The sequence below is a fragment of the Carcharhinus amblyrhynchos genome, chromosome X (assembly GCF_965287045.1).
Source record: "Carcharhinus amblyrhynchos chromosome X, sCarAmb.v2.hapA, whole genome shotgun sequence".
Classification (NCBI taxonomy): Eukaryota; Metazoa; Chordata; class Chondrichthyes; order Carcharhiniformes; family Carcharhinidae; genus Carcharhinus; species Carcharhinus amblyrhynchos.
In genome coordinates, this window is record NC_137359.1 from 2,913,078 (window position 1) to 2,985,166 (window position 72,089).

General features: G+C 42.9%; 1 protein-coding gene across 1 annotated transcript; it reads left to right on the top strand.

Moving 5' to 3' along the window:
* The first annotated feature begins 8,957 nt into the window (after window positions 1-8,957).
* LOC145361901 (putative G-protein coupled receptor 139) lies at window positions 8,958-47,294 on the top strand. The gene is made up of 3 exons (XM_080217889.1): window positions 8,958-9,024; window positions 14,219-14,419; window positions 46,387-47,294. The coding sequence occupies exons 1-3, from the start codon at window positions 8,958-8,960 to the stop codon at window positions 47,292-47,294; spliced, it is 1,176 nt and encodes a 391-aa protein (XP_080074015.1).
* Window positions 47,295-72,089: the final 24,795 nt, after the last annotated feature.

Sequence of the window (72,089 nt, forward strand, 5' to 3'; positions counted from 1 at the left end):
TCTCAACCTCCTGCTCCTTAAATTGCATCTATGCCATCTGGTCATAACTGTAGTGTCAATCCCCGAACCTGGACAGATACAAGGATTGTGCTGAACAAGGTCATTGCCTCAGGGATCAGATTTACTCTTCGATTGCATCAATTATCCCAATTTTCCGAGGCAGAATTAGACATCAGAATGCACAAATCATCCAAACCAGGAGCAGGAAAACTTTACTTAATTTATCTGATTGTAATTTGGAACCCACACTCCTGGCGATCTTTATTCAAACATAATGCTGGTGATTAGAATTCATTAAAGTTATTTTCCGCATGATTGTTCATGAATCAATAAATTTTACGTCAGCCACGTGTCTGTATTGGATGTTTTCAGTTATCGTTATTCCAGAATGCCATCTGGATATGTGGAACAATTCAGCTATTGCAAAAGCAAATTGGGTCTAACATTATCACACAATCAGACTTGAATTGCATGGATATCACTTGAAGTTAGAAAGTTGCATTAAATTTTTCAGTCAAATCAGTCCATGCAAGCTGCTGCCAGTGAGATCAAAATTGCAGTCTCCAATTATCTGTTGTTTGCAATAATTAGGGAAAGAAATTTTTAAATCTATGGAAAACGTACATTTGTGAGTTGGAAATTTAAACACTTAGTTCCATGCAGTCTTTTGTGATGAAGTTCTTCCAACAAATCACAGGACTCTCTGCTACAGGTTACAATAGTTTATGGTTAATTCAAGCAGAGATGGAACGGCCCCAGAGCAGTTGAGGAGGGGCCCCCTCTGACACATCCCAGGTCTCACTGATTGGTTCACACTGATGTCGCTCTGAGAAGTAAATGTTCCAATACAAAGGGCAGGCTTTGATCAAATGTTGGAGTCTTCCCATTGGTTGGCGGTCACATATTGAGGCCCCGTTTGGTTACATATCTCGGGGTGTGGGAGCTGGAGGGGGTGAGGATGGTGTGTGGGAAACTAATGTCTGAATTCTGATTGGCTGTGTCCAACGGCAACAAGTGTGATACACTCGCTTATTGGTTCATGTGTCTATCTGAATTCTGATTGGCAGGCTCATTTTGTTTACAAAATTGCCAGGAGTCTCCTCATGTGTGGAGTTATCACTGGATCACTCTCCTTGGATGCCTTCCCTTTAGGTCTTAGAATGGAATCATCTGATTAGTTGGGAAATTATCAATCCATCTGAGAGCTCCCTGATTGGGCCGGGTGCTGTTTGTATCATCAGATAAAGTTTGGAGATTGGCTCATCCTGTTGTCAGGGCAGAGTCCAGGATAGACAAATGCTTCATTCTGCCAGCGGGACGGTCCAGTTGATGAGTGAAGACTGCACTGAAGCAAAGCTTGATTGTTAATGATTGGCTGAGGTGGCAGCTTTTCATGAATTTGGATTACTTGCATTCCTGCTTGTTTAGAATGATAACAAGCAGATACATCCTGGTTGGCTACAGAATCTGTCAGCTAGTCTGTGTTTGGCAGACATGACTGTCAGGCTGAGAGCAATCTGATTACCTGTGGCAACATTGAGTCACTGGGTAGATCTTCCTGAAAGCCTAAAGTAGCGGACAGTGGGTTGACAAATCATTCCAATTGATGGAGGTGGGTCAACAGTAATCAGCCGTGTCTCCCTGATTGGCTGAGAAGAGATGCGTGATGCTGTCAGTTGATTTGTTTCTTTACTAATTCAATAATTGATGTGATTGGATATTTGACTGTGATGCTGATCTGCTCTCTGAACTTGGGCTGAGTCACCACATAAATCAATGTGTTTGTGCCGCAATTCAAGTTCCGCAACATAATTGCAACTTGTTCAAATATATATTCAGAATCTGCATCAAGGCTTGGATCCGTTCCTGCAATTTGAGAATATAAAAAATGCATTACATCCCCCAACCACAGGAGAATAAAGCAGCCGGATATGCTGAAGAGTAGTATTATAGACTTCTTCCTGCTCTCCAGCTCTGGGTCACGGCTGCTTTCTCCCTGAATCTGAGCCCTCAGTCCCTTCCGGACTCGACTGGTCACCAAAATGTGTCTCACTGTCAGAGCATTGATGAATGGAATTAAAACAAATGGCATCAAAGGAGTTAAAACTGTTTTAAACCAAACAAAAGCCAACCATCTGTGGTCTGTATAAGAACTCGTTTTTACAACACAGAACCATGGCACATTTTCAATGATCTGTCCAGGTTCGAATACAAAATACGAGGGTATGGTTTTCAGACAGAATAAGATGCTAATTGTTGCGAGAACCACAGTCGCAGTTTTCCTCGTGCAATATTTTGCTTTCATCTTCTGGCAACAAATGGCCACAAATCGATCAAATGAGAAAGCGGTGGTGAACCAGACAGAACAATCAATGGCTGTAAAAATCATTGCATTCAGAGCAGTGCACACAGGGGTGATGTCCAGGAAAGTCGTTCCAAAATAATAATAAACCATCCTCCAAAGTACGACATTAGAGGTTACGAGCAACAGATCTGCCATCGCCATAGCCGTCAGGTAGCGACTGGTGCAGGTGGAGAGGCCACACTTTCCCTGGATTAAGATCACAATCGCCAGCAAATTAACTGCAATAGAAAGATAGCAATGTAAACTGGGCATTGACTGCTCACTCATTCTCCCTATGGAGAGGAAGTACAGGATTCTGTCATGGAAGTAACTCAGTGAGGACTGTTTCCAAATTAGAAATAGTGGGGTGGGTGTGTTGTGTGGAGGTTGAGGGCTTGGTGGATCAGGCTGGGATGAGGTACAGTCGGCATTGCAGTGTCCCAAGTTAGTGGGTGCCTTGGCCTCGTGATTTTGGAGTTGATGTGAGTTTAAGAATCAGGGGTGGGGCATTCCAACTGTTTTTTATGGAAAATGAAAGACAATAATGGGAGTAGGACATTTTGATATTATTGTGGTTTAGGTGGATTGTGGGTGCTGCAGTGGGGATATTGGTCGGGACTGAGGTTGGAGGGGGGAGCTGGGGGTGAGCCCCTCACTAACTGCTCAACATCACCAAGGACGTAACAGCCTGTTTTATTGGCTTCCACGCAACAATAACACATTCACAACATTCACCACCAATGGACATGAGCACCTGTGCGTTCCAACTAAACAGTGCACAGATATTATAACTAAACAGTGCAGGTGGAAGAGGTGGTCAAGAAGGCGTATGGTGTACTGGCCTTCATAAATCGAGGGATTGAGTTTAGGAGTCGGGAGGTAATGCTGCAACTTTATAAGACCCTGGTCAGGCCTCATTTGGAGTACTGTGCGCAGTTCTGGTCGCTTCACTATAGGAAAGACGTAGAAGCTATTGAAAGGGTACAGAGGAGATTTACAAGGATGTTGCCTGGACTGGGAGGCATGCCTTATGAAGTTAGGTTGAGGGAATTGGGTCTCTTTTCCCTGGAGAGACGTAGATTGAGAGGCGACCTGATAGAGGTTTATAAAATGTTGAGAGGAATAGATAGGGTGGATTCTCAGAGACTATTTCCCCGTGTTGAAATGGTCGCTACGAGAGGACACAGGTTTAAGGTGCGGGGAGGAAAGTACAGAAGTGATGTTAGGGGTAAGTTTTTCAGTCAGAGGGTGGTGAGTGAATGGAATCGGCTGCCGTCAGTGGTGGTGGAGGCGAACTCGCTGGGGTCTTTTAAAAGACTTCTGGATGAGTATATGGGGTTTTATGGGATTGGGGGTTATAGATAGGTGTTGATGTGATTGGCGCAACTCGTGGGCCGAAGGGCCTGTTTGTGCTGTAATGTTCTATGTTCTATGTTCTATCTCAATCTAATCCAGTAAATGTACAATCTGATACAATGCAATATATTTCCTCAGCATGATCAAAAACAGCACAAAATGTTTCCACATCTCTATCTAAGACAGCACAATAGGACGAGACAGAAAAATGGTTCGGCACAGCCAGGAAGGATCAAAAGGTCTGTTTCTGTGCTGTAATGTTCTATGATTCTATGGTTCTATCTCATCATAATACAACACAATAAGATTCCTCATCTCAATCTCACTCATCAAAATAATATGATTCTACATCTCAATCTAATTCAACAACATAATGCGAATTCACATCATAAGCTAATACATCACATCACGTTTCTACATCTCAACCTGATACAACAACACAATATGATTCCACATCTAATCCTAGTGCAACACAATAAGACTTCACATCTCAAGTCAGTACACCAATATAATATGATGCCACATCTCAATCTAATGCATCACCACACCATGATTCCACATCTCAATCTCATACAGTTTTTGCTTTGCAAGCAGAGAATAGTGGGGGAATAGTGAAAAGCCACAGTGGTAATTCAATTCACCCGATGACTGGAATGATATGGTTGACCAGATGTTTGTATATCGGTGACAATCAGTTCACTCACAGAGTGAAATATTTGTTCAGTTCACACACCGTATCAGACAGCTACCATGGATATAATCACTTACCAGGAACTCCAAAAACACCCAGGAATGAATAGAATATTTTCTTCGCCTTTTCAAATAGAAGTCCCATTTTCTGTGTGGTGTCTTTTCGAAATGCAAGGAATCTCTATATTAACTCTGAGGTAATACAATCCCCTTAATATATACCCTGGGTATCCTCTGGGATCCAGGCGTTACACAATCGCTCAACTTATTTTCTTTTCTTTAAATGACCAACACATGACAACATTGGATTAGTCTGGGGAATATGCATGTTTCTGAACTCGAGTTGCTGTGTTTCAAAGACCGGGCAATATTGATAACATTCATTACCTCATAAAGTTAGAGAGTGCATTTTGCCATCAATGGCGCTATCATCTCAAACATCAAATCTCGAACTGCCAAGTTGCTCCAATATTATCCGTCACCTGGCTGTGACCAATCAATAATTCAACTTCCAAGAGAGAGTTTATTTCTCAGGGCTGTTCTGCACTATCCTGGGATATGTTTACTCTGTTTAACTGTGACATCAAGTTGAAAAATACAGCTTTATGTCTGTGATCCGTCATTGCAGGAATTGAATAATAAAGTATCTGTGTTTCAACAGCACAATATGATGTGATTTCTCATGCCAGTCTAATACAGTGCAATATAATTCCACATCGCCATCTGATAAAACATATTTTCGCACATTGTAATTCAATTCAACAACACAATCTTTTGCACATCTCAATATAATGCAACAGAATATAATTTCAGATCTCGACCTAATGTGACACACAGTATGATTCCACATCTCATCCAACACAATATGGCACCATATCACAATCTAATCCAACACAATGTGCTCCAATATCGAAATCTATTTCAATAACACAATATGTTTCCACAAGTCAATCTGATACATCATAATATTATTCCACACCTCAATCGAATAAAACATCAGAATCCGATTCCACGTCTCAATCCAATGAAACAATACCTTACAATTCCACATCTCAATATAATACAGCAACTCAGTGTGATTCCACATTCCATATGTCAGTACATACATGAGTATGTATCAGTACCTTGATTATTTAATGTTTCTTTTCGACTCTACTGCACCCCACCCGCGCCAACCCAATTAATCATTACATCAATTAATCAATTCATTAATCGAGGGATTGAGTTTAGGAATCGGGAGGTAATGCTGCAACTTTATAAGACCCTGGTCAGGCCTCATTTGGAGTACTGTGCGCAGTTCTGGTCGCCTCACTATAGGAAAGACGTAGAAGCTATTGAAAGGGTACAGAGGAGATTTACAAGGATGTTGCCTTGGACTGGGAGGCATGCCTTATGAAGTTAGGTTGAGGGAGCTGGGACTCTTTTCCCTGGAGAGACGAAGGTTGAGAGGCGACTTGATAGAAGTTTATAAAATGTTAATAGGAGTAGATAGGGTGGATTCTCAGAGGCTATTTCCCCGGGTTGAAATGGTCGCTACGAGAGGACACAGATTGAAGGTGCGGGGAGGCAAGTACAGAAGTGATGTTAGGGGTAAGTTTTTCACTCAGAGGGTGGTGAGTGAATGGAATCGGCTGCCGTCAGTGGTGGTGGAGGCGAACTCGCTGGGGTCTTTTAAAAGACTTCTGGATGAGTAAATGGAATTTAATGGGATTGGGGGTTATAGATAGGTCTATTCATTGGTAGGTGTTGATGTGATCGGAGCAACTCGTGGGCTGAAGGGCCTGTTTGTGCTGTAGTGTTCTATGTTCTATGTCCCGATCTCTGACAAATAATGTACATATCTGAGACCTGCTCTTCAATGCATAATTACAAGTCCTTCCAAACACTTGAATCGGTCTATTTTGTACTTTTCCCCCAGTATATTCGATATTTCACATTTACACAGCTTCATATGTTTCCAGTATCACAATGTTATGCAAACTTTCTTGACTCTCAGGTGACCATAACAAATGATAATGAAATATTTCATTGTCACCCCATGGATAATCCAGATGCCTCAGGGGTCTGCCAATGTATTAAATTTTCTTGTCTTAAAAATATCATCGACAAGGACACAAACATGACTGAGAGAAGACGTTCCATTTTGGATGCTCTTTAATTCTTTCCATTCAGTAGAATGTAGGAGCAATGCCGGATTGAAATGTCTCTGACCTGAATTGCACACAATTTCCAAATTTCTCTGTGCTGTTTGATTTCCGGTTTCCATCATCATCTCTTAACTACACTTAATCCCACTTAGATTATTGCATTCCACTGGTTATTAGCCCACACAAATCATAAATGCCTCAGCCCAATAAAATATCTTAATTACAGTTTAAAAATAAATCAGACAAGTACATTTGATTTTGGGGAGTAACCTATGTTGATCGCTGAGCTTAAATGGCAAAATTTTGAAAGTTAACTTGCTGTTTGTGCACTTTTCCCATGTTTAAATTATCCCAAATTCAAACACTTCCTCACACTAATAAACTTCCTCACACTAATACACTCCCTCACACTCATACAGTCCCTCACACTAATTCACTCCCTCACACTAATACACTCCCTCACACTAATACTGTCCCTCTCACTAATACACTCCCTCACACTAATACACTCCCTCACACTAATACACTCCCTCACACTAATGCTATCTTTCACATGAGTTAATTTGAAATTTATTTCATGTATTAGTGTCACGAGTAGGCTTACGTTAACACTGCAATGATTCGACCGTGAAAATCTCCGAGTCGGCACACTCCCGCGGTGGTTCTGATACATGGAGGGAGATTTTCCTATCGCCAATACAACGAACTAATACTTTCTTTCTTTCTGAGTGTGGAAGAAAACCGGAACACCCGGAGAAAACCTACGCAGACACGGGGTAAACATTCACAGACAGTGACCCAAGCCTGGAATCGAATCTGGGCCCTTGACAACGTGACGCAGAACTGGTAAAAAACGGTGCCCCCATACCGCCCAATTCAAAATAACGCAATTCCTCACACTAACACAGTAATTAGCACTAATGCACTGTGACAGCAGTTGTACCATTTACAAAATAAACTACAGGAAATCAGCAAGACCCCTTGGAACATTGACCAGTCAGAGGCCTCTACACTGTCTCCATACAACACGCTTGGCTTAGCAGAACACGGGTTAAGCACAAAGTTATGTCCCCCCTACATTGTCCCCATTCTCCAGTTCGAAGGTAGACACAACACGTGTTGAGATACAGGGCAAAGCTTCCTCCAGCATGCAGGAAAGGGAGAACAAATCTTCAGGAGGAAATCTGCCCAAGTTGAACTCCGCACATGATACAATGAGGCAGGTTTGACCAGGTCTATTAGTGAAAGAGTACAGATTAATTTCAAGATCACTGGATACATCATTAATTCCTGGCAACTTGTCTATTCATTCAGTGAGAATGCATCAGCTGTAGTTTGATGGCCAGTTGGAAAATAACTTTTTTTTTTTCGGATTTCCACCACTTCGGAACTGCTATGAATTCGAACATCTGTACTGGTAAGACATCCTGTTTTTGTTGGAGGGTCTGTATCGGTGGGAGGATGTTTCTTATTCGAGTGTCTCTATTTACTCTCGGGCCTCTAGCTGTTGGGTGCCCATTTGGTACTGTTCATTGTGCTTGGAGCATTTGTATTAGCACGAACTTTTGTATCATTTGTAGGGTCTCTATTCTGTCGTCTTGAGAGTACATGTATCAGTTGTGGAGGGAGCGGGCTGTATCAGATAGAGGTTCAATTTTTAGGGAATGCAATATTGCGCTGTTGAGTTGAATGATAAGCCATATATGGTGGATTAAAGAGATTTATTCATTTTATTAATTATATTAGAGAGGGATATTGGGAGGGATTTTCCAGCTGTGTTCCCCCAACAACCGAACATTCTCACCCAACGTCAACAGACCTTTGCATGTTTGTCACTCCACCCGCCTCTGCCGCGACCGCTCCGATTCACGTGGTGTGCGGGACAGTAACAATCCCCCAGTATATCTAATTATGATTTTGAACTTCTTTGAGCAACCTTCCGATTTTACAATTAATAGGCGAGAACAGACTTGAACTAATTAGTTTAGTAGCCACAGTTTGGGAGGGCAGCCACTTCTTATGATACTGTGCAACTGCCCTGAGAGAAGGGCTCTAACATTGGAAGTTCCTTTAACAATTGGTTACGTTCCATAGGAGGATATGAGTGAACCAGAATGAGATCAGGGGATGGGTGTGATGTTTCATTGGACATGTTGACGGAATTCAGTTTCCAATCCTTGTTATTCAATCATTTTGAACTAAGTTACAAAACGGAGCCTTGGAGAATAACACTTCCTAAGGCAAAAGGGAATTAATTCACTGTCGTAATCTATCTGTCCACCAGAAGAAGATTGGCTGATGTTGTAAACCTTAGTTTCGCAATCCTGATCCCAGAAGGTATAAATAACGGGTTCTTGGAACAAATCCAAGCACTGGGAGATACCTACATCACAACGGGAGCAGAGCACTTTGCACAGAAAATGATCGAACTATTGCTCGCTGTAAGGAAAATATTCTACACAATCCTTGCCGTCGTTGGTGTCTGTGGTAAGCGACGTAACCATTGAAGATATGTGTGAGCCCGTCTCTGATTTTCTCTTTGATCTCTTTCAATGCATATCTAGTCTTTACAATGATACAGACAAATGGATCAGTGTTATCATCTTTTAGCTCACATGGTCACCTAGTTACAGGAAGGAAATTAATAAGGTTGAAAGAGGGCAGAGAAGGTTTACAGGGATGTTGCCAGGACTTGAGAAACTGAGTTACAGAGAAAGGTTGAATAGGTTAGGACTTTATTCCCTGGACTGTAGAAGAACAAGGGGAGATCTGATCATAGATCATAGAAACCTTACAGTGCAGAAAGAGGTCCTTTAGCCCATCGAGTCTGCTCCGAGCACAATCCCACCCAGGTCCTACCCACCCATATTATTCTCACTAATCCCCTCTAACCTACGCATCTCTGGACACTAAAGAGCAATTTCTTAGCATGGCCAATCAACCTAACCTGCACATCTTTGGACTGTGGGGGGAAACCGGAGCACCCGGGGGAAACCCACACAGACACAAGGAGAATGTGCAAACTCCACACAGACAGTGACCCGAGCCGGGAATCGAACCCAGGACCCTGGAGCTGTGAAACAGCAGTGCTAACCCACTGTGCCACCCAGTCTGATAGAGGTGTGTAAGATTTTGATGGGTATAGATAGAATGAATGCAAGCAGGCTTTTTTTCCACTGAGGCTAGAGGAGAAAACAACTAGAGTACGTGGGTTAAGGGTGAAGGGGGGAAAGTTTAAAGGGAATATTAGGGGGGCGCTTCTTCACACAGAAGGTGGTCGGAGTGTGGAATGAGCTGCCAGATGAAGTGGTAAATGTAGGGTCACTTTTAATATTTTAAGAAAAACTTGGCAGGTACATGGGTGAGAGGGGTGTGCAGGGATATGGTCCAGGTACAGGTCAGTGGGACGAGGCAGAAAAATGGTTTTGCACAGACAAGAAGGGTCAAAAGGCCTGTTTTTATGCTGTAAAGTACTATGGTTCTATATCTTCAGTAGTCGCTGCCGTTTTAATCCATATTGTTATCCAATAGTTTGACTGTGTCTTTAGCTCACAGCATCCTAAAGAATACATTCCTGCCATTGATCGAACATTGTACACAAAATGTATGAGTCACTTGGGTCGTAGGTCTGAGTATGGGTCGGGACCTTGAAATGAAACGCTCCACGCCAATGTCCTTTATTGGAAGGAGCATATTTTGGGAGTCGCATATATTGAGTGTGGGTTCATAACACTTTTTTTTTTAAAACAAGCTGATCCATCCTATTTTGGATGCATTGTGTGGAGATGCTTTCGTGTTTAATGGGCGTTACTGTGTGATAAATGTGCTGTTAATTCCTGTTGATTGACGATATTCACTGTGAGGTGACTTAAGATAAATGTATTGTATCTTATTAAACGTTCCAGCAGGGTGACTTATCAACTATATTTTGACACTATTGCAGCATTTAAATCCTGTACGATGATACTGAACCTACTCTCAGTTCAACTACCGGAATACAATTTTAATTTTAGAGTTGTTCTTCCAAAAGTCTTGTTGAATCCATTTGTCATGTGTATTGCATTGAATCATCTTTGCTACACAGATCAGTATTGGGCTTTGGTTATTATAATCCCTTTCTGTAACTGAATAAGTGATAATGGATCACTTTTTGACTGATACTATTTATGATTATTTACAAATGTCACATGCACCTTACGGAAGATATTTCCCGAGAGAAAATACACCAATAAACTGATGAACATACAAATCGAGCTTTTATAATACAGAGGTGAGAAAAAAAGTATAGAATGATATTAGTGAAATAAATTAACTCTTCCCATTGCATTCATTATCGGTAGGGTTAGACTTACTATAACTTTCCCAGTGTTTCTATTCTATGTCTGCAGTATTGAGATTGGAATTGTGGCAGTTGGAAAATTTGATATGACAAGGTGTTCTCGCTTGTTCACACTCAACTTTTTGCGTTCCTAATTCCATTACTCTTCAGAATGACATACATTCCTGTATTTTTTATTCCGCTGTTCATGTTGCCTTGTTACTTGAAATGGTTGTCTGTAGATATCCTAAGTAGGTCAACTCCTTGCCCATTCAGTGAAATATTAAAGGAAAAAGAGCATAATTGGGCAGTCCAATCATCCAGTGATAAACCAGCGCCTCATACTTGTTGGATTGTGTGTGGTTTGCTTTTGAATTCACAATCGACAAAATCAATGTTTTTTGGTAATATACGCAGGTATCAGATTCTATTTGATCTCTTCTTGAACTGGCCGTTTAGTTTGGATGGGAATGTGATTTGATTTTATATTTGTATTCTTCTACCTGAGGCCTAACATTGATCCCAGTACTGACTGTTTTAAATCATCATTATCCACCTTCTGTTACTCTGAGTAAATCCCCTTCATGTTTATTCGCTACTCCTCTACTTGCTTGCTCCAGTAGTCAGCGTGATGATCGTTATCTATCAGCGCTTGCTCTTAGTTTAATTCAATGTCCATTTAGTGGCTCCTTATCACAGCATCTTAGGAAACCATTGTGTGTTTCGTTGTGTTCATCTTATTTATTGTTCCTTCCATTATTCAAACGTTACTGATCTTTTTGTTCAATTATAAACCTTCTTTTGGAATATGTGCTGACTTTCTTTAATTATCTGAGCTTTTTGGAAGTGGGTATTTTTTGTAATACTTTTGAATCAGGATTCCGCTATCTTTCTGTCTACTGATGACGTTCATCTCTTGTTCCTTGGACTAATTCTCATTTCTGTGTTTTTTAAAAAAAAACGTGTGTAACATGGTTGTCTGTTGACGACTGTGCCACCGCACCACCCTGAAGCCAGCTAATCCAAAGCGAATAGTAGGGTCGCAAAGTGGTTAGCACTGCTGCTTCACAGCTCCCAGAACCTGGGTTCGATTCCCAGGTCAGGTCACTGTCTGTGTGGAGTTTGCACATTCTCCCCGTGTCTGCGTGGGTTTCCTCCAGATGCTCTGGTTTCCTCCCACAGTCCAAAGATGTGCGCGTTTGGTTGTTTGGCCATGCTAAATTAACCCTTAGTGTCCTGAGATGCATGGATTAGAGGGCAAACATGTAAAGGTATGGGGTTGGGCCTGGGTGGGATTGTGGTCGATGCAGACTCGATGGGCCGAATGACCTCTTTCTGTACTGTTGGATTTCTATGTGGAGAAAGGAGTTGTTTTGAGAAAGGCAGCCATTAACTGGAGAAAATTTATTTTGCACAATGATTACTTCTCAAAAATATACTGGAAAGGGAGGCTGTGTTTTTATAACTTGCCCAGTCAGGAAGGTTGCATCAGGGACCCTAAAGAAATATGCCTATCCGGAGGACAGGGAAGGTCAGCTGAGCTCTCGACTTGGCCCTGCTTGAAGTGTCTACTTCCAGTTCATATGTCCCTCCGAGCTGAGAGTGGTAGTTCATCAGAATGTTGTAGCCTGTATCGAGAGAGTGGGATAGCTTGATCTTGGGTTCGGACACAGTTCGGCACAACATTGAGAGCCGAAGGGCCTGTACTGTGCTGTAATGCTCTATGTTCTATGTATATTGCAAGAAGATCACTAAGTGACGGAGCGATCATTTTGTGGACTTCAGATTTATTTCAGTGACTTTTACCTTCAGCTAGAAATCTCAATTCTAAATCTCACTTCCACTCAAACCATTCAAACTGCCACGTTGGACAGACTCCCACTGAAAGAGGGTGGCACAGTAGCACAGTGGTTAGCACTGCTGCTTCACGGCTCCAGGGTCCTGGGTTCGATTCTCGGGTCATTGCCTGTGTGGTGTTTGCACAATCTCCTCGTGTCTGCGTGGGTTTCCTCTGGGTACTCTGGTTTCCTCCCACAGTCCAAAGATGTGCGGGTTAGGTTGATTGGCCATGCTGAAAATAGCCCCTTAGTGTCCAGGGTAGTGGAGATTAGTGGGTATAATATGGGGATAGGGCGACCATGCTATTGGTTTCGGATTAGCTGGCTTCAGGGTGACACGGTAGCACAGTGGTTGGCACTGCTGCTTCACAGCTCCAGGGTCCTGGGTTCGATTCCCAGGTCAGGTCACTGTCTGTATGGAAATTGCACATTCTCCTCGTGTCTGCATGGGTTTCCGCCGGGTTCTCTGGTTTCCTCCCACAGTCCAAATATGTGTGGGTTAGGTTGATTGGCCGTGCTAAGAAATTGCCCCTTAGTGTCCAGGGTAGTGGAGATTAGTGGGTACAATAGGGCTTGGGTGGGATTGTGTTCGGTGCAGACTCGATGGGCTGAAGGGCCTCTTTCTGCACTGTAGGGTTCTATGAAAGTCAAAAGGGAACAACTGTCTGTGTTTTTACCGAACCCATTGGCTCTCTGATCCAGTGTCAGTGCGGGTCAGTGGTGGCAGAGGGGATAGAGTGAGGGGACACAGTAATATCTGGATAAGCATCCACTTTTCGGAGTTTCCGAGATCTGGGAGCGTCTGAATCTTGATCTAACCAATCGCTGATGAAGAGTCCGAACAGGAGGATTTAAAAACAATGTTGTAAATATGGACAGGCCTATCCGAGGAGTGGGGCTGACCCGAGTATTAAAAAATTGATCCAGATGGAGTTCAGAAATGGCAGATATGAGCCCAATCCTATTTGAGGTCTGTTACAGGAAAGAATTAACATTTACACAGAAAGGGATAATTAACAAACCCAAATATTTCTCTGAGCAGCGTGGGATGGGTTGGGCAAGCAGTTTAGACCCACAAAACTGATTCAATAAGAAACTTTCAAGTTTAATTTATTTGATTGCTGTTCTAACCCATCTCTTTGGAACAGTATCTTCCCTGCCCAGCTCCCTACACTGAGAGCAGGTGAAAAGGCGAGAGTTTAAGCCTGTGTTTCACCTTAATTTGTTTACAGCACTAATTCAACAGGCTTTGTTCATCAAACCCTTTGCTTATGGTTGGAGTTGCAGAAGGAGAATGTTACATCATTCCTGCTATGACGCGTCTGGGATATTATATACAATTAAAATCATTGGGTCTAATTATAAATATTAAAGTGACATTAGGTGTGGAGGGGGGCACGGGGTGAAAATGGAGTTCATGTGATAAGCAGAAAAAAAAACTATTCTGTTGTATTTTCGAGCAGTTTCGAAATGTAGAATTGAACCTTGCTGATGTTTTCAGCCCTGTTTTCTTTTTCATACACAGTTAATGTTCTGGCGATTGTGATTCTGTCTCGAGGAAAATGTGGCATTTCCACTTGTACCACTTGCTACCTGCTGGCCATGGCATCGGCGGACCTCCTGGTCGTTGTTACGGAAATCGTACTGTATCGGATCAATCGTTATTACTTCCCAGTTTGTTTCCTGGACGTCACCCCTGTGTGCACTGTTATCCTTGTCCTGATGCGTGCGGCTACAGATTGTTCTGTCTGGTTCACTGTCACTTTCACCTTTGATCGATTTGAAGCCATTGGTTATCAGAAGCTTAAAACAAGATATTGCACGGCGAAAACAGCAACTGTTGTTCTAGTAACGACTTGTTTCCTGATCTGTGTAAGGAATCTGCCTGTATTCTTTATATATGAACCAGGTAAAATAATTAACAATGTAACTTGGTTCTGCAAGACAAAAGCAGACTATTACACGGATCCTGGATGGCTGGGCTATAATTGGCTTGATACAGTATTAATCCCATTGTTCCCATTTGTTTTAGTCCTATTGCTAAATGCACTAACAGTCAGACACATTTTGGTGGCCAGTCGTATCCGCAAGAGTCTGAAGGGTCAGCACAAAGGAGACAATCGCAGTGACCCAGAGATGGAGAGCAGAAGGAAGTCTGTGATGTTACTATTCACTATATCTGGAAGTTTCATTCTCCTGTGGCTGGTGCATGTTGCAGAGTTCTTATATTATAACATAACAGGAATAGATCCCAGAGATTACAATGATTCTGAATATGTATTTGAGCAAGTTGGATTTCTGCGTCGCAATTTAAGTTGCTGCACAAACACTTTTATTTATGTTGCAACTCAGTCCAAGTTCAGAGAGCAGGCCAAGAACTTGTTTAAATATCCAATTGTGTTGATTACTCAACTACATAATAATCAGAATAAATTAAAGTAATTTGGAGACAGGGCCCTGTGTTTCCAGCCCATTAATTGTATATTTGTCCCCCATATTTCCATAAAGGAAACAGCAAAAACATTGGGTGTAGATAAATAATCAGAGCGCTTTAGGAGGACAAGCTGGAAAATACTATGCGCAGTGTCTCCTCAGTAGCTCTGCGTTTCCTATGTCAAACTGTCCACGGTATTCACAGTCCCCTCTCCTGAATTCTGTGCATGCGTTCTCCTTTTCCCAAATGAAGGCTGATTTCCTGTGAATTCCCACATATTGTCACCTTGGTCACTATTATTCTATTATTATTCCCTATTATTCCCCTAGTTAACTCTGTCCCCTTAATTTAGAGACAGAATATTTTAGAATTGTTGGTAATCTTGTCAACCATGTTGACATAAAAGGGACGATACAAACTGATATGGTGTCTCTTAATGCACCAATCTCACTCCACCAGGAATCACCCTGGGGTGGTGAACCTTCTCTGCACGCTCTAGAAAGCAAGAATCTCGCTCCTCAGACGAGGACACAACAACTACACACTATATTTCAGGCGTGGCCACACCAAGGACCGGGATAACTGAAGGAGGAACAGCTCCTGTGTTTGAATCCTCTTGCTATGAAGGCCAGTATTTCATTTGTCTTCCTCACCATCTGTTGCATCTGCATGCTCACTTTCTACGGCTGATATTCTGGGACAATAGAGCCTCATTGCAATCTCTGTCTCTCATTTTATTGCGATTCAGAGAATAATCTGCTTTCCTTCTTGTTTGCCACCAAGATGGATAACCTCAAAGTCACCCAAATGAGGCGGCACAGTAGCACAGTGGGTTAACACTGCTGCTTCATAACTCGAGGGTCCTGGGTTCGATTCCCGGCTCGGGTCACTGTCTGTGTGGAGTTTGCACATTCTCCTCGTGTCTATGTGGGTTTCCTCCCACAGTCCAAACATGTGCAGGTTAGGTTGATTGGCCGTGCGAAGAAATTGACCCTTAGTGTCCCGAGATGCGTAGGTTAGAGGGATTAGTGGGTATAATATGTAGGGGGTAGGGCCTGGGTGGGATTGTGGTTGGTGCAGACTCAATGGGCCAACTGGCCTCTCTCTGCGCTGTAGCATTCTATGTTCAAATTATATTTCCAATGCATTTGCCGACTCACTGCATTCGCTCGCTACGTTCAGGCGATTACCTTTGCAGGAAACGGAAATAAGGACAAAGAACAGGAACAGCCCAGCAAACAGGCCCTGTGGCCCAACGAGCCCGCGCCGCCATCTTAATATTCCCAGTCCCCCCTCTCCACCCATGACCCTTGTCTAATGTTGTATGGCCATCCACATTGAGGGAAACTAATTTAGGGACAATTTGTTACACCAATCCGCCTAACAGCACATCTTTGGGGTGTGGGAGGAAATCGGAGCACTCGGAGAAAACCCACGCAAGCACGGGGAGAATGCGCAAACTCCCACAGACACCGGCCCAAATCCATGTGTCTGCACAGCAATCAGCGATAGTCACTGAGCTGTCGTCTTGCCCAGTATCTGGTCCAGTTTAAGCACGCACTAACGACATGAAGCACTAGGCCAATCTCGAACATCCAAGAGCAGCACCAGTACGACCCATCACATGTATGCCCCTCGTTGGACACAAGGTGGACCGACTTAAAACCTGTGAATGAAGAGAAAAAACATTATTATCATACGATACCCGTTTACATTCCCAGGGACGCCCCAATGCTAATGACCCTTATTTAAAAGGTTCTCCTATATCCACCCATCTCCAACTCAGTTACTCTTAAATGACTCTAGCATGTTTGCCTCCACCACCTTACTTGGCAGAGCATTCCATAACCCCACTACCCTCTGTGTGAAAAACCTCCCTCTAATATCTGCGTTGTACCTTTCCCCCCTCACCTTAAGTCCATGGCCCCTTGTCCTATGTGTCTCTATCATTGGAAATAGCTTACCTCTGTTTACTCTATCTATACCCTTCATAACCTTATATACCTCTATTAGATCTCCCCTCAGTCACCGTCTTTCAAGGGAAAAGAGCCCCAATTTCTTCAATCTTTCCTCATACCCCAGTCCTTCCATAACAGGCAACATCCTGGTAAAATTCCTCTGCACTCTCTCCGGAGTCTCCATGTCCTTCCGATAGTAAGGCGACCAGAACTGGATGCAGTACTCCAAACGTGGCCTAAGCAACGTTCTGTACAACTGCAACATTAGACTCCAGCTCTTATATTCTATACCCCTTCCTATAAAGGCTAACATACCATAGGCTTTCTTCACCACACTCTCCACTTGCACTGCCACCTTCAAAGACTTGTGCACTTGCACCCCCAGGTCTCGCTGCGATTCTATACTCCTTACGGGCTAACCCTTTAACATATCACTTCCCCCTACATTATTCCAGCCAAAATGCATCACCTCACATTTATCCGGATTAAACTCCATTTGCCATATATCTGCCCAATCAACCAGCCTATCAATATCCCGTTGTATTGCCAGACAAAGCTCCTTACTGCCCGCCAATCCAGCCATCTTGGTGTCATCAGCAAATTAGCTGATCTACTCCCTCTTCCAAATCATTTATATACACTACAAAGAGAAGAGGTCCCAGTACTGAGCCCTGCGGCACACCACTAGTGACAGACCTCCAGCTAGAAAAAGGCCCCTCCACTACTACTCTCTGACGCCTCTTTGCAAGCCAGTTCTCTACCCATCGAGACACCTGGCCACATATCCCATGAGCTTTAATCTTATGTACCAACCTACCATGAGGGACTTTGTCAAACGCCTTACTGAAATCCGTATAGACGACATGAGTGACTGAGTGAGACAATCTGGATGGACGAGGGAGGCTGAGGGAAGCACTGAGTGCGGCCAACTGACTGAGTGCAGCTGATTGAGTGACCGAGTGAGGCTGACTGAGTGAAGGACGGGCCGGGCGAGGCCAACCGACTGTCCAAATGAGGCCAAATGAGTGAGCGAGCGGGGCCGAGGGACTGAACGAGCGAGGCCGACTGATTGACCCACTGAGGTTGGGTGAGTGACTGGCCAAGGTTGAGAGTCTGACAGGGCGAGGCCCTACTCACTGACTGAGCGAGCGAGAGTGACTGGCTGGCCAATTGAGGCCAACTGAAGGAATGAGTGAAACCAACTGAGTGACCGAGTGAGGCTGACTCACCGACAGAGTGGGGCTGACTGAGTGAGGTGACTGACTGACTGAGCGAGACCAAGGGAGTGACCCAGTGATGGGAAACTGACCGAGTGATCGAGGGCCAATGTCTGAACAAGCAAAGCTGACCAGACGGACAGGGTCAGCCAACTGACTGAACCAGACAGGCCAACATATTGGCCAAGCGATGCCGACTGACTGACCCAGCCAGACTGACCTGGTCAGGTGGGTTGACTGCCCGACTAAGGCTGACCGACTGACAGAGCGAGGCCGACTCACTGACCCTGTGAGGTCAGCTGACTGACCCAGTGATGCCAACTGACACATCGAGTCATAGAGTCAAAGAGGTTTACAGCATGGAAACAGGCCCTTCGGCCCAACTTGTCCATGCTGCTCCTTTTTTTTTAAATCTCTAAGCTGGTCCCAACTCCCCACATTTGGCCCATATCCCTCGATACCCATCGTACCCATGGAATTAACTAAACGCTTTTTAAAAGACAAAATTGTACCCGTCTCCACTATTCCCTCTGGCAGCTTGTTCCAGACACTCACCACTCTCTGTGTGAATAAAAAATGCCCCTGTGGACACTTTTGTATCTCTCCCCTCTCACCTTAAACTTATACCCTCTAGTTTTAGACTCCCCTACCTTTGGGGGAAAAGAAATTGACTATCTAGCTGATCTGTGCCTTTCATTATTTTATCGATCTCTATAAAATCACCCCTCAGCCTCCTACGCTCCAGAGAAAAAAATGTCCCAGTCTATCCAGCCTCTCCTTATAACTCAATCCATCAAGTCCCAGTAGCATCCCAGTAAATCTTTTCTGCACTCTTTCTAGTTTAATCATATACTTTCAATAATAGGTTGACCAGAATTGCACACAGTATTCCAAGTGTGGTCATGTACAACTTCAACAAGACATCGCAACTCCTGTCTTCAAAGATCTGACCGATGAAACCAAGCATGCTGAATGCCTTCTTCACCACTCTGTCCACCTGTGACTCCACTTTCAAGGAGCTATGAACATGTACACCCAGGTCTCTTTGTTCTGTAACTCTCCCCAGTGCCCTACCATTAACTGAATAAGTCCTGCCCTGGTTCAATCTACCAAAATGCATCACCTCACATTTATTTTAATTAAACTCCATCTGCCATTCGTCAGCCCAATTGGTCAAGATCCTTTGCAACTGGGGATAACTTTCTTGACTGCCTTTTATGCCACCAATCATAGTGTCATCTGCACACTTACTAACCGTGCCCCTTACCAACCATGACTCATCCAGGGATGCTGAGTGTCTGAGCGAGGCAGACTGATGGACCAAGTGAGGTCTGACTGACAGACCAAGTGAGAACAACTGACGAACGAACAATGCCCACTGATTGTCCGACTGAGGCTGACTGACTGACAGAGTGAGGCCGACTGACACACTGAGTGAGGCCAACTGACAGACTGAGGCTGACCGACTGACAAAGTGAGTGTGACTATCTGACTGACAGAGTGAGACTGACTGACAGACTGAGTGAGACTGACTGACAGACTGAGTGAGACTGAGTGACGGACTGAGTGAGGCCGACTGACAGACAGAGTGAGGCCGACTAACAGACTGAGTGAGACTGACTGACAGACAGAGTGAGGCTGACTGACAGAAAGAGTGAGGCTGACTGACAGACTGAAGGAGACTCAATGACTGATTGAAAGAAAACATTTTCAACAAAGTCAAAACAAATCGCATAGATTCTTCACAGGATTGTAATAGCAGCTTTGCAGATGAAATGCTGATTGCAACATGGAACGAGTAATGCACAGGGGCTTTTTATGGTTCAGAAATGCTTGACTGTCTAATTTTGTCGCCATATTCATGGCATTATCAAAATTCTGTTCACGAATATTTTTGATATCCATGTCTAAATTCACAATGCTTTCAAAAGCATTGTACCCCAGTAAAGAGAATTCAGACAAAATTCTGGTCAACAGCTGGAGTACTGTGTGAAGTTTTGGTCACCGCACTTGCGGAAGGATATATTGGCCTTGGAGGGAGTGCAGAGGAGGTTCACGAGGCTGACACCGGAGATGAGGGGGCTGGACTATGAAGAGGGACTAAATAGACTGGGCTGTACTCGTAGGAGTTTAGAAGGCTAAGGGGTATCTTATAGAGATGTATAAGATAATGAAAGGGATGGATAGGGTAGAGGTAGAGAGATTCTTCCCGCTTAGAAAGGATAGCAGGACTAGAGGGCACAGCCTCAAGATAAGGAGGGTGGGGGGCAGTTTAGATCACAGTTGAGGAGGAACTTCTTCACTCAAAAGGTGGTGAATCTCTGGAATTCTCTGCCCGTTGAAGTGGTGGAGGATACCTCGCTGAATATATTTCAGTCACAGGTAGATAGGTTTCTGATAGACAAGGGAATTAAGGGTTATGGGGAGAAAGCGGGAAAGTGGAACTGATCCACTTCAGATCAGCCATGATTTTATTGAATGGCGGGGCAGTCTCGAAGGGCTACGTGGCCTACTCCTGCTCCTATTGTGTTGTTTTAGATTGAGATGTAGAATCATATTGTGTTGTATTAGATAGGGATATGGAATCAGATGGTGTTATATTAGATTGAGTTGTGGAATCATATTTTGCTGTATTAGATCATGATGAGGAAATATATTGCGTTGTATCAGACTGTGATGTGGAATTATGTTGTGTTTGAAAAATAAATTAAAATATTGGAACAAATTGTGTTGTATTAATCTGAGATCTGGAATCACATTGAGTTGGTCTTTTGGGTTGAGATGTGGAATCATATTGCCATGTTGCATTAGATTGAGATGTGGCATGGTATTGTGTTGTTAAAGAAGATTGAGATGTGGAAAACATGTTGTTTTGTGTTAGATTAAGAAACAGAACTGTGTTGAATTATATTGAGATGCACAAACATTTTGTATTGTATTAGATTGAGATGTGCAACCATATTGTGCCGTTGTGTTAGACTAAGATGTGGAATCATTTTTTGTTTTATTAGATTGAGGTACATAACCATTTTGCGTTGTATTAGATTGAAATGCACAATCATGATGTGTTTTGTATTCCATTGAGCTGCAGTATCATATTGTGCTGTTCTACCAGATTGAGATGTGGAGTCATATTGTGTTGTTCTATGAGATTGAGACATGGAACCATTTTGTGTTGCATTTGATTGAAACGTGGAATCATACTGTGTTGCTGTATTATATTGAGATGTGGAATTGTAAGGTATTGTTGTATTGGATTGAGACGTGGAATCGGATTCTGAGGTTTTATTAGATTAAGGTGTGGATTAATATTATGATGTATCAGATTGACTTGTGGAAACATATTGTGCTATTGAATTAGATTTCGATTTTGCAGCACATTGTGTTGGATTAGATTGAGACATGGTAACATATTGTGCTGTACTAGATGTGGAATCCTACTGTGTGTAACATCAGGTCGAGATTTGAAATTATATTCTGATGCATTATATTGAGATGTGCAAAAGATTGTGTTGTTGAATTAAAATACAATGTGGGAAAATATGTTTTATCAGATGGCGATGTGGAATACTGTATTGCACTGTATTAGACTGGCATGAGAAATCACATCATATTGTGCTGTTGAAACACAGATACTTTATTATTCAATTCCTGCAATGACGGATCACCGACATAAAGCTGTATTTTTCAAATTGATGTTACAGTTAAACAGAGTAAACATATCCCAGGATAGTGCAGAACAGCCCTGAGAAATAAACTCTCTCTTGGAAGTTGAATTATTGATTGGTCACAGCCAGGTGAAGGATAATATTGGAGCAACTTGATAGTTAGAGATTTGATGTTCGAGATGATAGCGCCATTGATGGCAAAATGCACCCTTTAACTTTATTAGTTACTTCATATCATCAATACTGCCCGGTCTTTGAAACACGGCAACTCGAGTTCAGAAACATGTACATTCCCCAATCTAATCCAATGTTATCATGTGTTGGTCATGAAAGATAACAAAATAAGTTGATTGATTATGTAATGCCTGGATCCCAGAAGATACCCAGGGTATATATTAAGGAGATTGCATTAATTCAGAGTTAATATTGAGATTGCTTCCAGTTCAAAAAGACACCACGCAGAAAATGGGACTTCTATTTGAAATGGCGAAGAAAATATTCTATTCATTCCTGGGTGTTTTTGGAGTTCCTGGTAAGTGATTATATCCATGGTAGCTGTCTGATACGGTGTGTGAACTGAACAAATATTTCACTCTGTGAGTGAACTGATTGTCACCGATATACAAACATCTGGTCAACCATATCATTCCAGTCATCGGGTGAATTGAATTACCGCTGTGGCTTTTCACTATTCCCCCACTATTCTGTGCTTGAAAAGCAAAAACTGTATGAGATTGAGATGTGGAATCATGGTGTGTTGATGCATTAGATTGAGATGTGTTATCATATGATATTGATGTATTCAGTTGAGATGTGAAGTCTTATTGTGTTGCGTTAGGATTAGATGTGGAATCATATTGTGATGTTGTATCAGATTAAGATGTAGGAACGTGATGTGATGTATTAGCTTATGATGTGGATTCACATTATGTTGTTGCAATAGATTGAGATGTAGAATCATATTATTTTGATGAGTGAGATTTAGATGTGGAATCTTATTGTGTTGTATTATGATGAGATAGAATCATAGAATCATAGAACACTACTGCACAGAAACAGACCTTTTGATCCTTCTTGGCTGTGCCGAACCATTTTTCTGTCTCGTCCTATTGTGCTGTCTTAGATAGAGATGTGGAAACATTTTGTGTTGCTTCCGATCATGATGAGGAAATAGATTGCATTGTATCAGATTGTACATTTACTGGATTATTCTGTAATGTTGAACCAGCCCTGAGTTGCAGCAAGCTCATTGAAAGACGTTGTTTGTGGGAGTTAGAGTAAACTCCCACAGACACAGGCCCAAATCCATGTGTCCGCACAGCAACAGAGATAGTCTCTGAGCTGTCATGTTGCCCTTGAGATGGTCCAGTTTAAGCACACTAACGACATGAAGCAATAGGCAACTCCCGAAGCAACATCCAAGAGCAGCCCACTACAACCTGCCGCATGCGTGCCCCTTGCTGGTCAACAAGGTGGACTTAAATGCCTGTGGAGAAAAAAAAAATCATTATTAAACAGGCAAAGACTGTAACATCCCTGAGGCAAAAACGGAATCCCAAGCCTACAATGTTTAGTAAGGCCTGCTATATCCCCCTATATGTAGACCGCTCATGTGGCTGTCTAAGTGACTCTTAAACAACCCTAGCGTGCCTGCTTCCACCACCTTACTCGGCAGTGCATTCCACACCCCCACTACCCTTTGTGTGAAAAACTGCCCTCTAATATTTTTCTTATACCTAGCCCCCCTCACCCTAAGCCCGTGACCCCTCGTTCTATCCATTTCTAAATGCGGAAAAAGCTTACCACCATTTACTCTATCTATCCCCTTCATAATCTTATAAACCTCTATTAGATCCCCCCTCAGCCGACGTCTCTCAAGGGAAAACAGCCCAAGTTCGTTCAATCTTTCCTCGTAAGACAGCCCTTCCATACCAGGCAGCATCCTGGTAAATCTCCTCTGCACGGGGAGTTTGCACGTTCTCCCCGTGGTTGCGTGGGTTTCGTCCGGGTGCTCCGGTTTCCTCCCACATCCCAAAGATGTGCTTTTAGGCTGATTGATTGGGTAACAAATTGTCCCTATATTGGACCTCCCTGATCCTCGCACATTAGGCGTAGACTAAAATCATGAATAGGTCACTGAGACAATGGGACGGCGGCGCGGGCTCGTTGGGCCGAAGGGCCTGTTTCCCGTTCTGTGTTGTTCTTTGTTCTTTGTTAGAGTAAAATCATACAGAGTGGTTTTACACTGACTCACCAACCAGAATGGGAAAGCTGACTCCAGTGAACAAATATACCCGAATATCTGTCATTGTGGATTTGTACAGTGTGAATAACTAACCCAAGTGGAAAAATATCTCCAGTGAACATATATAACAACAGCATCTGTCAGTATAGAGTTGTACTGAGTGTGGATCACGAACATGAGTGGAAATGCTGATTCCTGTAATCACCGAAATTGGGATTATCTGTCAGTGTAGAATAGTATTGAGTGTTGGTCGCTCACTCGAAAGGAAATTCTGACTCCAGCGAACATGTATACCGGATTCTGTCAGTGTCGAAATGCACTGAGTCTGGGTCACTCTCCAGAAAGGAAATACTGACTCCAGTGAACATGTATACCAGGAATATGTGCCAATGTAGAAATGTCCTGAGCGTGAGACACTAACTGGAATGGACTATTCTATAAGGAAATTATTGTTTCCTGCTCAGTGAGATCTACATTCAATGGAGCTGTCCCTGTGCTCCCACAATCTGATACATTTTGCAAGGGGAAATGATTCACTGTGGACTGAATATGTTTGTTGGTGAGTGTAAAGTGAATTGTCTCGATGACTCAATTTCCAAATTAACGGCTCCAGGGTAAACAAAATGCCAGAGACTAACCGGGATTTAAACTCTGAGAGTACTGTGGCAGAATGAAACACATGGTTGTGTTTTAGATTCCCAATTCCACACTTTGAGGAATGAACTCGACTGCAGGTTTTAAAATAAGATATTTTTGTGAACCTGTGCTGCTATTTTAATTGATTGGTAAATCGATTACCCTCAACCACAAAAACCCTTTACCCCATTCAAACCCTTAATTTCCTAGCAGCATATTGAGAGTCTTGATTTTCCTATCAGATAGCAGCAATTGTCACACCGAAGGCTTGTAATTAAACTCTTACTGAAATGTTTAATATGCAAGTCATCAGTTACTACTAATGATATGTTAATGGAATTCGTTTCCATTGTTCCTCTGCTTTCTCTGCTCTCAATTTGGATTTGGCTGTAATAGTTGAAAACACATTTCAGTTTCCCAAGACCACAGCATTTCTTTAAAGTGTGAAGGATTGTGATCCCAGTGCTGACCCCCTGAATTACCACTTCCTACCCACCACCAATCGGAACAACTACTTGCAAATACATTTCACTGTTTAGTGATACTGTTGCCAGCTTGCTGACCATTCTGCTGCTTGTCCCCAAACTCCACTTGTTCTGAGATTCTTCATGAGTCTGGGTTTTCTAACTTGCCAGCAGGACCTTGGAAAATTAAAGTGTCTTCCACGGATCAATTTGCTCCAATTTTCAAATTTGGAGATTTGCTCATGTATAAAAAACAGAAACGTGTGCAAATATGACCTTGATTGTCATATTGTTTTATATAATCTTGAGATGTGTCCATCATTGACAAGACCAGGATTTATTGCCCAGCTGCAATTCGCCCTGAGATGGTGATGAAGGCCTGCTTTCTGGAACTGGTGCAGTCCCGGGTGTGCAGTTACACCCACAGTGCTATGAGAGTTGGAGTTCCATGATTTTGACGCAGTGACAGTGAAGGAACGCTGATATAACCCCAAGTCAGGATGCTGTGTTCTTTTGAGGGGAACTTCTCTCTGCTTGGGTTCCCTTGTATTTCTTGCCCTTGTTCTCCAGGATGATAGAGCTTGTAGAATGAAAGGTTCTGTCCAACGAAGTTTTGTGAGATATTTCTGTGCATCTTTTAGTTGGAACACACAGGTGCTCATGTCCATTGGTGGTGAATGTTATGAACGTGTTATTGTTGCGTGGAAGCCAATAAAACAGGATGTTATGTCCTCGATGGTGTTGCGCAGTTAATGAGGGGGTAACACCTAGCCCTCCCAACCTCAGTCCGGACCAATATCCCTAGTGCAGAGCACACACAATTCCACCTAAACCACAATAATACCAAAATGCTGTACTCCCATTATTACCTTGCATTTTGCATAAAAAAATAAATGGAATGCTCCACCCCTAATTCTGAAACTTACATCATCTCTGAAATCACGAGGCCAAGGGCACCCACTAACTTGGGACACTGCAATGCCGACTGTACCTCATCCCAGCCTGATTCCCCAAGCCCTCAACCTCCACACAACACACCCACCCCACTATTTCTAATTTGGAAAAAGTCCTCACTGAGTTACTTCCATGACAGAATCCTGCCCTTCCTCTCCATAGGTAGAATGAGTGAGCAGTCAATGCCCAGTTTACATTGGTATCTCTCTATTGCAGTTAATTTGCTGGCGATTGTGATCTTAATCCAGGGAAAGTGTGGCCTCTCCACCTGCACCACTCGCTACCTGACGGCTATGGCGATGGCAGATCTGTTGCTCCTAATCTCTAATGTCGTACTTTGGAGGATGGTTTATTATTATTTTGGAACAACTTTCCTGGACATCACCCCTGTGTGCACTGCTCTGAATGCAATAATTTTTACAGCCATTGATTGTTCTGTCTGGTTCACCACCGCTTTCTCTTTTGATCGATTTGTGGCCATTTGTTGCCAGAAGATGAAAACAAAATATTGCACTGGGAAAACTGCGACTGTGGTTCTCACCACAACTAGCATCTTATTCTGTTTGAAGTCCAAACCCTCATACTTTAAAGTGGAACCTGGAGAGATCATTGAAAATGTGCCATGGCTCTGTGTTGAAAAAACGACTTATTATACAGACCACAGATGGGGGGCCTTTGCTTGGTTTGATAAAGTTTTAAATCCATTGATGCCATTTGTTTTAATTCCATTCATCAATGCTCTGACAGTGAGACACATTTTAGTGACCAGTCGAGTCCGGAAGGGATTGAGGGGTCAGATTCAGGGGGAAAGCTGCCGTGACCCAGAGCTAGAGAGCAGGAAGAGGTCTATAGTACTACTCTTCAGCATATCCGGCTGCTTTATTCTCCTCTGGTTGGGGGATGTAATGCATTTTTTATATTATAAAATTGCAGGAAAGGATCCAAATTATTACACACATACTGAATATGTATTTAGACACATTGCAGTTATGTTGCGGAACTTGAATTGTGGTACAAACACGTTGATTTATGTGGTGACTCAGCCCAAGTTCAGAGAACAGATCAGGATCACAATGAAATGTACATTCACACCAATTATTGAATTAGTGAAGAAATAAATCAACTGACAGCATCACACTTCTCTTCTCAGCCAATCAGGGAGATACAGCTGACTATTGTTGTCCCACCTCCACCAAATGTAATGATTTGTCTGCTGATTCTCAACCACTTCAGGCTTTCAGGAAGATCTACCCTGTGACTCAATGTTGCCACAGGTAGTCAGATTGCTCTCAGCCTGACAGCCATGTAGGCCAAACACAGACTGGCTGACAGATTCTGGAGCCAACCAGGATGTATCAGCTTGTTATCATTCTAAACAAGCAGGAATGCAAGTCATCTAAATTCATGTAAAGCTGCCACCTCAGCCAATCATTAACAATCAAGCTTTGCTTCAGTGCAGTCTTCACTAATCAACTGGACCGTCCCGCTGGCAGAATGAAGCATTTGTCTATCCTGGACTCTGCCCTGACAACAGGATGAGCCAATCTCCAAACTTTATCTGATGATACAAACAGCACCCGGCCCAATCCGGAAGCTCTGAGATGGATTGATAGTTTCCCACCTAATCAGATGATTCCATGCTAAGATCTAAAGGGAAGGCATCCAAGGAGAGTGATCCAGTGATAACTCCACACATGCGGAGACTCCAGTCAATTTTGTCAATGAAATGAGCCTGCCAATCACGAATTCAGACAGACACATCAGCTAATAAGGGATCGTATCACACTGGCTGTCATTGGACACAGCCAATCAGAATTCAGACATTACCTTCCCCCACACCATCCTCACCCCCTCCGGCTCCCACACCCCGAGATATGTAACCAAAAGGGGCTTCAATCTGTAACCGCCAACCAATGGGAAGACTCCAAAATTTGATCAAAGCCTGCCCTTTGTATTGGAACATTTACTTCTCAGAGCGACATCAGTGTGAACCAATCAGTGAGACCTGGGATGTGTCAGAGGGGGCCCCTCCTCAACTGCTCTGGGGCCGTTCCATCTCTGCTTGAATTAACCATAAACTATTGCAACCTGTAGCAGAGTCTCCTGTGATTTGTTGGAAGAACGTCATCACAACAGACTGCATGGAACTAAGTGTTTCAATTTTCAACTCACAAATATACGTTTTCCACAGATTTAAAAATTTCTTTCCCTAATTATTGTAAACGACAGGTAATTGGAGACTGCAATTTTGATAGCAGTGGCAGTGGCTTGCATGGACTGATTTGACTGTAAAATCTATTGCTACTTTCTAACCTCAAGTGATGTCCATGCAATGCTTATGCATCAGGAAACATACTGACAATATCACTGAGTCCTGAAGCAGGGGAACATTCAAGTCTGATTGTGTGATAAAGTTGTACTCAATCTGCTTTTGCAATAGCTGAATTGTTCCACATATCCAGATGGCATTCTGGAATAACGATAACTGAAAACATCCAATACAGACACGTGGCTCACGTAATATTTATTGATTCATGAACAATCATGCGGTAAATACATTTAATGAATTCTAATCACCAGCATTATGTTTGAATAAAGATCGCCAGGAGTGCGGGTTTCAAATTACAATCAAATAAATTAAGTAAAGTTTTCCTGCTCCTGGTTTGGATGATTTGTGCATTCTGATGTCTAATTCTGCCTCGGAAAATTGGGATAATTGATGCAATCGAAGAGTAAATCTGATCCCTGAGGCAATGACCTTGTTCAGCACCATCCTTGTATCTGTCCAGGGTCTGGGATTGACACTACAGTTATGACCAGATGGCATAGATGCAATGTAAGGAGCAGGAGGTTGAGAGGGTTGTTGAAGAAAATTTTATTCAATTTGACTGTGCTATATGGACCTCTATGACTCTATGGCTCTCCTGACAGTTAAAACACAAACAAAAAATGATGCTAAATTCAAGTAAAGAATAACGTTGTTTGGGCTTTGAAATGAAACCCATTTCAACAACTCTTCAACAAAGATTTCCTTGCTGAGATCATATATTTTGTCAAAATCTCCAAACAACAGGACGTGTGAACCCAATAAATCCGTTTCTGCCATTTCTATGGTCACATTCCATTTTTGGCCCTCATTGTGCAAAAAAAAAGTAAATAATGAAGATATGAAAATAACTCTGTGGGAGAATTCAGAGTGAAGACCCAATGGCATTTGCTGTCATGTGTCTGGTAAACATCAAGAGATGGTCCAGAGTTCTCCTCGAGCTGATCACACAGGCACATGATGCCGAATTATAATTTTGATTGGATGATATCAATCAATCAATATTGTGGTTGGTTTGTAAACAGCCGGGATGGGCTCGAGGAAATAAATAAGAATGTTTGAATTCTGTTGTTCAGTGGAGGATACCATCATCACACGTGAGAATACCGTCCACCAGGTACATGGTAAATACTCTTGCAACTCGGCCAACATTGTCTACCTGATACGTTGCAAGAAAGGATGTCCCGAAGCATGGTACATTGGGGAGACCATGCAGACGCTACGACAACGGATGAATGAACATCGCTCGACAGTCACCAGGCAAGACTGTTCCCTTCCTGTTGGCGAACACTTCAGTGGTCACGGGCATTCAGCCTCTGACCTTCGGATAAGCATTCTCCAAGGCGGCCTTCACGACACACGACAGCGCAGAGTCGCTGAACAGAGACTGATAGCCAAGTTCCGCACACATGAGGACGGTCTCAACAGGGATCTTGGGTTCATGTCGCACTATCTGTAACCCCCGTGACTTGCCTGGGTTTGCAAAACCTCACTTACTGTACTGTCTGGAGACAATACACATCTCTTTAAACTGTGATCAGTGCTCCTTCCACTCACATTATCAGCCACTTCAGGTCTTGAACAGCAGGTTAGGTGTAAGGATTTGCATTCTAATCAGTAATCTCTAAACTTTCTGTGCTTTATATGCTCTGTCTGAGGCCAGAACTCTCCATTCACCTGACGAAGGGGCTAACCCGAAAGCTTGCGAGTATATTATCATATAAATAGGTTGGACTAAAACCTGGTGTTGTCAGACTTTTTACTGTGTTCAGTGGAGAGGCCAGGAGGTGAGCCGAATGCCTATCTCCGCACTGGGTGTAAAAATCAAACTGTTTGATGGTGTAACCGAGCTGGGTGCCGAGAGATTTGTTTTACATCATTCTTCTCGAACAAAATGAGGGTGCGTACAGGGTATCAGTGATCACCCATCACCGATGGTGGAGCCAATGTGCAAATTTGTTAAAAACAAACTGGAATTTGTACTGTGCTGTACTGTTCTATGTTCTATGAATGAAACTTCTACTGGGACTGGTTGGTGTCCATTGGCTGCGATATTTGAATGAGTAAAATGAGGTTCTGCCCAAATGGAAAAAGCGGGAATAATTATCCGGTATTGTTTAATTATTTTTTACCACAATCTGTTATGAGAATTGTGATGGATTTAAGATCCAATAGTCAGTGAAGGCATGGTCTACTTCTCGGAATACTCCACTGAAACACGGACCTCTGAGATGATACTGCAGTCACTCTAATCCTAAATAAACCTGGCCAGTGAAAAGTCAGAGCTCGTGTGGAAACTGAAGCAATCCCTCACATGCTCTTTGGTAATGACGAGAAATAAACTAAAAGAGAAAAATGCTGGAAAATCTCAGTATGTCTGAAATCATCTGTGGAGAGAGAATGGAGCTAAAGTTTTGAGAATGAGTGACTCTTTGTCAGAGCTAAAATAGAAAAAAATAAAACTAATTGATAAGTTGGCTAGGTCTGTCTGGAATTCCCAAGACTGTCCTGCGAGGGAACGATGCCAGGAGGGAAAAAAGGGATGAGGATGATAAAACATGTATTCTGATTCTCTGAGTGCATGTAGAATTAACAATATGAGGGTACAAATTTAGCAAAGAAAGAGTATCCCATCCCTCACAATGAAAATAATTAGGTTGAGAAATATCAACAGTGTGAGATTATAATTATGAGTTGATGGGAATCAGTTAAATGTGAGCATTTTAAACACAGTCTGCAGGAATTTAGAATCTCGTTGGGAATGTAATTCCCTGGTCATAGCAACACCAGATAAAGAACAAAGATTTAGCAGGAGATTGTTTGGGAGATTGAATCAACAAATAACAGGTGTTTACTATTGGTGTTGCATTGGAGAGTTTTGGGTGGTGTGTTTCAACTTTTCAAGTTTTCTGTCTGATATTGCGATCATTGTGATTTAAGACAAACAGATAAAAAAAGAGAAATTGTATTTCCTAAAGCTTCATTTACACATTTCATTAATCTTGTACCATGGTTATGGGTCAGCGGCATGATTCCAAGATATTTTGCTGAACATGTGAGAATTTCAATTCAGACTCAAATATACATGCGAGAATTAGATGGTTTTAATTGGTGATGGTGACTTAAAATTTGGGAGATTTGAAATGTTAATGACAAATCTTGTGTTGGGAGGCTCTTCAACGAAACTTTGGCCCATAACTTCCCAATTAACGGTCGAAATCAATGCACAACGAAAAACAGTCGAACTTGTTGCCAATTTCACTGGTTTGAAAAATCGAGAGACAGCTCCCATTTGGAGCATCAGTCTTCAGCTTTCAGCAGGCCCCAACATAACGCAGGTTCACTCTAGCCTTGACCACTTGTGATGGGGGAGATTGGGAATTTCCAAGGTCTAGCTTTGAAACAGCAGTTTTAATGTCAAAGCACAGAGATCAAACTGTTTCCCTGATATTATAGAGGTGTGCTGTTTTTGTGTCTATTTCTATTGAACAATTACTGTTTTTGTTAATGTCTCCTGCCAAATGTAATTCCAAATGATTAATGAGGAATATCTTAATATGTATAAATTAACAAAGATTTCGTTGTTTGATTGAGATCTCTGTAAATTATTTAAATATGGTAAGGGGAAGGGCGGCGAATGTTCGTCATGTCCATTGTAGATTTTGCATGTTGCTGACTCTTCGCTCATGATCTCTGCATCAATGTTGCAACATTTAAATAACTTCTTTTATTTTAAGAAGCCAAGGAAAGGTGTGATGTCCCATCAGCGGTGGAAGATGATCCCAAGTTTTCAGCCTGCACTGGATTCTGCAATACCTATCAGATAGATCGCTCACATCAGTTCACAGGAGGCTTGCAGACGTCATCATGAGGGGTACATTTTACTAAAGCATTTGAAATAGCTCTGTTGCATAATTCCCACTCCAAATGTAGAACTCATTTCACTCCAAGTCTTCACTCCAGTCCCTCTTTTTGAAGGGCGGAAGGGCTTGTTTCCTGTGTTGCATTGTTAAGAGAATTCTAATCATCAACATTGCATAAAAGAGACTCATAAACTTGGGAGAAACAACTCTGCTTAAAATAAAGAACAAAATCCCAAATGTCTTTAGCTGAAACTTATTACAAACACTGCAAATCCACTTTGTTATATATAAACGTTTGTTTGATGGCATTAATTGTATGTCATGACAATATTGTAAAACATCAAATATCTTCCTTTAAATTTCTGTGCATTGCATATCTGCAATCAGAGAGCAATACAGTGTGGAATCAGGCCCTTCGACCCAACTTTTCCATGCTGACCATGGTGTCCTCCCAGTTGGTCCCAGTTGCCCACGGCTGGCCCACATCCCTCTAATCTTTTCCATTAATTTACATATCCATTTAAAAAGAATTGTTGCTGTCCTCCCTGCCTCAACCAGTTGTTTAGCCATCTGATTCCACATAAACATCACCCTCTGTGTGCAGAAGTTGCCTGTTAGGCCCCCTTTAATTCTTTCCCCTTTCACCTTTTACCTGTGCCCTGTTATTTTCAATTCCCCTTCCCTGTTTCCATCCTATCTATGTCGATCATGATTTTATTAATCACAATAAGGTCACCTCATTTTCCTACGTTCCAATGAATAAAGTCTTGGCCTCGCCAACCGTTCCCTGTAACACAGGGCAATGAGTGCTGACTCCTAAATTATCAATGCACTCTTTCCCGTTTTTAGTGAAAGACATTTGCAGAAATAAATCGACCAGAATAAAGTCTGCTGCTCATATTCACTGCAACTAGAGCGGAATAAAATTGTGTAAATAAATAAACCTTCGTATCCACCTACTGATCGGGGCAAGTACCGAAATTTGGGTTTTTCTTTGAGGTAATTCAATTCCGTGTATCAATCTGGGCAGATTGAAAACACAGAAACAGAAGTTTGTACTTGGAGCGCCTTTCCATGCATCAGGACTTCCATATTGCCTGGATGTGTGTGTGTGTGTGTGTGTGTGTGTGTGTGTGTGTGTGTGTGTGTGTGTGTGTGTGTGTGTGTGTGTGTGTGTGTGTGTGTGTGTGTGTCTATGTACGTGTGTGTGTGTCTGTGTGTGTGTGTGTGTGTGTCTATGTACGTGTGTGTGTGTCTGTGTGTGTGTCACAGTGTCCATATGGATTTGGGTCAGAGGTTATGACCATCCTTGTCAGCTCCAATTATTTATTGTTGACAAAGCTGGCAGAAGGAAAATGAAAATTCTGGAATAGGTTACTGAGTAAAATATTTTAAAATAAGAGACTGTTAAAGAGAAGTGATTCTTGGGCCGAGTGATTGTCAGGTTTAATTAAAAGAAGAGTGATAGTTTAATGAAGTTTATTCAACACCTGATAATCCACCCTTTTAAAACTCGCAGAGAATTAAATCATTCTGTTCACAACAAAGCTTCATCGCAAATGAAACTGCAAATCTTTAATGTTTTGAGACATCACTTATTGTGAAGTTCATATAACTTTAAACAATGAAAAAAATCACATAAGAACATAAGAAATAGGAGCAGGAGTCAGCCATCTCTCCCCTCGAGCCTGCCCCACCATTCAATAAGATCATGGCGGATCTGATAGTGGTTCAGTTCTACTTACTCGCCTGCTTCCCATAACCCTTAATTCCTTTATTGGTCAGAAATCTATCTACCTGTGGCTTAAACACATTTAACGAGGTAGCCTCCACTGCTTCAATGGGCAGAGAATTCCAAAGATTCACTCTGTTCTAAATTGACTGCCCCTTATTTTGAGGCTGTGCCCTCTAACTCTTGTTTCCTTTCTTAGTGGAAATAATCTCTCCGCTGCTTCCCTGTCTAGCCCTTTCATTATCTTATATGTCTCTTTCAGACCTCCCCTCAGCCTTCGAACCTCCAATGAGGACAGGCCCCATGTCGAACCACAGAACCATAGAAAATTTACAGCTCAGAAACAGGCCTTTTAGTCCTTCTTGTCTATACAAACCATTTTTTGCCTCGTCCCACTGACCTGTAGCCACAAAGAACAAAGAACAACACAGCACGGGAAACAGGCCCTTCGGCCCAACGAGCCCACGCCGCCATCTTAACACTGTATTTTCCCAAATGGACCATGTCCCTCCACACCCCTCTCATCCATGTACCTGTCCAAGTTTTTCTGTAATGCTAAAAGTGACCCCGCATTTATCACTTTATCCAGCAGCTCATTCCACACTCCCACCACTCTCTGCGTGAAGAAGCACCCACCCACCCCCAACCAATATTCTCTTTAGATTTTTTTCTCCTTTAAACTTCCACACATGCCCTCTGTTTTTGTTTCTCCCCTAACCTCAGTGGAAAAAGCCTCCGTGCATTCACTCTATCGATACCTATCAAAATCTTATACACCGCTACCAAATCTCCCCTCATTCTTCTACGCTTCAGGGAATCAATTCCTAACCCACTCAATCTCTCTCTCTAACTCAGCTTCTCAAGTCCTGGCAACATCTCGTGAATCTACTCAATCTCTTCTCATAAGTTGACCCCCTCATCTCCGGAATCAACCTGGTGAACCTTCTCTGCACTCCTTCCAAAGCCAACATATCCTTTCGCAAATAAGGGGACCAGAATTACACACAGTTCTCCATTTGTGGCCTCACCAGTACCTTGTACAATTGCAGCAAGACCTCCCTGCTTTTGGGCCAGACAGGGTAGAGGCAGAGAGCTTATTTCCACTTAGAAAGGAAACGAGAACGAGAGGGCATAGCCTCAAAATAAGGGGCAGTCAATTTAGAACAGAGTTGAGGAGGAACTTCTTCTCCCAGAGGGTAGTGAATCTTTGGAATTCTCTGCCCATTGAAGCAGTGGAGGCTACCTCGTTAAATGTGTTTCAGTCACAGGTAGATAGATTTCTGACCAATAAGGGAATTAAGGGCTATGGAGAGCAGGCGGGAAAGTGGAACTGAACCACTATCAGATCAGCCATAATCTTGTTGAATGGCGGGGCAGTCTCGAGGGGCTGGATGGCCGACTCCTGCTCCTATTTCTTATGTTCTTATATTCTGATAGCCATCCCCTTCATGGTAAAGGCCAACACTCCATTTGCCTTCTTGATCACCTGCTACACCTGCAAACTGAGTTTTTGTGATTCATGCACAAGGACCCCCAGATCCCTCTGCATAGTCGGGTGTTGTAATTTTTCACCATTTAAATAATTGTCCACTTTACTATTATTCCTTCCAAAATGGATAACATCACACTCGCCAACGTTATAGTCCATCTGCCAGATCCTCACCCACTCACTTAGCCTATCCAAATCCTTTCCGCATCCTCCATGCAATTAACTTTCTCACTCATCTTTGTGTCATCCACAATCTTTGTTCCGCTACATTCAGTCCCTTCCTCCAGATGGTCTATATATATGGTCAACAGTTGAGGCCCCAGCACCGATCCCTGCGGCACACCACCAGTCACCAACTGCCAACCGGAAAAGCACCCATTTGTTCCAACTCTCTACTTCCTGTTAGATAGCCAATCCTCAATGCATGCTAACACTTTACCCCCAACTCCATGTAACTTAATCTTATGCAGCAATCTATTCCACGTCATGTTCCCTCAGCTTGCAGCCTGAACAGATTTCATTATTGCAGAGTCCTGTTATTGCTTCTTACGTGGCTCAAATTGGGTTGTTTATTTTTACTTTGTGTTGTTTTATTGCCCTGCATTGTTTGGAGGAACGTAATAGGTTCTCATCTCTCTCTCTCCCTGTCTCTCTGTCTCTTTCCCTGTTTTATTTGGAAATTATGCTTGTTACCTGAATGTAAGGTCTTGCCTTCCTGGCGTGGAAAGTCTGTTGTTGGTGGCTTGACCAGGTGTTCTGAGAAGCTGTTCTGACTTCAAACTGTTATGAGTTTATTAAGAGAACTGCAGAATTCACCAAAATGACTTGGTTCCATTATCACATGAGCATCAGACTTTGCTGTGTTGAACTTGTTCACAGGTTTTTGTTCATGGAAGGGTTTTTTTTTTGTTTGGCGCAGCTGAGACATATTTGTTAAACGTTGTATATTGTTGTTATTATTCCTATTGTTGCTTTGTTTTTGTGTGTAATTGGTGAAGTTGTTGCTGACGTTTTTTCCATACATGTTAAGGATAAGCCACCTTCAGCTGTTTGGTCTCCACATCAATCAGCAGGGTTGACCAATTGCACCCAAGCTCTGGACTGTGCAGCACAGGCAGTCAAAGTTATTGAACTGATGGCAATGCAGGAGGAAGTAACCCCAAACGCTGAGCACACTGAACTCCCAATTCAGATTGTATTAGTGTGAGGAAGTGTGTTAGAACATAAGAACATAAGAACATAAGAAATAGGAGCAGGAGTAGGCCATCTAGCCCTTCGAGCCTGCCCCGCCATTCAATAAGATCATGGCTGATCTGTCGTGGCTCAGTTCCACTTTCCCGCCCTCTCCCCATAACCCTTAATCCCTTCTCTTATCAAAAACCCATCAACCCGCTTCTTAAAAATATTTAGCGAGGCAGCCTCCACCACTTCAACGGGCAGAGAATTCCAGAGATTCACCACCCTTTGAGTGAAGAAGTTCCTCCTCAACTCCGTTCTAAACCGCCTCCCCTTTATCTTGAGGCTGTGCCCCCTAGTCCTACTGTCTTTTTAGAGCGGGAAGAGTCTCTCCACCTCTATCCTATCCATCCCATTCATCATCTTATACGTCTCAATGAGATCTCCCCTCATTCTTCTAAACTCTAACGAGTACAAGCCTTGAGGGACTATATTAGTGTAAGGGATTTTATTAGTGTTAGGCATTGTAATACTGTGAGTTCCTTCACTGAAGTGGAGAGAGTGGACAAGGGTCCTGAGCCATTTGCACACCCTGACAGATAGTTATATATTTCAGAACATTCCATATACCCTATCGCATGAATTCTGTAATTAATGTTCAGAAGCTTCTACTTAATCACTATACCAAATGCCATGGTGTGGAGATCCCTATGTTGGACCTGCTTGGGCAAAATAAGAAGTCTCCCAACACCAGGTTAAGCTTCAACAGGTTTATTTGGAATCACGAGCTTTCGGAGCGCTGACCCTTCATCGGGTAAATGAAGAAGCCACTCACCTGATAAAGGAGCAGCGCCCCGAAAGCTCGTGATCCCAAATAAACCTGTCGCACTTTAACCTGGTGTTGTGAGACTTTATACACACACTTTCAATGTACACACTTGAAAAGGCCAACGACAGCTCAGGGGGCAAAAGAACAGGCCTGTGGCAGACACGCGGACATGTTGAGCTTCATTCCTGAATGATCAGAGTCAAGTGAAGGAATTAAATGTGGAATTGGTATCATGCTGATTATTTTTGAGTGGAAATGCTGGGGGAGAGTGAATTCCAATTTTATTTGTTCATCAATTTGACCAGAATTCTTTTCGGTTTGCATTTGATGTACCCATGTGCAAAATTAAATTAGTTAATGTCTCAACTTATTTGTTCAAACCAGAGAAAAAAAACACAGTTGAAATATCTTGCAACTTCGTTATCTCTAAGGCGATTCCACAGGGTATAAATTAAAGGCACATTGAATGTATCACTCAGAGCTTAACACGGGCAGTTTCCCAACTGCACAAAAGGAGAGATCAGCTCGCAATTAAAATGCACGAACCATCCATTGGCATTGGGAAAATATTCTACACGATCTTTGCCATCATTGGTGTTCCAGGTATGTGACCAGATCCACTGTAATAATATCTGCGTTGTTTCCTGTCATTTTTCCGAGATTAATCACATTTTTGAAGACAAACTCTCAGTGATAACATGTTCTTTGAACGATTATCTGTCAATTGATTCAATAATCTTGTTTGTTCGAAAATAAACACTGATTTTATTCACAAATTCCACCAATTAACATCTTACTGATTCAACAGGAATACGCTGCAGGTGTCACACAAATCGGGGTGTCGGCGTTCACTCGGGGAAGACTTTCAGATTTGTCTTTCTTTGAGAGTGGAATTGTATTGTCTGTGTGTGTGTGTGTGTGTGTGTGTGTGTTTGTATGGGTGTGTGTGTGTGTCTGTGTGTGTGTGTGTGTGTGTGTGTGTGTGTGTATGGGTCTGTGTGTGTGTGTGTGTGTTAGATGTTGGCGATCCCAAATCAAATTAGACTATACGTTGCCAGTGACCATTTATTATTGGGTCCTCTTAACATTACATTGAGTGTTTGGTCCCAGCTGGAATGGAATCGTTTGTCGTTACACTGAAATCAGGCTTGTTTGGTGAACATTCTCTCCGTTCCATGTTGTAACCTTTCTGCCACGCCAGTGTAATTTATGGGAATCAGTCCAAGTTTGACTGTCTTTGGAAGTCGTTGTGTTATCACTGTATCAAGAGAAAGATCTCGAAATTACGATTGAAGTAAACTAGTCTGTGTTAAAATGACCTGGCAGATGGAGTATAAAGTTAGCAAGTGTGAGGTTATCCACTTTGGCAGAAATAATAGTAGGAGGCATTATTATTTAAAAGGTGAAAAGCTGCAGCATGCCACTGTGCAGGGGGACCTGGGGGTCCTTGTGCACAAGTCGCAAAACCCAGTCTGCAGGTGCAGCAGGTGATCAAGAAGGCGAATGGGATGTTGGCCTTTATAGCGAGAGGGATAGAATATAAAAGTAGGGAGGTCTTGCTGCAACTGTACAGGGTACTGGTGAGGCCGCAGCTGGAGTACTGTGTGCAGTTTTGGTCGCCGCACTTGCGGAAGGATGTATTGGCTTGGAGGGAGCGCAGAGGAGGTTCACCAGGCTGATACCGGAGATGAGGGGGTTAGACTATGAAGGGACACTAAATAGACTGGGTCTGTACTCGTTGGAGTCTAGAAGGATGAGAGGGGGATCTTATAGAGACGTATAAAATAATGAAGGGGATGGATAGGGTCGAGGTAGAGAGATTCTTCCTGCTTAGAAAGGACAGCAGGACTAGAGGGCACAGCCTCAAGACAAGTAGGGGGGAGGCAGTTTAGATCAGAGTTGAAGAGGAGCTTCACTCAAAGGGTGGTGAAACTCTGGAATTCTCTGCCCGTTGAAGTGGCGGAGGCTACCTCGTTGAATATATTTAAGTCACGGGCAGATAGGTTTCTGATGAACAAGGGAATTACGGGTTATGGGGAGAAAGCGGGAAAGTGGAACTGATCCACTTCAGATCAGCCATGATCTTATTGAATGGCGGGGCAGGCTCGAAGGGGCTAGATGGCCGACTCCTGCTCCTATTTCTTATGTTCTTATGAGGGATAAACTGCATTGCCGTGATGGTGTTTTATTCGTGTGAGGGACGGCATTAGTGAGAGGGATTGTAAAATTTTGAGGCATTGTCTCAGTGGGAGGGACTGTATTAGTGTGAGGGATTGTTTTGGGGAAGGCATTGTGGAAGTGCGGGGGATTGTATTAGTGTGAGGGCTTGTATTAGTGTCAGGGATGCTGTTCGTGTCAAACATTATGGCAGTGTGAGTTCCTTCACTGGAATGGAGAGAGAGGACAAGGGCACTGAGACATTCGATCATCAAGAAGGATGGTTTCATATTACATCACTTTCCAGATACTCCATCACTTGAATTCTGCAATTAATATTCCAAGGCGTTCCTCTTCAATCACTATTATGAATGGGTACATTTAAATAAGTGGCAGCTACAACATACGATGCTCAAGAACACGCCCGAGGCAGCCACTCTGACATTTTGGATTTTCATTCCTGCATGGTCAGGATCAAATGAAGGCCATTTCTGGAATGAAATGAGAACTGGATATCATATTGATTATGTTTGTGTGAACAGTACAAGTGCTTCGGGAACACATCTTCAAATCTTGTTAATTCATCAATTTGACCAGGATTTTTCATTTAAAAATTGACATATCCCCATGCAAAATTAAATTAACTGATCTCACCATCTATTTGTTCAAATCAAAGAGTAAAGAAAAAACATTGAATTATTTTACAACGTTATTACCTGCCAGGCGATTCCACAGGGGATAAATTCAAAGCGTTTTAAACGAAACAGCTTAGTCCGGGTTGTTTTCCAATAGCACGGAAGGAGAGGTCACTCCGCACTGAAAATGCATGAACATCGGGAAAATGTTCCACACGAACCGTGCCATCATTGGTGTTCGTGGAAAGTGACCAGATCCATTGAAAGAGTGTGTGTGTTGTTTCCTGCTCTTATTCTGCGACTGATCACGTCACTGTCTGTATTAGACGCATGTATACAGGAAATCTGCAGTGATGGTAGGTTCCTGGAAGCCTTATGTCTGTGAATTATTTCAACTGTATGTGTGTGGTGTTGGCAAGTGGGTGCCCCAAACAAAATTCGACGCTCCCTTGACAGCGACCATTTATTAATGAGTCCTCTGTCAATTTGGGATTATCTTGAGTGTTGGGTCCCAGACTAGAACTGAATAGTTTGTTTCTTTTTTATTTCAAGTCATGCTTACTGGCGTCTAATCCCTCCATTCCAGGGTGCAGCCTCTGTGTTTTGCCAGTGTAATATATGGGAAACAGGGAAAGTTTGGCTGTTTTTGGAAGTTGTTGTTTCATCAATGTATCAATAGAAATATCTCGCAGTTACTATTGACGTAACCTGGTCTGAATAGAAATATACAACCCAGTGATGTTTAAATCATCCGGCCATATTGTTCGAATATTCAAAACCACGTTTCAAGGACATTTACTAATTATATGCATGGTGAGTATAAATTCTCAACTTGATTTATTTTTCACCCTTAACCCATCCCCATGCCCTCTGTTTTTTTTTTCTCCCCTAACCTCAGTGGAAAAAGCCTGCTTGCATTCACTCTATCTATACCCATCAAAATCTTATACACCTCTATCAAATCTCCCCTCATTCTTCTACGCTCCAAAATGGCAGAGGTCTCCGGTAATACATGGATGGCAGTTCAGTGTTGATGTATTCCGTCAATGGTGTGAAGTGTCTTGAGTCTTCCTGGAATGACACTCATCCAGGTTAGTGGGCAAGATTTCAACACTTGCCTGCGGTGTGAATGTTTGATAAGTCAGGGTTACTTCCTGCAGAATTTTCTCTCCAAACATAAGAGTGTTGCTTTGAAATCTGTGCCCGTCTCGTTTCCTGGAGGAATGCAGGTGAAGATAAAACAGAAAAAAAGGAAGTGTAGGATAGGCAAAAATAATAAAGCACTACACATACACTACACAATGTCGCAAGTGCAGAGATGAAGTCAAAAATGGAAATAAGAAAATCAAACAGAGAACATAAAAACGATTCCTTGGTAAAGTTCAATAACATACAATGGTGCTTCACCAATATATTTCAGAGTTACAACAAACGTTAATTAAGGAAATACTTTGCGAGCTATCAGAGATGGAGACGTGAACTTGTGTTTTGAAGCAGGAGCTGTGGGAAATGATTATTTTGTCTGAACAAAGGAAAGGGACGATGCAGATTTAATAGAGCAAGAGGAATACTGAGAGTTTGACACGACAATCAGAAAGAGAGAGAAAGTTCTCAAAGCGTTGGAATCCCTGAAATATTTGAACTTTCCAGGGAACGACTGACTGTTTTTGTGCTTCGTAAAGGAGGTCACGGACGAGATAGCAGATGCTCTGAGGATGATTTTTCAAATCTCATCAGTTATAGGGGAGGAACCAGAGGACTGGAGAAATGCAAATATTGTCCCATTGAGTTAAAAGAGATGGAAGGAAATGCTGAACAATTATAGGCCTGTTAGCCTTACACGAGAGATGGGCAAACGAGTAGATTCAATCCAGAGAAATAGGTTAAACCATCATGTCTAAATGCATACTGACTAGTCAGGGCTAGTCAGTATGGGTTTGTTAAATGAAGGTTTTGCCTTACAAGTTTCATTGAAATCTGTGTGGAAGTGACAAGAAGAGTTAATGAAGGTAGCGTGATTATGGTTTTGTACATTGATTTTAGCAAGGCATTGAGTAATGTCCCACAGGCAGATTGGTCAAAAAAAAAAGGAAAAGCCAGTGGGATACACGGTAATCTGGAGAATTGGATAAAAATGGTTTTGAAACACAGAGTAAAGTTCGAATGATGTCCCTCAGATTGGAAAGTTGTTTCAAGTGGTGTTCCACAGGTCTCAGTGTTGAGACCCTTGCAGTTTAATTAATGATTTGGACGTGAAAGTGGGTTCATGGTTGGCAGACTTGCAGACGATACAAAGATTCAACGAGCATAGCGGCTAACTATAATCTCCGAACTGATATTGTTGTGGTGACGGACTAGGGGGTAAATTGGCAGATGGATTTTAGCACAGGGAAGGAGGAGGTGATGGAATAGCGAGGTGAAACAGTTGTCAGAGTACACAATGAATGGGAACATGTGAAGTGGGGTCGACGAAGTCGGGTAGATGAAGTGGGAGGTCCCTAAAGGTTTGGGATTGTTTTCCTTGGGAGGAAAAGAAAGCCGATGAGTTACTTGATTGAGGCGTCCAAATGAATGAGGGGGAGGAATAGAATGGGTAGAATAAAATTGTTTCCCTTGGTGGAGAATTCTATAACCAGGGGACATAAATTCCAAATAAGTGGCAGATGTGTCGAGGGGACGTAAGGACAAGCATTTTGACGCAGAGGGTAGACGGTGCCTGGGATTCACTGCCTGGGTTGGTAGTGGTGGCAGATTCAGTCTTTACAATGGATCTGCGACTTTCCTGTTGTGAGCTGCAGGGCCATGGGAGGGGTGTCGGGATTAGAAAGGGCACCTGGGTGTCATGGAGCTGGCATGGACAAAGTGGACTGAATGCCCCCCTCCCCCCCATGCTGTAACTTTTCTCTGGTTCTATGTTCCGTGGAGGGGGTACATCATCTCGGAGTTGTCATGATCCTGAGGGATTTTGATATTGGGTGGGTTTGTTCCACGGGACCATATATGTTCCTGCAGTACCTGATGTCTTGGGAGCGAGTTAGGACTCTGATCCTTCAGGGGGAAGGGGTGGGCTGGAGATCCTATGGACCGCTGTCTCAAATCAAGTTCTGCTTGCTTCCAAGAAAGTGGTTCTGAATGTGAGCGAGTCTGATCCTCAAGGCTCTGAGCTTGTGGGGGGATTACCCTGGAGTGGAGGATCTGCTCCTGCCTTTTCACTGCACGAGGAGAGGCCTTTTCACTGCAAGGAAGGTGGGCTTGATACAACCTGTAGAAGGTGGTCACACTCTGAGTTTAGAGTGATGCCAGTGGGATCGTGTACTCCTTAGAGCCTCTTCGTCAGACGGGTTCAAGCTGGAGGGGTGTCTGATCCTGCATTTATTCTGAGATTTGTGTAACCCTTTGTAGGGTTTGCGATGCTGAGGGGGTGTTTATGCTGTGGAGGGAGAAACGTAATTCACAAAATAAAAAAACATACGTGTGCATGTGTGTGTGTGTGTGTGTGTTTGTGTGTGTGTGTGTTTGTGTGTGTGTGTGTGTGTGTGTGTTCGTGTCTGTGCATGTGTGTGTGTGTGTGTGTGTGTGGCAGACTCTTTCAATCAATAAGGTGTTCTGCTCATGTCGTATTAAAGATTACCTTATCTCTGGTCAAATGCTGCTGCTTTCCTTTATATTTCTCTAAATCCATCTCCCAGGGATCTCAATACCCCACATATGTGTTAGATCATCACTGCCGGCTGTTAAAATCTCCTAAATTGTATGATTAAATGGAATTTTGCTTCTTTTTACAAACTCAAAATGTTTTTTTTCAGGTAATTTTGGGAAATAATTGACCCTTATAGGCAATGTCAAACGATAAGAACTATCATTCAATAATCATTTCCTTGCCTCCTGTTCTCTCTGATGGAGTAGGTTATTGCAAAATAAAAATGAATATGATATCCTACATTCCACGCATTCTTGAATTTGAAATGCCTTGTGATCCTTTTTGAGAGAAGAAATCCGAGGCTAACCTCCATTGGAATACACAATTAATGTCATGTTCCTTCTGGGAGAAACACTTTAAGATCTAGTTTTACAATCTTGATAAGATTTCATAGTTTCAAACATAATCATAATGGTTATCTGCTTGCACATGCACGACAGGGTCTGATGCTGAGGGAACGCTGCTTTGGAACAGGAATGGCTCTGATTCCATGAGGTACAGAAGTGTAGATGTCATCGTGAAGGTCCCCGAACCCTGGAGAGGGGTCTGCAAGTGTAGGGTTGCTCATGCCTCTACGACCTGATCTCAGGAAGGAATTATTGATGTGAGGGGCTAACAGAGGGAGGATCAAGGTTCTGCTGACAGTGGGCGCCTTAGGGGATATAATCCTGATTGGCATGATTCCGAGGGAATGGCGCAAACCCTGAGTTATTCCTGAGTTGTTTCTGGAAAAGTGTGCCTGATGCTGAGCAGTATTTGAATATTACGAATGTGATTTGGGTTTGGTTAAAATCTGTAAGACAGATGTCACCAGGAAGACATATGTAACATAGAACATAGATCACTACAGCACAAACAGGCCCTTCGGCCCACAAGTTGCGCCGATCACATCTATACCTACCAAGCCATAGAACTATCTGTAACTTGCAATCCCATTAGATCCCATATACTCATCCAGAAGTCTCTTAAAAGACCCCAGCGACTCCACCACCACTGACGGCAGCCGACTCCATTCACTCACCACCCTCTGAGTGAAAAACTTACCCCTAACATCTCCTCTGTACTTGCCTCCCCGCACCTTAAACCTGTGTCCTCTCGTTGCGACCATTTCAGCCCTGGGAAATAGCCTCTGAGAATCCACCCTATCTATTCCTCTCAACATTTTATAAACCTCTATCAGGTCGCCTCTCAACCTTCGTCTCTCCAGGGAGAAGAGTCCCAGCTCCCTCAACCTGCCTTCATAAGGCATACCTCCCAATCCAGGCAACATCCTTGTAAATCTCCTCTGCACCCTCTCAATAGTTTCCACATCCTTCCTGTAGTGAGGCGACCAGAACTGTGCACAGTACTCCAAGTGAGGTCTGACAAGGGTCCTATAAATTTGCAGCATTACCTCCCGAAACCTAAACTCAACCCCTCGATTAATGAAGGCCAGTACACCATGTGCCTTCTTGACCACATCCTCCACCTGCGAGGCGATTTAAGAGTCCTATGGAACCGGACCCCAAGATCCTTCTGCTCTTCAACACAGCAGAGACTCGTACCCTTGATATTGTACTCCTGCATCCCATTGGTTCTGCCAAAATGCCATATTTGCTTCTGAAAAAAAAACAGAAAATGTTGAAAAACCTTAGCAGGTCTGGCAGAATCTGTAGAGAGAGACTGGAACCAACCCTTCCAGTCTGGGAGAATATTAATCAGAGCTTTTATTGTATTTTATTTTCTGGGAAGGACCTGAGATATTGGGCAGGCCTACTCCTGAGGAGAATTCAATCACAACATTCTTCATTTCAGTGGTTGGAGCTGATGTGAAATGGGATCGATCATCGGGAATGCCCAACGCTGCAATGGGTCCATTCTTGGGGGTTGGGGTCTTTGGGGAAGAAATGTGTTGATACCAGCGTGAACAATGTTCAATACTGTGGGATGGATTAAAATGGAAGAGTGAATATTATTTGAAAGAGCGTCAGACAGGGCGAAGGCGCTATAATACTGCTTCTGTTTCCTTACTGTGAGAAGGAATTTTATCAAGCGGTACCTGAATTATCTAACAGCGTGTCTCAAGGAAAGTGGTGTTACTGGTGGGTTCTGATATTGAAATGGGAAGTGCAATGTTCCTCACCAAAAAGTTTGAGTTCCTGTGTACACAATGGGCTCCAGTGGGCAGACATTTGACACATGACTTACAGTCTCTTTCCTTTTTCCTCTAGTGAATGTACTAGGAATTGTGATCCTCTCCCAGGGAAAGTGTGGCCTCTCCAAATGCACCACTCTCTACCTTGTATCGATGGCAATGGCGGATCTATTGGTCATTATATGTCAGGTCATACTGACTCATAGCAAGTATTACTATTTCCCATCATCCTTCCTGGACATCACCCCGATGTGTAGTGTCCGCATTGTCTTGATTAGCGCGGCCACTGACTGTTCAGTCTGGTTCACCGTCACTTTCTCTTTTGATCGGTTTGTAGCCATTTGTTGCCAGGATCTGAAAAGGAATTTTTGTACCAGAAAAACTGCAGCCGTGGTTCTTCAGATAACATGCATCCTGCTCTTTTTGCAGAACATCCCCTTTTATTTTGCATACGAGCCCGGAGCAATCATCGACAATGTATCGTGGTACTGTGATATCAAGCCAGGTTATTTCACTAATCCCATTTGGGTGGGATTAGACTGGTTTGATACGATTCTCACGCCATTGGTTCCATTTGCGTTAGTTCTGCTGCTCAACTCTCTGACAGTCAGACACATTTTAGTGGCCAGTCGAGCACGTAAAGGCCTGAGGTCCCAGGGCTACACAAGGAATTACAGTGACCCAGAGATGGAGAGTAGGAAGAAGTCCGTGATTTTACTCTTCTCTATATCTGGCAGCTTCATACTTCTGTGGTTGGTGAATGTTATAGAGTTCTTCTATTATATCATTGCTGGAAAAAACACAATGGGTTACACCAATTCTGAATTGATATTTCAACAAGTTGGATTCATGTTGCTCAATTTAAGTTGCTGCACAAACACATTTATATATGGACTGACTCAGTCCAAGTTCAGAGAGCAGCTCAGGAATGCAGTTAAATATCCAGTTACAATTTTTCAGTTAATGACGAAACAAAACAACTGAGAATAACACGGAGGTGGATCCCTGTATTTCATTTGAAGAATAAACAAAAACAAACTCAAACGGCCCTGTCTACAAACGGAGAAGAACAGTGTACATAGAATATAGAACATAGAACACTACAGCACAAACAGGCCCTTCGGCCCATGAGTTGTGCCGATCACATCAACACCTATCTATAACCCCCAATCCCATAAAACTCCATATACTCATCCAGAAGTCTTTTAAAATACCCCAGCGAGTTCGCCTCCACCACCACCGATGGCAGCCGATTCCATTCACTCACCACCCTCTGAGTGAGAAACTTACCCCTAACATCACTTCTGTACTTTCCTCCCCGCACCTTAAACCTGTGTCCTCTCGTAGCGACCATTTCAACCCGGGGAAATAGCCTCTGAGAATCCACCCTATCTATTCCTCTCAACATTTTATAAACCTCTATCGGGTCGCCTCTCAATCTACGTGTCTCCAGGGAAAAGAGACCCAGCTCCCTCAACCTAACTTCATAAGGCATGCCTCCCAGTCCAGGCAACATCCTTGTAAATCTCCTCTGCACCCTCTCAATAGCTTCTACGTCTTTCCTATAGTGAGGCGACCAGAACTGCGCATAGTACTCCAAATGAGGCCTGACAAGGGTCTTATAAAGTTGCAGCATTACCTCCCGACTCCTAAACTCAATCCCTCGATTCATGAAGGCCAGTACACCATACGCCTTCTTGACCACCTCCTCCACCTGCGAGGCTGATTTAAGAGTCCTGTGGACCCGGACTCCAAGATCCTTCTGCTCTTCAACACTACTAAGACTCCTGCCCTTGATAGTGTACTCGTTCATCCCGTTGGTTCTGCCAAAATGGACGACTACGCATTTATCCGCGTTGAAGTCCATCTGCCACTTCTCCGCCCAGTCCTGTGTCCTATTTATGTCCTGCTGCAACTTTTGCCATCCTTCCAGACCATCCACAACACCACCGACCTTCGTGTCATCAGCGAACTTACTTACCCATCCTTCCACTTCCTCATCCAGGTCATTTATGAAAATGACAAACAGTAAGGGTCCTAGAACAGATCCCTGGGGCACTCCACTGGTGACTGACATCCATTCAGAAAAAGACCCATCCACAACCACTCTCTGCCTTCTGCAGGCAAGCCAGTTCTTGATCCACAGGGCCAAAGGCCCTTGGATCCCATGCCCTCTCACCTTCTCAAGAAGTCTTGCATGGGGGACCTTATCAAACGTCTTGCTGAAGTCCATGTACACCATGTCCACGGCACTTCCTTCGTCAATGTGTTCAGTCACATTATCAAAGAACTCAACGAGGCTCGTTAGGCACGACCTGCCCTTGACAAATCCATGTTGACTATAATTTCAGGCTGGACCGGACTTCAACTTTATCCTCCATTTATTTCATGCTCAACTCACGAGGGAGCTCCACTGCCACCGAATGTAATTTTAGAACCAGTGTGTAATGTTTGCAATCCTACAGTCCTGCCACAACACTTTAGGCTCAGAACCATCGAATTATGGCTCAGGCATAAATTCCACTCTGACTTGTCTCAGTGTCAGTGAAAGCACCTCAAACTGTACTGATCCCTTTTAAATGTTAAGTAGGTAAGCCAACCCAATAGTTAATCTTTTATAATTAGCAAAATCAATTTTCTGAATTACATCCCTATAACATTGAACAAAGAACAACACATCCCGGGAAACAGGCCCTTCGGCCCAACGAGCCTGAGCCGCCATTTTAACAATGTGCTTTTCCTCCTCCACCCTTGACCCATGTCTATGCTTATGGCACTCCACATTGGAAACCAGATTGAGGGGAGAATAATTTAGGGACAATTTGTTACACCAATCAGCCTAAGAGCACACCTTTGGGGTGTGGGAGGAAATCGGAGCACCCGGAGGAAACCCACGCAGGCACGGGGAGAATGTGCAAACTCCCACAGACACCGGCCCAAATCCATGTATCTGCACAGCTGACAGTGATAGTCACTGAGCTGCTGTCGTGCCCATCTGCTGGTCCAGTTTTTAGCGTACACAAACGACGTGAAGTACTAGGCTACTCTCGAAACACCCAAGAGCAGCCCACGCACGACCCACCGTGTGTACGCCCCTCGTTAGACAACAAGGTGGACGAACACACCAGTGGAGTAAAAGAGAAAAACATCAACACACGTAACAGTTGATTTCCAGGAACGTCCCGAGCCTCTGATCCTTATTTAAAACCGTTTCCTATCACCCTCCATCCCTGTTTCGCTCATGTGACTATCTAAGTAAACCTTAAACAAGTCCAGCGTGCCTGCTTCCTCCACCTTACTTGGCAGTGCATTCCATACCCCCACGACCCTCTGTGTGAAAAACCTCCCTCTAGCATCCAAATTATACCTCTCCCCCTCACCTTAAGCTCGTGGTCCCTCGTGATATTTGTCTCCAATCTGGGGAAAAGCCTGCCACTGTTTACTCTATCGATACCCTTCATTATCTTACACACCTCTATTAGAAACCCCCTCAATCTCTGTCTTCCTAAGGAAAACAGCCACAATTTACCCAATCTTTCCTCATAACCCAATCCTTCCATACCAGGCAGCACCCTGGTAAACCTCCTCTGCACTCTCTCCGTGGTCTCCACATCCTTCCGCATCACCTCGCATTTATCAGGATTAAATTCCATTTGTCATTTATCTGCCCAACATACCAGCCTATCTATATCCTGCTGTGTTGCCTAACACTCCTCCTCACTATCCGCCAATCCTGCCATCTTTGTGTCATCTGCAAACTTGCTGATCACACCACGTACGCCTTCTTCCATAACATTTATATATATTATGAATACAAGAGGTCCCAGTACTGAGCCCTGTGGCACACCACTGGTGACCGACCTCCAGCTGGAAAAGGACCCTTCCACTACTACTCTCTGTCTCCTGTTGCCTAGCCAATATCAATCCATCCAGATATCTGGCCTTGTATCCCATGAGCCTTAACCTTTTCCACCAACCTACCGAGGGACTTTGTCAAACGCCTTACTGAAATCAATGCAGACAACATCAACGGCTCGTCCTTCGTCGACCGTTTTTGTCACCTCCTCAAAGAATTCTACCAGATTCGTAAGGCAAGACCTCCCCTTAACAAAGCCATACTGTGTATTTGTAATCAGATCGCAACGCTCCAAATGCGTATACATCCTGTCCCTAAGAATTTTTTCCAACGACTTTCCTACCAGTGACGTCATACTCGCCGGCCCATAGTTACCATGGTTACCCCTACTACTCTTTGTAAACAGCGGTACCACATTCGCTATCCTTCAGTCCTCTGGGACCTCACCTGTGTCCAAAGAAGAGACACAGATTTGCGTCAGTGGCCCAGCAAACTCATCTCTCGCCCATCTAAGCAGCCTAGGATAAATGCCATCAGGCCCCGGAGATTTATCAGTTTTAATGCTGCCTAAAAGACGAACACTTCCTCCCTCGTAATGGATATTTCTTTCAATTGGTCTACAGCTCTCTCCAAGACAGTACAAGACACCAAGCCCCTCTCCTTCGTCAATACTGACGCAAAGTATTCATTCAGGATCTCCCCCATTCCCTCAGACTATAAGCACAGGTCCCCTCCTCCGTCCCTGAGAGGACCGATTTTCCCTCTAGCCACCCTTCTGTTCCTAACATCGGAGTAAAATGCCTTTGGATTTTCCTTAATCCGATCCGCCAAAGCCATTTCATGGCCCATTTTCGCCCTTCTAACTCCCCTTTTGAGCTCCCTCCTACTCTCTCTATATTCCTCCAGCGCTCTCTCCATTCCCAGTTGCTTAGACCTAACATATGCCTGTCTCTTCCTCCTGACCAAGTCCTCAATTTCCCCTGTAATCCACGGCACTCTAATCCTACATTTCCCATCCTTCCTTTTAACCGGCACATGTCTTTCCTGCAACCTTTTCAGTTTTCCATTGAAAGCCTCCCACTTGCCAAACATGGACTTACCCTCAAACAAACTCTCCCGATCAGTATCCATAAGCTCATGCCAAATCCGGCTGTAACTTGCCTTCCCCCAGTTTAGCACCCTCCCCTTTGGACAGCACTCAACTTTTTCCATATTATCCTAAAGTAGACAGAGTTGTTGTCACTGTTGCCACATGTTCGCCCACTGCAACCTCAACCACCTGACCCGGCTCATTACCCAGAACTAAATCCGGCAAAGCCCCCTCTCTAGTAGGGCTAGTTACATACTGCCCCAAGGACCCTTCCAGTACACATCTTACAAATTACTCCCCATCCGAACCCCCGTCTCTGGGCACCTTCCAATCCACTCCAGGAAGATTAAAATCTCCCACTACAACAACCCTAATCTTTCTGCACCTATCCAAACTGTCTTTACACATGCCTTCTTCCACTGCCCATGGGCTGTTGGGTGGCCGATAGTACACCAATATTTTTAAGATGCCATACAAATGAAAGCTGAATTCATGAATATATCAGCACAATTCAGACACAAATCATGCAAAAAAAAAGTAAATTGCCAATGCATAACTAAGCCGGGGGAACAGGTCCAATAGATAAATGTTCCTTCAATAGAACCGGACTAAATTGGTTCGAGAAATGCTGAATCATAAGAAACCATTTTTGAGAGAGAACTTCCACAAAACGGACAGGCGAATGACAGGTCAATATTTGAAGGTTCAAAATATGTTTGATTAAAGGACATGCCATTGTTAGACTTACAGAACAGCGAATGAATGAAATCGCTTTTAATTAAGTGCTGGGCTGTATAATCTGATAACAAAAACTAGAACCAATTCTGCTGTTTGGCATGAAATCTGAGATCTTTTGTGAAAGCCTGCGAGCTCATTAGTTGTTTTGGTGAAAGCATTGATCTCCCATTTTGGGCCAAAATGAGATTTGTCTTGTCCGAATTGTATGTTTGTCTGTATATTGTTAATTTGTGCTGTTTTTGTTTCAAGCATTTGACTGTGTTAATAAAAAAAATCTCATTTAAATGAAGAATTTAATTGAACTGAATAAACATTTTCTCTTTCTGAAATGAAATGTTGAATAAAGACTTTAAATTAATCAGACCACCTAAAATAATTTCCCATATCAGATGGGTAATGAAAATGGTGACAACAGTAAAAAGAGGCATTCAAAGGAATTCCATACGGCTGGAACACGATGAACGAAAGTGTGGGGATGGGGGCACCCCACCTTGAGGGGGAGCAGTTTTGTCAGAAAATAGGCATTAAATGACTCATGAATAAAGGCACAAGAATCGACTGCAGTTGGATTGCATGGACTCATTGGAGTGTCTGTAGCAATCGCTATTTCTTTACAGAATCTTGCAGCGATATCGATTGAGGAGCTAAGGAACAGACGCAGGCCATTCAACCCCTCTAACCTGCTCCGCCATTTAATAACATGGTGGTTGTGCTGAAAATAATCTCAAATTTATATTTCGCCTGCGCCCGACAACATATCATTGCCTTGCTTGCCAGGAATCTATCTAAACATGCCATTACCGTGTTGGAAGTGAAGGCAGGCGAGATGTTTTATCGTTGTAATTTAGACTTACTAACCTTTCTGGTCTTCAACACTTGTCTGAAATGCTTCAAACGGATTCACACATTTCCTTAAATGAAGAGCCCAAAGTTGAACACACTGCTCCAATAAGTGCTGACCAGTACACAGTACAACTGAAGAGCAACCTTCCTCCGTCTATATTCAATTTCCCACAGAGTAAATGCTAACATTGGAACGATCGATTGGCCACAGTTCATAAAGAGACCATTCAGCTCGTCGAAGCTTCATCAAATTTCCTAAAGAGGATTTTACCCAGGCTCACCACCCACCCTATCACCATAAACCGTGCACTCACCACGGCAAACCCTCCAAAGCTACTTTAGATACCAAGCGGCAATTTAACATGACCAATCCACACCATCTGCAAACCTTTGGACTATGGGTGCAAAGCGGAGCACCCGGAGGACACACACAAACACGGGGAGAATGCACAAAATCCACACAGACAATGAACCGAGGCTGGGAATGAACCCAGCTCCCTGGTTCTGTGAGGTATCAGTGCAACCCTCATAATACTACCTTACTTAATTTCTCACCGTGCCTGCATGCTCGTTTTTGTCATTCCTACTCTTGGAACCCAGACTGATCTGCACCACTGTGTGGAGAAATTATATTTTGTTGTTGTCTCTGATATTGTTTTTAAAATGTACCAATCTACTTATCTTTATGCCATCACAACCCTAAATTCCTTCATGTAATTTATTCAATCTCTTGGAGGGTCCTGATTGTTTGAGATTCTTAAGGAGTTTGTGCTGATGCATTGCATTTAGCGTGTAACATATTACATTGCTGTATTAGCTTGAGGTACGGAATCATATTGTGTTGTATTAGATTGAGATGTGGAATCATATTGTGTTGTGGAAATAAAATGAAATGTTGTAACAAATTGTGTTGTATTAGACTGAGACCTGGAATCATATTGATTGGTCTTTTGGGTTGAGATGTGGAATCATATTGCCATGGTGCATTAGATTGAGATGTGGCATGACATTGTGTTGTTAAAGAAAACTGAGATGTGGAAACATGTTGTGTTGTGTTAGATTAAGAAACAGAACTGTGTTGAATTATATTGAGATGCCCAAACATTTTGTCCTGTATCAGATTGAGATGTGCCACCATATTGTGCCATTGTATTGGACTGAGATGTAGAATCATATTGTGTTTTATTAGATTGAGGTACATAACCATTCTGTGTTGTATTAGATTGGAATGCACAATCATGATGTGTATTACATTGAGATGCAGTGTCATATTGTGCTATTCTATCAGATTGAGATGTGGAGTCATATTGTGTTCTTCTGTTAGATTGAGACATGGAACCATTTTGTGTTTTATTTGGTTGAAACGTGGAATCATACTGTGTTGCTGTATTATATTGAGATGTGGAATTGTAAGGTATTCTTGTATTGGATTGAGACGTGGAATTGGATTCTGAGGTGTAATTCGATTGAGGTGTGGAATAATATTATGATGTATCAGATTGACTTGTGGAAACATATTGTGTTATTGAATTAGATTTCGATGTTGGAGCACATTGTGTTGGATTAAATTGAGATATGGTCACATATTGTCTTGTATTAGATGCGTAATCATACTCTATGTAACATTTGGTCGAGATTTGAAATTAAATTGAGATGTGCAAACGATTGTGTTGTCGGATTAAATTACAATGTGGGAAAATATGTTTTATCAGATGGCGATGTGGACTTGTATTGCACTATATTAGACTGGCATGAGAAATCACAGCATGTTGTGCTGTTGAAAGGCAGATACTTTATTATTCAATTCCTGTAATAACGAGTCACAGACATACAGCTATATTTATCAAATTGATGTCACAGTTAAACAGAGTAAACATATCCCAGGATAGTGCAGAACAGCCCTGAGAAATAAACTCGCTCTTGGAAGTTGAATTATTGATTGATCACAGCCAGGTGAAGGATAATATTGGAGCGACTTGACAGTTAGCGATTTGATGTTTGAGATGATAGCGCCATTGATGGCAAAATGCACTCTGTAACTTTATTAGTTAATTAATGTTATCAACACTGCCCAGTCCATGAAACACAACAACTCGAGCTCAGAAACATGCATATTCCCCAGACTAATCCAATGTTGTCATGCGTTGATCATTAAAGTAGAGAAAATAATTTGAGTGATTGTGTAACGCCTGGATCCCAGAGGATACCCAGGGTATATATTAAGGGGATTGCATGACCACAGAGTTAATGTAGAAATTCCTTGCAGTTCGAAAAGTACCACACAGAAAATGGGACTTCCATTTGAAATGGCGAAGAAAATATTCTATTCATTCCTGGGTGTTTTTGGAGTTCCTGGTAAGTGATTATGTCCATGGTAGCTGTCTGATACGGTGTGTGAACTGAACAAATATTTCACTCTGTGAGTGAACTGATTGTCACCGATATACAAAAATCTGGTCAACCATACCATTCAAGTCATCGGGTCAATTGAATTGCCGCTGTGGCTTTTCACTATTCCCCCACTCTTCTATGCTTGCAAAGCAAAAACTGTATGAGATTGAGATGTGGAATGATGGTGTGTTGATGCATTAGATTGAGATGTGGCATCATATTATATTGATGTACTTAGTTGAGATGTGAAGTCTTATTGTGTTGCACTAGGATTAGATGTGGAATTATAATGTTTTGTTGTATCAGATTGAGATGTAGAAACGTGATGTGATGTATTAGCTTATGGTGTGAATTCGCATTATGTTGTTGAATTAGATTGAGATGTAAAATCATATTATATTGATGAGTGAGATTGAGATGTGGAATCTTATTGTGTTGTATTATGATGAGATAGAACCATAGAATCATAGAACATTACAGCACAGAAACAGGCCTTTTGATCCTTCTTGGCTGTGCCGAACCATTTTTCTGTCTAGTCCTATTGTGCTGTCTTAGATAGAGATGTGGAAACATTTTGTGTTGTTTTCGATCATGATGAGGAAATAGATTGCATTGTAACAGATTGTACATTTACTGGATTATTCTGTAATGTTGAACCAGCCTTGAGTTACTGCAAACTCGTTGACAGACATTGTTCGTGGGAGTCAGAGCAAAATCATACAGAGTGATTTTACACTGACTCACCAACCAGGATGGGAAAGCTGACTCCAGTGAACAAATATACCCGAATATCTGTCATTGTGGAATTGTATAGTGTGAATAACAAACCCGAGTGGAAAAATATCTCCAGTGAACATGTATAACAAGAGCATCTGTCAGTGTAGAGTTGTACTGAGTGTGGATCACGAACACGAGTGGAAATGCTGATTCGAGTAATCATTGAAATTGGAATTATCTATCAGTGCAGAATAGTATTGAGTGTTGGTCGCTCACTCGAAAGGAAATTCTGACTCCAGCGAACATGTATACCGGGATCTGTCAGTGTTGAAATGCACTTAGTCTGGGTCACTCACCAGAAAGGAAATACTGACTCCAGTGAACATGTATACCAGGAATATGTGCCAATGTAGAAATGTCCTGAGCGTGAGACACTGACTGGAATGGACTATTCTATAAGGACATTATTGTTTCCTGCTCAGTGATATCTACATTCAATGGAGCTGTCCCTGTGCTTCCACAATCTGATAGATTTTGCAAGGGGAAATGATTCACTGTGGACTGAATATGGTTGTTGGTGAGTGTAAAGTGAATTGTCTCAATGACTCAATTTACAACTGAACGGCTCCAACATAAACAAATGTCAACGAGTAACTGGCATTTAAACTCTGAGAGGACTGTGGCAGAATGAAACACATGGTTGTGTTTTTGATTCCCAATTCCACACTTTGAGGAATGAGCTCGACTGCAGGTTTTAAAATAAGATATTTTTGTTAACCTGTGTTGCTATTTTAATTGATTGGTAAATCGATTACCCTCAACCACAAAAAACCTTTACCTCATTCAAACCCTTAATTTCCTAGCAGCATATTGAGAATCTTGATTTTCCTATCAGATAGCAGCAATTGTCAAACCGAAGGCTTGTAATTAAACTCTTACTGAAATGTTAATGTGCAAGTCATCAGTTACTACTAATGATATGTTAATGGAATTCGTTTCCATTGTTCCTCTGCTTTATCTGCTCTCAATTTGGATTTGGCTGTAATAGTTGAAAACACATTTCAGTTTCCCAAGACCACAGCATTTCTTTAAAGTGCGAAGGACCGTGATCCCAGTGCTGACCCCCTGAATTTCCACTTCCTACCCACCACCAATCGGAACAACTACTTGCAAATACATTTCCCTGTTTAGTGATATTGTTGCCAGCTTGCTGACCATTCTGCTGCTTCTCCCCAAACTCCACTTGTCCTGAGATTCTTCATGACTCTGGGTTTTCTAACTTGCCAGCAGGACCTTGGAAAATTAAATTCTTTTGCACCTATCAATTTACTCTAATTTTCAAATTCGGAGAGTTACCCATCAATAAAAACAACAGAAATGTGTACAAATATGACCTTGATTGTCATATTGTTTTATATAATCTTGAGATGTCTCCATCGTTGACGAGACCAGAATTTATTGCCCAGCTGCAATTCACCCTGAGATGGTGATGAAGGCCTGCTTTCTGGAACTGGTGCAGTCCCGGGTGTGCAGTTACACCCACAGTGCGATGAGAGATGGAGTTCCATGATTTTGACGCAGTGACAGTGAAGGAACGTTGATATAACCCCAAGTCAGGATGCTGTGTTCTTTTGAGGGGAACTTCTCTCTGCTTGGGTTCCCTTGTATTCGTTGTCCTTGTTCTCCAGGATGATAGAGCTTGTGGAATGAAAGGTTCTGTCCCACGAAGTTTTGTGAGACATTTCTGTGCGTCTTTTAGTTGAAACGCACAGGTGCTCATGTCCATTGGTGGTGAATGTTGTGAATGTGTTATTGTTGCGTGGAAGCCAGTAAAACAGGAAGTTATGTCCTCGATGATGTTGAGCAGTTAGTGAGAGGCAAACCCCCAGCTCTCCCAATCTCAGTCCCGACCAATATCCCAAGTGCAGAGCACCCACAATCCACCTAAACAACAAAAATACCAAAATGCCCTACTCCCATTATTAACTGGCATTTTCCATAAAAAAAATGGAATTCTCCACCCCTGATTCTTATACTCACAGCAACTCTGAAATCACGAGGCCAAGGACACCTACTAACTTGGGACACTGCAATGCTGACTGTACCTCATCCCAGCCTGATCCCCCAAGCCCTCAACCTCCACACACCCACCCCACTGTTTCTAATTTTGAAACAGTCCTCACTGAGTTACTTCCCTGACAGAATACTGCCCTTCCTCTCCATAGGTAGAATGAGTGAGCAGTCAATGCCCAGTTTACATTGCTATCTTTCTATTGCAGTTAATTTGCTGGCGATTGTGATCTTAATCCAGGGAAAGTGTGGCCTCTCCACCTGCACCACTCTCTACCTGATGGCTATGGCGATGGCGGATCTGTTGCTCCTAATCTCTAATGTCGTACTTTGGAGGATGGTTTATTATTATTTTGGAACGACTTTCCTAGACATCACCCCTGTGTGCACCGTTCTGAATGCAATGATTTTTACAGCCACTGATTGTTCTGTCTGGTTCACCACCGCTTTCTCATTTGATCGATTTGTGGCCATTTGTTGCCAGAAGATGAAAGCAAAATATTGCACTGGGAAAACTGCGACTGTGGTTCTAGCAACAACTGGCATCTTATTCTGTTTGAAAACCATACCCTCATACTTTCTCGTGGAACCTGGACAGATCATCGAAAATATGCCATGGTTCTGTGTTGTGAAAATGAGTTATTATACAGAGCACAGGTGGTTGGCTTTTGCTTGGTTTGAATACGTTTTAAATCCATTGATGCCATTTGTTTTAATTCCATTCATCAATGCTCTGACAGTGAGACACATTTTAGTGACCAGTCGGGTCCGGAAGGGACTGAGGGGTCAGCCTCAGGGGGAAAGCTGCCGTGACCCAGAGCTGGAGAGCAGGAAGAGGTCTATAATACTACTCTTCAGCATATCCGGCTGTTTTATTCTCCTGTGGTCGTGGGGTGTAATGTATTTTATATATTCTCAAATTGCAGGAACGGGTCCAAATAATTTCACACATTCTGAATATATATTTAGACAGGTTGCAGTTATGTTGCGGAACTTGAATTGCTGCACAAACACATTGATTTATGTGGTGACTCAGCCCAAGTTTAGAGATCAGATCAGGATCACAGTGAAATATCCAATCACATCAATTATTGAATTAGTAAAGAAACAAATCAACTGACAGCATCACACTTCCCTTCTGAGCCAACAAAGGAGACACATCTGATTATTGGTGACCCCCTCCACCAATTGTAATGATTTTTCTGCTGACTGTCAACCACTTCAGGCTTTCAGGAAGATCTACCCAGCGACTCAACGTTGCCACAGGTAATCAGATTGCTCCCCGCCTGACAGCCATGTCCGCCAAACACAGACTAGCTGACAGATTCTGTCGCCAACCAGGATGTATCAGCTTGTTATCATTCTAAACAAGCAGGAATGCAAGTAATCCAAATTCATGAAAAGCTGCCACCTCAGCCAATCATTAACAATCAAGCTTTGCTTCAGTACAGCCTTCCCTAATCAACTGGACCGTCCCACTGGCAGAATGAAGCATTTGTCTATCCTGGACTCTGCCCTGACAACAGGATGAGCCAATCTCCAAAATTTATCTGATGATACAAACAGCACCCGGCCCAATCAGGAAGCTCTCAGATGGATTGATAGTTTCCCACCTAATCAGATGATTCCATTCTAAGACCTAAAGTGAAGGCATCCAAGGAGAGTGATCCAGTGATAACTCCACACATGAGGAGACTCCTGGCAATTTCGTAAACGAAATGAGCCTGCCAATCACGAATTCAGACAGACACATCAGCCAATAAGGGATCGTATCACACTTGCTGTCGTTGGACACAGCCAATCAGAATTCAGACATTAGTTTCCCCCACACCATCCTCACCCCCTCCAGCTCCCACACCCCGAAATGTGTAACCAAAAGGGGCTTCAATTTGAGACTGCCAACCAATGGGAAGACTCCAACATTTGATCAAAGCCTGCCCTTTGTATTGGAACACTTACTTCTCAGAGCGACATCAGTGTGAACCAATCAGTGAGACCTGGGATGTGTCAGAGGGGGCCCCTCCTCAACTGCTCTGGGGCCGTTCCATCTCAGCTTGAATTAACCATAAACAATTGTAACCTGTAGCAGAGTCTCCTGTGATTTGTTGGAAGAACTTCATCACAACAGACTGCGTGGAACTAAGTGTTTAAATTTCCAACTCACAAATATACGTTTTCCATAGATTTAAAAATTTCTTTCCCTAATTATTGTAAACGACAGTTAATTGGAGACTGCAATTTTGATAACACTGGCAGCGGCTTGAATGGACTGATTTGACTGAAATATTTAATGCAACTTTCTAACCTCAAGTGATGTCCATGCAATGCTTATGCATCAGGAAACATACTGACAATATCACTGAGACCTGAAGCAGGGGAACATTCAAGTCTGATTGTGTGATAAAGTTAGACCCAATCTGCTTTTGCAATAGTTGAATTGTTCCACATATCCAGATGGCATTCTGGAATAACAATAACTGAAAACATCCAATACAGACACGTGGCTGACGTAATATTTATTGATTCATGAACAGTCATGCGGTAAATACATTGAATGAATTCTAATCACCAGCATTATGCTTGAATAAAGATCGCCAGGAGTGCGGGTTTCAAATTACAATCAGATAAATGAAGTAAAGTTTTCCTGCTCCTGGTTTGGAAGTTTGTACATTCTGATGTCTAATTCTGCCTTGGAAAATTGGGATAATTGATGCAATCGAAGAGTAAATCTGATCCCTGAGGCAATGACTTTGTTCAGCACCATCCTTGTATCTGTCCAGGGTCGGGGATTGACACTACAGTTATGACAAGATGGCATAGATGCAATGTAAAGAGCAGGAGGTTGAGAGGTTTGTTGAAGAAATTTTATTCAATCAGAGGATGATGAGAATCTGGGATTTCCTGCATTAATGTGTGCTGGTGGCAGAGACTCCTTTCACATTTACAAATCATTTAGATCGGTACTTGTGATGCCAAGGCATCCAAGGCTATGAACCAATTGCTGGAAAGTGAGATTAAAATAGTTGAGTGGTTTGTATTTGACTGGTGCAGACTCGATGGGCTGAAGGGCCTTTGACTGTGCTATATGGACCTCTATGACTCTATGACTCTCCTTACGGTTAAAACACAAACGAAAAATGATGCCAAATTTAAGTAAAGAATAAAGTTGTTTGGGCTTTGAATTGAAACTAATTTCAACAACTCTTCAACAAAGATTTCCTTGCTGAGATCATATATTTTGTCAAAATCTCGAAACAAAAGGACGTCTGAACCCAATAAATCCATATCTGCCAATTCTATGGTCATATTCCATTTTTGGTCCTCACAGTGCAATAAAAAGTAAATAATAATGATATGACAATAACTCTGAGGGAGAAGTCAGAGTGAAGACCCAATGGCATTTGCTGTCATGTGTCTGGGAAACATCAAGAGATGGTCCAGAGTTCTCCTCGAGCTGATCACACAGGCACATGATGCTGAATTATCATTTTGATTGGATGATATCAATCAATCAATATTGTGGTTGGTTTGTAAACAGCCGGGATGGGCGAGAGGAAATAAATAAGAATGTTTGAATTATGTTGTTCAGTGGAGAGGCCCGGTGGTGAGCCGAATGTCTGTCTCTGCACTGGGTGTAAAATCAAACTGTTTGTTGGTGTAACCGAGCTGGGTGCCGAGAGATTTGTTTTACATCACTCTTCTCTAACAAAATGACGGTGCGTACAGGGTATCAGTGATCACCCATCACCGATGGTGGAGCCAATGTGCAAAGTTGGTGAAAATTTGCAAATTTACAAATTGGAATTTGTACGGTGCTGTCCTGTTCCATGATCTCTGAATGAAACTTCTACTGGGATTGGTTGGTGTCCATTGGTTGGGATATTCAAATGCGTAAAACTGGGTTCAGTCCAATGGGGAAAGCGAGAAGCATTATCGGGCACTTTTTGAAACTATTTTACCAAAACTGTTATGAGAATTGTGATGGATTTAAGATCTGTCTGTCAGTGAAGGCATGGTCTACTTCTCGTAATGCTCCACTGAAACGCGAACCGCTGAGATGATATTCCAATCACTCTAATCCTAAATAAACCGGGCCAGTGAAAAGTCAGAGCTCGTGTGGAAACTGAGGTTAGGAGGAAAGATTGGGTGAACTGGGGCTCTTCTCCTTAGAAAGACGCAGATTAAGGGGGGATCTGATAGAGGTGTATAAAATAATGAAGGGTATAGTTAGAGTCGACAGTGGCAGGCTTTTCCCTGGATTGGAGACAAATATCACGGGGGGCCATGAGCTAAGGGTGAGGGGGGAGAAGTATAATTTGGATACTAGAGGGAGGTTTCTCACACAGAGGGTTGTGGGGGTGTGGAATGCACTGCCAAGTAAGGTGGTGGAGGCCGGCACGCTGGACCTGTTTAAGGTTTACTTAGATAGACACATGAGTGAAACAGGGATGGAGGGATACAGGAGACGGTTTTAAAAAGGGTCAGAGCCACGGGACGTTCCTGGAAATCTAATGCTACATGCGTTAATGTCCTGTCTCTTTTAATCCGCAGTTGTGTCGGTCCACCTTGTTGTCTAACGAGGGGCATGCACACGGTGGGTCGTGCGTGGGCTGCTCTTGGATGTTTCGAGAGTGGCCTAGTACTTAGCGTCGTTGCGTGTGTTTTAAACTGGACCAGCAGATGGGCACCACAACAGCTCAGTGACTATCACTGCTAGCTGTGCAGATACATGGATTTGGGCGAGTGTCTGTGGGAGTTTGCGCATTTTCCCTGTGGTTGCGTGGGTTTCCTCCGGGTGCTCCGGTTTCCTCCCACACCCCAAAGATGTGCTCTGAGGCTGATTGGTGTAACAAATTGTCCCTGAACAATTCTCCCCTGAATCTGGTGACAGTAGGGGTACCAGTCGCATACACACGGGTCAAGGGAGGTGTAGGAAAATGCTTTGTTAAGATGGCGGCACAGGCTCGTTGGGCCGAATGGCCTATTTCCCGTGCTGGGTTGTTCTTTGTTCTTTGATTTTTTTTGAAGGGATCCCTCACATACGCTTTGGCAATGAAGCAAAATAAACTAAAAGAGAAAAATGCTGGAAAATCTCAGTATGTCTGACATCATCTGTGGAGAGAGAATGGAGCTAAAGTTTTGAGAATGAATGACGCTTTGTCAGAGCTAAAACTGAAAAATATAACTAATCGATAAGTTAGGTCGGTCTGTCTGGAATTCCCAAGACTGTCCCGCGCGGGAGAGAAGCCAGGAGGGAAAAAAGGGATGAGGATGATAAAACATGTATTGTGATTCTCTGAGCCCATGTAGAATTAACAACATGAGTGAACAAATTTAGAAAAGAAAGAATATCCCGTCCCTCACAATGAAAACAATTAGGTTGAGAAATATCAACTGTGTGAGATTACAATTATGAGTTGATGCCAATCAGGTAAATGTGAGCATTTTAAACATAGCCTGCAGGAGTGTTGAATCTCTTTAGGAATGTTATTCCCTGGTCACAGCAACACCAGATAAAGAAGAAAGGTTTAGCAGGAGATAATGTGTTTGGGAGATTGAATCAACAAATAAGAGGTGTTTACTGTTGGTGTTGCATTGGAGAGTTTTGGGTGGTGTGTTTCAACTTTTCAAGTTTTCTGTCTGACGTTTTGATCATTGTGATTTAAGACAAACAGATAAAGAATAGAAATTGTATTTCATAAAGCTTCATTTTCAAAAGTCATTAATCTTGTACCATGGTTATGGGCCAGCGGCATGATTCCAACATATTTTGCTGAACATGTGAGAATTTCAATTCGGACTCAAATTCACATGTGAGGTTTTAATTGGTGATGGTGACATAAAATTTGGGAGATTTGAAATGTTAATGACAAATCCTTGTATTGGGTGGCTCTTGGACGAAACTGTGGCCCATAACTTCCCAATTAGCGGTGGAAATCCATGAACAACGATAAACAGTCAAACCTGTTGCAAATTTCACTGAGTTGAAAAATCGAGAGACAGCTCCCATTTGGAGCATCAGTCTTCAGCTTTCAGCAGGCCCCAACACAACGCAGGTTCACTCTATCCTTGACAACTTGTGATGGGGTAGATTGGGAATGCCCAACGTCTAGCTTTGAGACAGCAGTTTTAACGTCAAAGCATAGAGATCAAAGGTATGCTCTTTTTATCTCTATTTCTGTTGAGCGATTACTGTTTTTGTTATTGTCTCCTGTCAAATGTAATTCCAAATGATTAATGAGGAATATCTTAATATGTATAAATTAACAAAGGTTTCGTTGTTTGATTGAGATAGAACATAGGACATAGAACATTACAGCCCACGATGTTGCGCCGACTAGTTAAAAAGCAATGACCCTCTAACCTGAACCAAACCCTTTCCATCCATAAACCTATCCACGGATCTCTTAAACGCCCCCAAACTAGGCGCATTTACAACTGCAGCAGGCAGGGCATTCCAATCCCTCACCACCCTCTGGGTAAAGAACCTACCCCTGACATCCGTCCTATAACTACCACCCCTTAATTTAAAGCCATGCCCCCTCGTGCTAGCTTTCTCCATCCGAGGAAAAAGGCTATCACTGTCCACCCTATCTAAACCTCTAATCATCTTATATGTTTCAATAAGGTCCCCTCGAAGCCGCCTTCTTTCTAACGAAAACAACCTCAAACCCCTCAGTCTCTCCTCATAGGACCTCCCCTCCATACCAGGCAACATCCTGGTAAACCTCCTCTGCACCCTCTCCAAAGCCTCCACATCCTTCCTATAATGTGGGGACCAGAACTGCACACAATAATCCAAGTGCGGCCGCACCAGAGTTTTGTACAGTTGCAACATGATCATTTATAAAAATTACAAACAGCAGTGGCCCCAAAACAGATCCCTGAGGCACACCACTCGTCACTGAACTCCATGACGAATATTTACCATCAACCACCACCCTCTGTCTCCTATCTGCTAGCCAATTCCTGATCCAATTACCTAGATCACCCCCAATCCCATACATCTGCATTTTCTGCAGAAACCTAGCATGGTAGACCTTATCAAACGCCTTACTAAAATCCATATACACCACGTCAACTGCCTTACCCCTATCCACCTCTTTGGTCACTTTCTCCAAGAACTCGATAAGGTTAGTAAGGCACGACCTACCCGCTACAAAACCATGTTGACTGTCTCTAATCAATTCATTACTCTCCAAATAACTATAAATCCTGTCTCTAATAATCCTTTCCAAAACCTTACCCACCACAGAAGTAAGACTCACCGGTCTATAATTCCCAGGGAAGTCTCTTCTCCCCTTCTTAAACAATGGGACAACATTTGCTGTCCTCCAATCTTCCGGTACTATACCAGAGACCAACGACGACCTGAAGATCAGAGCCAGAGGCTCCGCAATCACCTCTCTTGCCTCCCAGAGAATCCTAGGGTAAATCCCATCCGGACCAGGGGACTTATCTATTTTCAAACCCTCTAGAATATCCAGCACATCCCCCGTATCAAGTGCAATACTATCTATTTTACACCCCTGCACCCCAGTGTCCTCCTCAGCTACAGTCATGTCCCCTTGCGTGAACACCGAAGAGAAATATTGGTTCAACGCCTCTCCAATCTCCTCCGGTTCCACACACAACTTCCCTCTACTGTCTGTAACTGACCCTAATCTTGCCCTAACCAACCTTCTGTTCTTGACATACCTGTAAAACGCCTGAGGGTTCTCCTTAATCCTATCAGCCAAAGTCATCTCATGTCCTCTTTTAGCCCTTCTTAACTCCCTCTTCAACTCCCTCCTAGCCAATCTAAAACTTTCTGATGCACTACCTGAGCCCTCAAGCCTCATCCGAACATAAGCCTCCTTTTTCTTCCTAACCAACGAATCAACTTTTTTAGTGCACCACGGTTCCCTGGGCCAACCAAATCCTCCTTGCCTGACAGGGACATACCTATCACAGACCCGCAGTAGCTGCTCCTTGAAAAATCTCCACATCTCGGACGTTCCCAGTCCCTGTAATCTCCTAGTCCAACCAATGCTTCCTAATTCTCTCCTAATAGCCTCATAATTACCCTTCCCCCAGCTGAAACTACTGACCCGAGGTTCATGCCTATCCCTTTCCATCACTAAGGTGAACGTAATCAAATTGTGGTCACTATCCCCAAAATGCACACCAGCTTCCAAGTCTAGCACCTGGTCTGGCTCATTACCCAGCACCAAATCCTATATAGCCTCACCTCTAGTCGGCCTATCTACATACTGAGTCAAAAAACCTTCCTGCACACTTTGAACAAAAACTGACCCCTCTAACGAGCTAGAGCTATAGCAATTCCAATCAACATGAGTAAAGTTAAAGTCCCCCATAACAATTACCCTATTACTTTCACTCCTAACAAGGATCGTCTCCGCAATCCTTTCTTCAACCTCTCTAGAACTTTTTGGAGGTCTATAAAAGACTCCCAACAGGGTGACCTCTCCTCTCCTATTTCTAATCTCCGCCCATACTACCTCAACAGACAAGTCCTCATCAAAGTTCCTCTCTGACACTGTGATACAGTCCTTGACCAATAATGCTACCCCACCCCCCCTTCTACCTCCTTCTCTACTCCGACTAAAGCATTTGTACCCCGGGACCTGCAACATCCATTCCTGACCCTGCTCTATCCATGTCTCTGAAATGGCCACAACATCAAAGTCCCAGGTACTGGTCCACGCTGCAAGTTCATCCACTTTGTTGCGAATACTCCTCGCATTAAAGTATACGCATTTCAAACCCTGCTCCGCCCCACCCCCACAATGCCGTGCATTGCAGTCCCCATCTATGCCCCCCTCATTTTCACCCCCTCGACTCAGGATCCCACCCCCCTCTGAATCAGTTTAAACCACTCCGCATAGCCTTCACAAATTTACCCCCCAGGATATTTGTTCCCCTCTGGTTCAGGTGTAAACCATCACTCTTATAGAGGTCCCACCTTCCCCAGAACGAGCCCCAATTGCTCAAGTACTTGAACCCCTCCCTCCTGCACCATCCCCTCAGCCACGAGTTCAAACTTTCCCTCTCTCTATTCCTCTCGAAACTATCCCGTGGCACAGGCAAGAGTCAGAGATAACCACTCTGTCTGACTTGGCCTTTAGCTTCCATCCCAACTCCATGAATCTCTGCTTCATATCCCCTTCCCTTAGCCTCCCTATATCATGCGTCCCCACATGAATTATAACTTGGGGTTGATCTCCCTCTCCCCTGAGAGTCTTGAATATCCTTTCTGATACATCCCGGACCCCAGCCCCTGGTAGGCAACACACCAGCCCTGAGTCCCTATCATTGCTACCGACTCTCCTATCCGTCCCTTTAACGGTGGAGTCCCCAATCACAAGTCCCAATCTTTTGCAACCCCTAACCACCTGAGCTTTTACAATAGGCTCACCCCCAGAGACCTGCTCCCTTTGGCTATCCCCAGTTGATTCCTCCTCAACTGTAGCCTCCAGGACCGAAAACCTATTTTGGAGGGGAACAGCCCCAGGGGATTGTCCCACCACATTCTTCTTTCCTCTCCTCGTGGCAGTGACCCAAGACTGGTTTCTAGGAGTGACTATCTCCTTATAACTCCTATCAATGTCCACCTCTGCCTCCCGAATTATGCGGAGTTCCTCTAATTCCACCTCCAACTCCTTTACACGCTCCTCCAGAAGCTGCAATCTAACACACTTCTTACAAGTAAAATCCTCATTCTGATTTCATTCTTTTCAGTCTCAGTGCCATGCCCATTCCAAAAAGGAGGTGTGACCTTATTCTGAATCTGGTCAGTGGCAAATAGTGGTGATTATTCTCTATCCTGCTTTTGCAGATTTTGCACAACGGTTATTCAAATGAAATACATTGAGATTCTGGTTTGTATCGATAACCTATTCAGCGAGGGATGACACTGTTAATGCATTCAAATAATCTGCAAATGTTGCTTGCCAGCTCCAATTATAGTTACTAAATCACTTAATGTGACCACTTGCCTGAAAATCTCTGCGTCCTAAATTCTGAGTTGTATCGCCCTGCCATGAAAAATATTGAGCTGTGTTTTACTTGTGGAATTGATTACAGTTCGGTAAATTTGCTCTTATCTTGCATTCAGAGTCTCTACAGGCGGAAGCAGTGATCTCTGCTGCTAGCTCAGTGTTTCTGTGATGAGGAATAAAGGTGACTGAGGTATTTTTGCAGCCAAGTTTTCACTGTAGAGTTTAGTAAAGTTATGACAATTTCGCTCAAGGAATGAATAATGCAATGTTTTCATAAAAAAAAACTACTTCAATGCCCACGGTTTTGATAAGGAACGATTGGTGAGGCCGCAGCTAGAGTACTGTGTGCGGGTTGATGGGTTTTTGATAAGAGAGGGGATTAAGGGTTATGGGGAGGGGGCGGGAAAGTGGAACTGAGCAGCGACAGATCAGCCATGATCTTATTGAATGGCGGGACAGGCTCGAAGGGCTAGATGGCCTACTCCTGCTCCTATATCTTATGTTCTTATGACAGCGATTGCTAACCAGATAACAAAAAGCGCACAATATTTACAACACAGATAATTTAATTCAGTCCACTTGTCACACACCGTATTGTCCCAATCTATGTTGTCAGACTGGATTATACAAACTTTGAGAGAGTTTTACCCCAGATATTTATTACTTTCTTGGAAAATACTGCTCACCATGTGGAAACACAATCCACAACATCACAGTTCACTCAGTTATGACATCTGTCGACGTACTGATTGTTTTTTAATTATTTGGATGTTGTAATAACTATGGCATCATGAGGTGTCCCAGTTTAGTGAGCATGAATTCTCCACCTCCGACCTCTGAATTCTTGTTCTCATTGTAATAATCGCCTTTAGTTCTCTACACAGCCCTCCCTCAGTGAGGGAAAACAGATATCTCTGTTCTGGAATGCTTGGGAGAAAATCCTTCTGCAGTGTCGCAATATCCTTTTCTTAAAACTACGCTCAAATAAAACTCATTCCTTGGATGATACAATCTCACTTTTTTGTCACTCTCTGCCTCTGGAAATGGCACAGGAAGAAGTCTCACAACACCAGAGTAAAGTCCAAAAGGTTTATTTGATAGTAAACACCACTAGCTTTTACAGTCCTGCTCCTTCGTCAGTTGAGTGGAGAGTTCTGATCACAAACCGAGCATATAAAGGTACACAAAGTTTACAGAATACTGATTAGAATGCGAGTCTTTACAGCTAACCTGCTACTCAAGTCTTAAAGGTGCAGACAATAAGAGTGGAGATAACATTAACAGATGTTAAAGAGATGTTCTTGATGCCACATTATAAGAAAGATGTGGAAGCCTTGGAAAGGGTGCAGAGGAGGTTTACCAGGATGTTGCCTGGTATGGTGGGAAGGTCTTATGAGGAAAGGCTGAGGGACTTGAAGTTGTTTTCGTTAGAGAGAAGAAGGTTAAGAGGTGACCTAATTGAGGCATACAAGATGATCAGAGGATTAGAGAGGGTGGACGTTGAGAGCCTTTGGTTGCAAAAGAGGATTAAAGTGGTTAAAATGATGACATGTCCCCGAGTAGCATCCAACAGCCTCTCCAACTCGGTTGAAACAACATTGAAAAAAAAAAACTGGTTTAGAGTCTTCAACAGCTCACTGCACAAAACGAAAATTGGTTTGCATTTATGTTTGTTCCATATTTCCTTTGTTCAGAAATGGGGATTGTTTTGTGATTAATTTCTTGCTGTATTCCATTCTTCTTTATTACAGTTAACATATTGGCAATTGTGATTCTGTCCCGGGGAAGTGTGGGTTCTCCATCTGTACAACTTACTACCTGGTAGCCATGGCAATGGCGGATCTATTGCTCATTATTTCCGAGGTCATACTGAGGCAGATCAATAGTTATTTTTGCCCGTTGTCTTTCTTGGACACCACCCCTGCGTGTAGTGTGATGTCCGTTGTCAGTTGTGCAGCCACAGACTGTTCTGTCTGGTTCACCGTCACTTTCTCCTTTGACCGTTTTGTCGCCATCTGCTGTCAGAAGCTGAAAATGACCTATTGCACCCAAAAAGTTGCAGCCACGGTTCTGGTCACAACATTCATTCTGTTCTGCTTAAAAAACGTTCCCAAGTACTTTGTGTATGAACCTGAAGAAATAATTGGCAATGTAACGTGGTTCTGCTCTGTAAAGTCAAGCTATTACAATCAGCCCGGATGGGTGGGATATAATTTGTTTGATACAGCTTTAACCCCATTGCCTCCATTTGTGTTAATTTTAGTGCTCAACGTTCTAACAGTCAGACATATTATCACGACGAGTCGGGCTCGCAAAGAACTGAGGGGTCAGAGAAATGCAGAGAATGGCAGGGACACAGAGATGGAGAGCAGAAGGAGGCCTGTAATTTTACTCTTCACCATATCCTTCAGCTTTATAATTTTGTGGTTCCCTTATGTTTTATATTGCTTTAACATTTCATATAATTTTGATGCTCATTCTTTTTATGTCTTTGAGCAGGTTGCGTATATGCTGCAGAATTTGTGTTGCTGCACAAACACTATTATTTATGGGGCGACTCAGTCTAAGTTCAGGGAGCAGTTCAAAAACGCTCTGAAGTATCCGCTAATTCAATTAATTAGTTGATGAGAATGGTAACCAAAAGCAGGCGATAAACACGTCTCAGTGTTTCTAATGCAAGAAGGTTTCGCTCAACCCCAGCACTGGATCAGGTGTAATGTGGCAGACTACTGAAGCGATCAACTCTTTCTCCTGGCACTGATGATGAAACATCATGGCGGTGTGGAAAGGTAGGGACGAGGGAAGATCATGGGAAGTGGGTTGGCAGTGTCAGGACGGAACGGTTTGGGGATTCTGTTGAGGGAGCCAGTTTGTGTGGTGAGTTGGTGGTCAGCGAATGTGTTTATGATAAGGCAATATGACTGATTGACAATCCCCACATTCTCATTCATAACAGGATCAGCATTTGCACTATCGCATGAATTCATACAGGTAAAATCCACTTAGTTGTTTAAATGTTTAAGCATTTCACACCATGCAGACTAAATGTCCCATCAAGTTGTCTGCAGACAGAGCTGATGGCATCGTGGAGCAACATTTCTCAACATGGACTTTCTCGTCTCCAAGTGCTCCAGGTGTGTAAGTCAGGAGTTTCTCTTAAATGGAAGGACACGTGAACTCAAACTATTGACTAAGAATCCTCAGAGCAGTGAATGGACACTGAATGATGCTGCTGTCTCCTGATTCAACAGGAATGTGCCAAGTCAAAGATTCCCCATTGGGAACACTTACAGCCTCTGGTAATTGAGTCTCTGAGTTTTCGTCACCTTGAGACAGACAGTGGTGGACATCAGTTTTGTGCCCAATTCCTCGCTAATTGGATCTTGATAAACAGTAGGGGCAAAATAAACTGATGTTCTGGTCCAACAAATGTCATTTTGTTTCTGTGCATCAAACAACACACTTTCTATGTCGATTGCAACAAAGCCTCAACGGAACATCCCAATTTGCAACCACAGGTACGAGAAAAGCTCTGTCAGTCCAGTTCCTTGAACAGATATTTTTAAAAGGGAATAGTCCCATGAACTCCAGTGCCTCAGTTGGTTCGGAATGAAGTATGATCTGATACTGGAAAATCCGTATAAAGAATTGATCCGCATTCTGGGAGAGTAAAACAACAGTGTGAATTAATGATCCTCCCAGGAACTATCTTGGGCGAGTACATCAGTCCCCTCATCTCCCCAAGCTTCAGAGTTTACTCTCGAACTACAATTAGCGACAAGCGATCGGTATCCTGAGGTAGTGTTTTGCACAGGGTTTAGGGCAATGAATTAGCCACAGTGATCATCTCAAAGTTTCAACCCAGTGCAATGTTGCAGGATGAACAAATACTATTTATAAGGGGAGAAATACACTGCACCAAGTCAGGAGTGTGAGCAGGTTTCTCTTAACCTTGGGATAGATTATTAATTCTGCTCACACGTCACTGTTTTGTTTACAAACTAGAGTGACACCTGTTTTAAACCAGTGGTCATTTATTGCCTGGAATCTATCTCAGAACATAGTCGTGGATC

What these genes read in the sequence shown, in the direction of transcription:
- LOC145361901 (XM_080217889.1), top strand. Translation starts at nt 8,958, where the DNA reads ATGATCGAACTATTGCTCGCTGTAAGGAAAATATTCTACACAATCCTT. An exon ending in TGCCGTCGTTGGTGTCTGTG is followed by an intron (nt 9,025 to 14,218) that starts GTAAGCGACGTA and finishes TTTCATACACAG; the next exon opens with TTAATGTTCTGGCGATTGTG. An exon ending in TGTTATCCTTGTCCTGATGC is followed by an intron (nt 14,420 to 46,386) that starts GTGCGGCTACAG and finishes TTTTTCCTCTAG; the next exon opens with TGAATGTACTAGGAATTGTG.